Below are 72,089 nucleotides of genomic sequence, written 5' to 3'. Positions count from 1 at the left end.
TTAGTATAAGGCATTTGAGATTTTCAAAAGTTTAAATCCATCTGGGGACAACAGTGTCATATGAAGCTATTAGGCCATTAAGGAGAACCCAGTCTCTGGCCTCCAAGCTTGGGCTCAGCAGAGGGCAGCCACATGTTCTTGCAACACTTTCCTTGGTGGCCCTATCACAGAGTACATTCTTGGCCTCGAAGGACTATGGCTCTGACCCAGTGTGACATTGCTTATGTCCTCAGGTATCCTTTCTGGCCTAAGTGAACAGGCAGTATAGTGTACCACAGCCTCTCTCTCCCCAGGGATGTTCCTTAGGGTGTGACTAGCTCAGGAAACACTGAACTGAGCCAATTCCAATAGGTTTCTTTGCTGCAGGCCTTTTCAGAGCCTTAATGAAGTTAACGTATTTGTGAATGTGAGTGGGTGACAGTATCCAGCCTTTGACCAAAATGCTGCTTTAAGCATGTAACATGTATTTATTCCAGAATATACGGTAAGTCTGGCCTTCCCCAGCATGCATTTGGGACATGTTGGATGCTTAGAAGGAAGTCTGGAGCCTCAAGTTCTGATCCCAGTATATCAGTGACTTGTTCCATGACCTCAAAAAGGTCAAGTTACCTCCCTAGGTCTTAGTTTGCTCAATTAGAAAATGTGTTTGTGCTGTCAAAGGGGGGCAGTGGGCAGGAGAGTGAGGAAGCCAAAGGAGGAGGCTGGACCACATCAACTCAAAGGTCTGTTTCAGGAGGACCAGTCTATCACCTGCAAGGTCCCCAAGTTCCCAGGTGTACAAGCAGGCTCGTGGCTCTGTGTGCTGGCCCTCAACACTCAAGACCCCTGGGTTTGACTGTGATGCATTCTCTATCCTGAGAATCACCCCCACTCCTCCCCTTCAATCCTATTAGTTTTGAAAAGGATCACTCAATAGCTTGTGTTAGTAGCAAAGTGGAGCCTTAAAGATGCTCCAGGACAAGCCAGAGTCAGCCCAGTCCTATCTGAACCATTCTAGAAGACTGAGTGAAAATGATACAAATAGTATTAGCTGATACCTTAACATGATCAACCATGTACAAATATGTCATTCTTTCTCTCTCTCTCTCTCCCCCCTTCTCTCTCTCGATTACATGTATATCATCCATCAAGAACCAGAGAGGACAGTCTGGAGAAAATATAAGAAAATATTAGCAGTGGTTTTCTTTAGGTCATGGACAATGGATGGTTACTATTTTGTTATTTAAACTTTTCTGTATTTTCCAAATGTCCATCAATAAACATGTATTGATTTTATGACAACAACAAAACTAACTCCTCCCCCCTTTTTAAAGAGTTATCTGGTGCAGGTCTGGGTGTGAAAGAAACCATCCAGCGGATTTTGTCAGACTGCCCCAGCAAGAGTCCTCTGCGTTCCTGTCTCCCATTACCTTGGCTTGTGTCCCTGATTCCTAATCTTCAACACTAACACCCAAGCACAGTTTTTTATAGCTCCCCAACTGAGTTGCTGGAGTTTCCATGTGACCTTCTGCTGTTGGCTTATGTAAGCCCCAAGGCCTCAGAGTGGCCACAATGTAGGTTGTCCACTGCACAATTCCAGGGGTTACAGTTAACATCGATGACAATGTGAATGGCACCTCCTGAGTTGTGCCGTGCACAGTCCACACAACCCTACAAGGTGACCCTACCTGGTTCCCTGAACCATTATCATGATCCTCTAAACATTTTGCCAAGTGCTACTCAGAAAACAAAAGTAGCTGGGCTTGGAAGGCGGTACACCTAATGCATCACAGCATGGGCTCCAAAATCAGACTGCCTGGGTTGAATGACCTCAGACAAATTATTTCACTTCTCTGTTAACACAACTTCAGTTTCTTTACATGTAAAGTGAGATAACACTAGTACCCTCCCCTAGGGTTGTTCTGAGGATTAAATGCAGTTAAAATATAAAGCACTTAATCAATTTTCTGTCTCATGGTAAGTGCTCAATAAATGTTAACTGTTATAACTGTAATCTCCTCTGAAGTCATACACAGAGACCTAGAGACAAGGTCTTCAATGCAAATTAAATCTTGCATTCTTAGGATGTTGGGGGGAGGGAGTCAGCCAGGGTAGGAGTGAGTTTCCTAGGGCCAGAACTGGGTCATAGATGCTCACCAAAACAGACTGGGGTTCGGAGAGCCAGAGGGTCAAGCTGAATCAGAATTGGTTAGGGTTGCTGCTGAAGAACAGACATCTACAGCAAAGGCAGGAGACAGGATGGATTTGGGGGCTGCAAAGCCAAGATGGCAGCACCTGATGGAAAAGGCCCTGGGGGGGCCCTGGGGAAAGAGTCAGCGATCAGGGAGGAGCCCCCGAATCATCACTGGAACACCCTTGGGATGCTCTCACCTTGTAGAGACTGGATCTGTTGGACTTCCTGAAAGGTCAGTGTTAATGTCCTTTTTTTCCCAAAATAATTAGGTTTGGCTCCAGCTGTGAGTTTTGAACACGCCCATAATAACAGTGACTTGAACAACATAAAAATTTATGTCTCATTCAAGTCAAAGTATAAAGGTAGACATTTCAAGGCTGCCCTGTGACTGCTGCTTCCAGCTCATACCTCCCCCCTTCTCTAGGGTATGGCCTCATCCTGGTGGTCCAGTTAGCAACCAGGTCTAAGGGAGCAGGATGGAAGAGATGAAGGAGGAAGAGAGAGGGCACTTTCTGCTGCCTGAGATTCCCAGGCACTGCCACACAGCCCCTCCCCCTGCACCCAGGACTCAGTCCTAGCCACCCCTGGGTGCAAGAAGCTTAAGCAATGTCCTTTTAATTCTGGCCAGTGTGTTCATATCCTATGGCAACTGTGACAAATTACCACAAATGCAATGGTTTAAAACAACACGAATTCATTATCTTCCAGTTCGAGAGGTCAGAAGTCTAAAACGGGTCTCACTGGACTAAAATCAAGGTATCGGCAGGACTGGGTTCCCTTCTGGAGGAGACTCTAGGGGAGAATCCATGTCTAGTCTTTTCCAGCTTCAAAAGGTCACCCACATTCCTTAGGTCATGGTCCCTTCCACCTTCAAAGCCAGTGCTGGCCAGGAAAGTCTTTCTCCCAATGCCATCTCTCAGATTCTGACTTTTTTGTCACCTTCTCCCTGCCCCCAGCCCCATTTAAGGACTCCTAGGATTATATTAGTCCCACCTGCATCATCCAGAATAATCTCCTTATTTTAAGGTCATCTGACTAGAATCCTTAATTTAATCTGTAACCTGAATTCCCCCCGTTCCATGTAACATAACATATTCATAGTTTCTGGGAAGTAGGATATAGATATCTTGGGGGGAGCATTATTCTGCTTACCACAGGTGACCAATTCTATCTCTATACAAGAAAGATGAGGCAATGATCTCAGAGAGCAGGTATCACGGACCTTCAGTTCTGCCACGCTGATGGCACAGAGGTACTCATTGTGAAGGAGCATTCTTGTCTTCCCAGGATCTCTGAGGGATTCCCCTCCCCCATGCACAGTTCAGGTGGGGCAGCCCTATCCTCTCAAGCTTCTGATGGTGTCAGTCAGAATTCTCCTAGGTAGAGTAATTGCTTCAGGGGATGTGCATGTGAGCCAAGCCAGGTCAATCATGCCATTCCTGGCATGTGGGCTGGAATTTTGGAAATGATGCTCTCCCTTATTTCTAGGATCACCAGCTCTAGGGATAACTGAAGCTGAGAGGTGCCACTGACTACCTTTGTCACCATGGAGAAAAGCCTGCCTGAGGTTGAAGTCAACACAGAGGTGAGCAAGGAGGTGAAATGGAGAGATAGACAGAGGCACAGAGGATCTGTAGCCATGCCCATAGTCCAAGAGCTACCCCTGGGCTTTTCATGGACATGGGCCAATAAATTCCCTCTGCTTTTTTATTATTTGTTAAATAATTTCAAGTTTCTTTCACTTGCAGCCAAGTGCCTTGACTAATAAATTCAGGAGACACCTATCAGTTCAAGTCACAGCTTCCCAGAGCCCTGGAGTGTCTCCTGAATCCCAGCTCTCAAATGCTCTGACTCTAAGTCACTGGTTGGGACCCATGAGACCCTTCCAGATTTTATATGCCCTAGCAGGTACTCATACATGCTGGCCTCATTTGACCTAGCTCAGCCCAGAGGCATATACAATTTCCCCAAGTCACTTATTCTGCATCGGAAATGTCTGTGTAACCAGAGGCTCTTTCTGGCAACTCTACTTCTTATGTATCTGTTGGAAACACTAACAAATACTCCAGGGTAACTAGAGACCTCCATGGCTCTTCTAAGGACATGCATACGGAGGGAGAGGAGGTAAGAGAGAAAGAACAGCTTTCTTTCTTTGAGTGAACAGCTGCAAGAGCCTGTGGTTATTTCCTTTCTCCTGCAGCTCCATCCCTAGCACAGCTTTCCTGGCCTGAGTCCCTCTCTGCAGTCCAACTCATGGCTCTGTTTCAGGGGAAAGACATTCCCTAAAGTGTAACCTGAAGCAGGAATACTACCTTTAGGGAATCCAGCCAGTGAGAAAGAAATTTAGGAGAAATAACCATTCCCTAACCATCCCCTGCCTAGGATGACGTCAGAATCAGAGCCTTCTGACTTGTCATAAGGAGCGATGAAACTAAAGAATTTTACAAAGCACCTGGGAAGTTGGAATATAAATGTCCCCTTTCAAAATCCCCCACCAGTAGTATGCCTGGCTGGCTCGTGGGAGCAGCTGTGCACATCTCTTCCCAGACCTAACATTCACCAGTTCCCTTTATGTTTTCCCAGCTGGGTGGAACCTTCTCTGCCATGCAGAGCTGGAGAGCCTCTAAGACCCACCTGGATTCTGATGTCTTTAAAGAAAGCAACACCTCTTAGGTCATTCAACAAATGAGAAATCAGGGTCCATATAGTCTTGGAATTTTGACTAAAATCAACTATGAAATCATAGTAACAATTGCCATTTACAGAGTGTCTCCCACATACCATCACCTTACACTGTTTCCTACTCTAAACGTAACCGCAACATATGGAGGCCTTATCATTCCCATTTTACAAACACAGAGAGGGTAAGTTAGTTGCTTACAATAAGAATTCAAAGAATTCTTTCGATTCAAAGAATCAAAAATTCAATCCCACTGAATTAATTAATAAATAAAAGTTACCTTGGAAGTGAACACAAAACAAAAGGCCGTCAGCATATGATGAGTGCCCATCCCTGTGCTCCATGGAACAGCACCACCTCCAGCCATTTGTCTTCTGTATGATGTATTTTTTCTGAGAAAAGTCCTGTGGTACCACACAGTCCTGTGGTACCCCCTCTTAGAGAGGGGGAGGGTCTGGGATTAAATTCTGGCTCTGCTACTGACTAGTCGTGAAACTTTGGACAAGTCAAGCAACCAAGTAACCTTTAGTTTTCTCATATGAAAAATGGAGCTAGGAATACCCATCTCTATTTCAGATAATTATTTCAGATAATAATTTGCAAAGGACCTAACAATGAGCACACAGTAAGCGCACAGTGTGTGGTATTGGTAGTAGTTAGGCACTAAAATTGATTGATCTGGGACAGAGCGATGGGCTCCATGAGTGGGAGGATGATGAGGGCAGAGAAAGCACAGAAGGAAGGCCTAGGGGAGGGTGCTCTTAGGAGACTGGATGGCCTGAGACTGAGGTGGGCAAGGAGGTTACAGAGTGGACCATGGGCAATGGAAGGAGAACTGAGAGCCACAGAAGACAAATGCGTCTATCACCAATGTGCCAAGGACTCCATGGCCTGGAACCCAAGAGCTTCCTGGATCAGGACTCACTGTAAGACCTCTCTTCCAGAAGGAATGTTTGCCCAGATGCTGACCTAAGACCCTTGAGTTGAGTTTCTATGAAGAGCAGCTGGGACTCCAGCAAGGTCACTTGTTCACTTGCTTTCCCATCACCAGATAAACCACCCTTCTGCCTCCTCCCTGCTCTTTCCCCCCATCACCCTCCAGGAGGCAAAGGAGAAGATTTACCTAGAGCTGCCTCTTCTTGCAAAGCCATGGGAAGGAATCTCTCTAAAAGGCAAATGTTTCACCTCATAAACATGTCATAAATCCATAACCAGTTCTCCATGTTCTTTGTGTTTTTATGTGATGCATCTAATATCATTCTACCTTTGACTTTGAACCCATATCTTCTGAGTCCAGGTTACCAAGAAGTGGCTGTTCACAGGAGATTTCAAAACTATTCATAGCTTTTGTATGGATGGCACAGTTGCTTCTTTTTTATTTATCTCCGAGAAAAATACATTCTCTGAAGCACTCAGACAAAATGTGATAGAAGAGATATTTTTCTTTTTCTGAAGAAGTTGCTTCCACTTCTGGTAAGATATTATCCAACCTGAATCTCCCAGAGGCCGACTTGTCTTAGTGATTTCAGAGTGGTGGCCATTGTGTGGGAACCTACATCGATTTCCTTCCCTCAGAATGAATGTACTCAAGACAAGGGCCATCTGATGCCCAGCAGCCCCCTTGCAAATTCTATCCATAAATATGCATGGGCTGCAATAACGGGAGAGAAGCCAACTCTTGAATAACCAGCCTTCAACGCACCAGAACCTCAGTTACTCAAAACTTTGTACTTGAGTTCAAAGGAAAAGACTAAGACCACAGAGGGGAGAAGGTAAGACCGGTTTAGCTTTAGAAACAAATACCTTCCAGTGGCTGTTATTATAGCTAATCCTTACTAGGAGCTCACGGGGCACCAGATGCCATGAAAAGTAGCATAAATGCACTATCTAACTTAATCCTCACAACAACCCTTGAAAGAAGTACTGTTATAATCCCCATTTTACAGATCAGAAAACTGAGGCTTAGAGTGTCAGTTGCCCAGTCATGCAGAGTGCCCTTGCTCTCAAGACTCTGGCTTAAGGATCCATAAGCTTAACTTACATCATCCTGTTCCAGGAAATCAATAAAATCAGATCCAACGTCTATACCTTTGACAGAGACATCTAGAATTGAGAAGAGCTTATTCACCTCCTCTTTTTACAGTTGAGGAAATGGATGCCCAAAGACAGGAAAGGGTCAGCCTATATGCACCTAGCTAGCAACTGAGAGAGCCAGGATTTGAAACAAGTTCACCACTCAGGACAGTACCCAGAGGTTGCATGATCAGAAAGACTGCACAGCCAAGTTCCTCAATTTCCATGTCAGCCCTTTCTACTCCTCCTGGCTCTCATTAAAATAGAACAGTGAGGGGCGCCTGGGTGGCGCAGTCGGTTAAGCGTCCGACTTCAGCCAGGTCACGATCTCGCGGTCCGTGAGTTCGAGCCCCGCGTCAGGCTCTGGGCTGATGGCTCGGAGCCTGGAGCCTGCTTCCGATTCTGTGTCTCCCTCTCTCTCTGCCCCTCCCCCGTTCATGCTCTGTCTCTCTCTGTCCCAAAAATAAATAAAAAATAAAATAAAATAAAATAAAATAAAATAAAATAAAATAGAACAGTGAGACCTTAGCTTTTGGATAGATCTCCACAAGAAAATTTGGAGGGGAGTAATTGGCCACTTAATTAACTTTTTAATTGATTAGTCAAGTAGCAGGACCTACCTGAAGGTTCCTTTGGGTGACAGATTCAATAAACCAACATAATAACTAGCATTCATTCAGCACACACAATGTGCCAAGTCATATCCTGAGCAACTTACACATTTGAACTTAGTTCGTCCTCACACAACTGGATGACACAGGAATGATAAGATTATTCCCATTGCACAGTGATAAGATTGAGGCACAGATAGATGAAGCACTTGTTCTGAGTCTGCTAAATTTACCTAGTATTTGTATAACACTGCTTCCATATATATTTTCTTCTTTGTTGCTATAACCAAGCTTGTGATTCACAAACGAGTATTTTATTATTTTTACACCTCAATTTTGGAGATGGAGAACCAAAGCTTTGCCTGGGCCCTGTCACTTTTGAGCTGTGTAAGCTTGAGTATGTGCTTTACCTCTCCAGGCCCCAGTTTCTGTAAAATAGTCAAGGAGGAACTAGATTCTAAGATTCCCCAAGCTGGAATACCCAAGATAATAAAGAGAGACAGCCTTGTTTTCTGGAATGTCCTTCCCCTGTGTTCTGACAAACCTGAGGTCTCTTGGCTTAAACATAGGGAGGCTGGCATCTCCTCAGGGGTTGTGAATAATTAGGTGGCTTAATTATCCATGCACTCAGGGGCAAATGAGAGTGGGTGCATTTTTACACAGATCTAATCAAAGACTGCTTGATTCAGAATGAGGGCTCTCAGAATGGGCAACAAATGTTTCCGTGAGCACCAGATGGATGGTCTTGGGCTGGCTTCCCTTGAAGTATTGTTGAGGAAATGTCACTGAAAAGTCCTGGGGATATTAACCAAAGAAAAAGCCATGTATTTCTCAATATAGTCCCCTTTGGTGCAGAGGGTGGCAGATAGGTACAGCCATCAGACTACTCCTCTCAAGGTCTAAAGCAACTGGGAAACTCCCCAATTATATGCGCATGGCCAGATCAGAGGCTGAGGTCCTCATGTTCTTCTAGGTATTTGAGGGTTTTCTTTTTCTTTCTTTCTTTCTTTCTTTCTTTCTTTCTTTCTTTCTTTCTTTCTTTCTTTCTTTCTTTCTTTCTTTCTTTCTTTCTTTCTTTCTTTTCCAGGCACTCAATTCTGTTTACATTTAAAAGGGCACTGTGCTCTGGCAGGATTTGCTTTTAAAATAAAACGTGGGGGAATAGATAAGAAACTAATAGGCCTCCCTTGGTACATGACGACCTGTCATAGTTTTGACACCTGACATGTGGAGAGTGGGGAGTAGATGAAAAATAACACAGTAAGGCTTTCACTGACTCAAAAGGTTCAGTGAACTGAGCGTCTTGTCAGAAGCTATCAAACAACTATAATGTATTCAGTTTGGAGAGACTTGGCTTTCTACCTATTACCAGAATAAAGTTATTTTTTGCTACCCATTGCTAAATCTTCCTGTTCTAAAGAGTTCCCTACTAAGAGTAAGGGAGACCCCACCTCCACTATAAGAGCCTAAAAGACCATACATTTATTTTCCCAGCTTCCCTTGCAGCTAAACCACATTCAATCAGACAGACTTTCAATCAGATGCTGGTAATGCAAAGAAGTAGGGCCGATGGAAAAGGCCTTCTGGGGAGACCAGCAGCAATGTCTGCTATCCAGAGACAGTGATGCTAGCAGTGCTGTGCTGGCAATGTCCTCTGTTCAGGGGGAAGGTGGGGATGTCAGCCATGTCCTCACTAGGCTGCTTCTCAGGCACCATTTGGGCCTTGGTCCCTGCCGCCATCTTGTCTCCCTTGTTCCAGCTCATTATTTTTAAGCCTGGGTCTTCCTGGTGATTCTGTGAGCTCCCCAATAGGCTTTGAGTAAGTTCTTTTTCTTCTAAAATCAGCCAGAATTGGCTTCTGTTGTTTATAATTAGGAATTGTGATGGATACACTAGTCGTATGCCTTGGACAAGTTAATCTCCCTGACTAAGCTTCCCTGTCTATAAAATGGAGAGCATACTCCTATGTCTTCCATTTATTCACTCAGCAAATACGTAATCATCGAACAGCTACTAGCTGTTAAGCATTGTGTAAGCTTTCCTGCACTCATAGATTCATAGTCTAATGGGAAAGGGAGACATTAACAAAGTATCATGGAAATAATTTATTACAGTTATGTAAGATGCTATGAAAACTTCATAGCAGCATAATTCATAATAGCTCCAAACAAGCCAAACGTATACCAACTGGTGACTGCAGAAACAAAATGTGGTATGTGCATACAATGGAATATTATTTGGCTATAAAGAGAAATGAAGTATAGATACATGCTACAGTATGGATGGACCTTGAAAACATCATAGGAAATGAAAGAAGGCAGGCACAAAAGACCACACACTGTATGATTCTATTTGGATGAAATGTCCAGAAGAGGCAAATCTACAGAGACAGAAAGCAGATGAGTGGTGTTCAGGGGCTAAGAGGAGGGGGTATTTGGGAGTGACTGCCAATGATGACGGAGTTTCCTTCTGGGGTGATGGAGATGTTCTGGAATTAGAGAGCAGCGACGGCTGCACTAACCTGTGACCACACTAAGAACCACTGAACTGTACACTTGGAAAGGGCCCATTTGTGGATATATGTGGAGTATGTCTCTAAAGAGGGCTCTCATTCTTATTCCACTCCTCACCACTGTTCCCTTTGTGCCCTATCTTCTTTCTCCCTTAATGTTGATCCTTTTCCCAACGCTGCTGAGAAAGAGAGCGTCTGGTATCCCTAGATGCACACACTTCTGCTTTAGCAGATGCATCACTGGACCCTCCCTCTCTCCAGAGCTCTCTAAATCAATTCCAGAGAAGACCTGACTGGCTCCACTTAGGTCGCATGCCCACTGGACTAATAGTTGTGAGGGACAAGGGGTGAGGGCTAGGGACTACGACTGGCCCAGCTTGGTTACTTGGTAACCCCTGTAGGGAGGTAAATGGGCACAGAGATTAACAGCCCCACTGGAACCACGTAGAAAGGGGGGAGTTTTCCTCCAAAGGAAGGGAGGAGGAGTTACTAAAAGGGAGGAGGGATGAGATGGTGAGCTTGACAACCAATATCTATCCTGTTTCACCATGATCACTATGGAAACCAAGCTGTTCTATACGCATGCCAGTAAAATCTCCCTAAGAGCATTTAATAAAAGACCTAGAGAATAAGTGGAAATTAGCAAAACAAAAGCCAGTACCTGAAAAAGAATGCTAAAGATGGAGGGAATACATATGTTAACATATGTTAAGATGTAGCATCAACTCGAAACCAATAAGTAATGAAGTAATTACTCTAGGACCCAGGAATCCTGCCCCCTGGCATAGGTCTCTGTGTGGCCTGAAGAGCTGTGGCTTAGAACACACTCGGCCCCAGGTTGCCTGCCGAAGCCCCACCCTGAGACCCATCACTGCGGATGAGCCACATACCTGATCCATGAAGATTCTCCGGCTGTTTCCTATCACAAGCAAAATAAATACCATTTCATGCCAGTGTTCCAGCCCTCTTTCCACATAAAAGTTGCAAGGAGATATTTTAATAGTCCTCACTTTCATCTAGGTAAAACTGTGCCAAGGGATGATAACATCAGCTCAAGCACATTGTTTGCATCTTGGAACACTCTGCACAGCGGGTTTGTCTTGTTGTGTTTTGATGTTAAGAGGTGGGGGAGGTAGGGTTGCAAGACTGGGCTGACACACATGCATAAACTTTATGGGGCTAGAAGAAAACATAAAAGTCATCCAGCCACTCATCTGAAAGATGGAGAAACCAAGGAGTACTGGAAGACTTTAGTGACTTGGTCAAAACCACACAGTTGCCCCTGGTCCCCTAAGCTGCCCATTTCTGGCTCGGTCAGGACCCATTTGGCTGCAAAAGACAGAAGGCAATGAAAGTTCACAGGCAGGGCTGGGACTTGGGGCTCAGGTGACATGATCAGGACATACTCCCATTCTGTCCCTAAGGTAGAGACTGTCCCAGTCTGCCCAGGACTGAGGGGGTTCCTAGGATGTGGGACTTTAAGTTTTAAAATCAGGACAGTCTGGGATCAGTTGATCACTCTAGTCTGTATCTTAGCCAGGCCATCATCTGTGTTAACTCCATTCTCTCCAGCTTCTCTCACGTCCCTCCTTCTCCACAACTCAGGCAGAAAAGAGACTTTTCAATACCACCAGCACAAGTCCTGCAATTCACTCTATTTGGGTCACATGCCCTGAACACCTCACTTTATGCAAGAGATGATTGTGTTCAGCCCCTCCTGGACCTTCTAGAGAAATGGCTACAGAAGTCCACACACTATTCATCATCTCACGGCTGTAATTTGATGCCCATGTGTGATGCCTGGAACCATATAACAAGTTATATTTATATAAGATGATTGAGAGATATATAACTGTATAACAAGATGGTGCTGGTGACCCATAAGAAATTGTTCACAGAACCTACATGTCAGATCTCCATGACATTTCTTGACAAAGGCACTCTGCAATCATATAAAATGACACTGCGGGAGTTTCAGATAAGACCTCGCCCTGGACAGGCAGAATCCCATCACCTCAAACCCAAATGTATCTCCTAAGAGGAAACAGGGTGCCTACAGACACAGTTCTCCCAGCACATCCTCCAGCCTGAAACCTCCTGGTTCCCTTTGCTGAGCGTGAACCTTCTGGGCTCATCACAGAAAATTGTGACATTTTTAACATTCGGGGTCAGTTTCGCCGACTGCTTCACTTGGGCCACATGGCCACCCTGTCACCTCACGTGCACATGGGTTAAGCATCAAGGAAGGGTGCTGTTGCCAAAAGAAGGGAGACAAAGGATGTCAGAAACAACAGAAATCCATCCCGCCTTTCTGTGCTGTTTACTCCTGCTGACAGTCATCCTCCAGGTAATTGTGAAGGTGGGCCATGTAAATGTGAGAGAGCTACTGCTTTAACATGGTGAGTAGAAGTCATGAACTCAGAAAAAGTAGGGAGTTAAACCTCCTCTTACCAGTTGTGCTGGCTATCTCCCAATCGCCTTTCCAGACTCAACATTCTGCCCTTCTCTGCCTTCGCTGCGCCCCAGCAGGCTGCATCAGTGGCCATTCTTGCTCTCCAGCTTCCAGTTGGGTTTCTCAATGGCAGGGACAGGTAGGAGACTGAAGGAAAGGAAGAGAGTGCAGTCAGGGTATTTATTGCTCTTGGTACCTTTCTCCCAAGTCACTGGGACTCGGCTATATCCTTTACCAAAGGCCACAGCTCCTATCTGGTGGCCCTCTGCTACAACCATGGCTCCTTTCTCCAGGTTCCCATAACTGCTCCCTCCATTTGCCCCGGGGGCCTTGCAGTAGGAATATTCCTCTCCACTGCCATCCCCACAGTGCCCCACCATCCCTCGTTGGTTTTCCTTACCTGCTGATGCCATTGTAAGCTGTCCCTTTACTAGACTGTCCTCCCTTACCCCATCCGAGTGTGTCATCTGTTCCCTGCAGAGATATCTGAGTGATAACCCAGCTATGGGACCTCAGGCAAATAACTCAGCTTCCAGGAAATTTAGTTCTCACAACTGAGAATGAAGATAACTATACTTGCCTCTCATGGTCATCATGGGATAACATATGGAGCCCAACACCCTGCCTGATACACGGCAGGCACTCAGTCTAAAGACAACTATCTCCTTCACTAGTCTGTGAACTCCCAGGCCAGGGATGTAATTTTACTCATCTTTGAGTCAACAGCAGCTAGTATGTGCTCAATAAATGTTATTTTATGGATCGTCAATCTATTGTTTGGCCCTTGTTCCTTCCCTTTGGTTCTGGAAGATAGATAAGAAAAATACGGTAGCACTTGGCATTAAGCTTCAACCAAACCCGGAAGCTTATAGTGCTGTTCTTTATGTTGTATCTTGTATTTTTTTACAGGTCACAAAAAGAAACTGATTTTATCATACATCATCTACGTGTTTTCTTTAGAGAGTCCTGCTAAGGAGGGGTGCCATTTAAACATGTGATCCCAGGGGCTCCTGAGTGGCTCAGTGGGTTGAACGTCAGACTTCAGCTCAGGTCATGATCTCACGGTTTGTGAGTTCAAGGCCCACATGAGGCTAGATGCTGTCAGTGCAGAGACCACTTTGGATCCTCTGTCCCCCTTTCTCTGCCTCTCCCCTCCTTGCACTCTCTCCAAACTAAATAAACATTTTAAAGAATAAATAAAAAATAAACATGTGATCCTGAATTCCTGGTTAGCCCAGCCAGTTGAGTGCTCAGCCAGTTGACTCTTGATTTCAGCTCAGGTCATGATCCCAGGGTCATGGAATAGAGCCCCACATCAGTCTCCACACTTAGTGGATTCCCTCTCTCTCCCTCTGCCCCTCTCCCCCACTCCCTAAAGTCAAAAAAATCAATCAGTCAATCAATAAACAAAGAAACATGTGATCTTGCACCAATATTTGGAGACTCAACTCTGTAACAGCACTCTGGACCCACTGGTCTCCCCAGGTTTAGGGGCTCCTAATGCTGCTTCAGCCTTTAAAACCTTTAAAACTCTTATGGTTTGGCTTCCTCCCTCTCTAACTTTTTTTTTCCTTCCCCTCCCCCGTGGTCTTCTGTTAAGTTTCTCAGGACCCACATAATAGTGAAAACATAAGAGACTCTTAAAAACTGAGAACAATCTGAGGGTTGATGGGGGGTGGGAAGGAGGGGAGGGTTGGTGATGGGTATTGATGAGGGCACCTGTAGGGATGAGCACTGGGTGTTGTATGGACACCAGTGTGACAATAAATTTCATATTAAAAAAATAAATAAAATAAATAAATAAATAAATAAAAATAAAAAATAAAAATAAATAAAACCTTTAAAACTGTTGAAAGCACAAGAACATGGAGAGCTCCACCCACCAGGATAGGCACGCTGGCTCAAACATGTCTCCAGTGCTATAGGATCAAACACCATGGAAGATGCTCACCTCACCTCCCAAAGGCTCTCTGCCCTCCATATGGCAGAGGAGGGTCTTCAAATTCAGCCTCTAACTTGCCTTCCAGATTCATTTCCTGTCTTCTTTCATGCAACCTCTGCTCCAGCAACACTGAGTCAGCACCGTTTCCCAAACACCCTGGGCTCTCTTATTCCCACATGGCTTTGCCCTCTGCCTGAATATCTTCCTCCTTGTCCTTTCTCCAGTGAAGTGAGGCTTGTCCTTCAGCTGTACCTCTCCTGTGGAAACTTCCATGACCTCCCCATAACAGAATAAGTGCCTATCTCCCCTATGCACCAGATATACTACACGTTACATTTTAGTGCAATGAGTCTGTCTCCCCAGTAGATGCTCATAATCTCTAGCATTCATTAAGCATCTATTATGTGCCTGTGGCTCCATGAACATCTCATTTAATTCTCACACCAGCTCTTCATTAGGTCCTAAACTGTAAATGCCATGATTACAGAGACCACCTGAGTATGTGTTTTGGGTGCTGGTTTTGGGGAATGGTTTTGTTTGTTGGTTTTTTTCTTTTTTTTTTTTTTTTTTAGTTTATTTATTTATTTTTGGAGAGCAAGAGCAAAGGAAGTGCAAAGAGAGGGGGAGAGAGAGAGAGAGAGAGAGAGAGAGAATCCCAAGTAGGCTCCACACTCTCAGCACAGAGCCTAACACAGGGCTCAAACCCATGAACTGTAAGATCATGACCTGAGTCAAAATCAAGAGTCAGATGCTTAACCGACTGAGCCACACAGGCACCCCTGTTGTTGTTGTTTTTTCCCCTTTTTTGCTTTGTTTTTGCCTTTATTTTTCTTTTGTTTTGTGTATTTGGACAGTTTGTTTTATGCATTTTTCCTTTTAGTCTTATACTTCTGATACATAGCACTGTCACATTTCAAGTGCTCAACAAATACTTGCTGAATGAATGAAAGTTGGCTTTTTTTAAATTTTTTTAACTTATGGAGACACTCAAAAGCAGAGACTGGAATGAGTTTACCCATGGCTCTCTCACTGTGCTCAGCCTGTGTCTGGTGGGCGAGGGCCACACCCCATTCATCTTTGTTTTACCAATGGCAGGACTTTATGTGGCATCCAGTAAGTACAAAATAAAAGCTTAGAGAAGGAATAAATGAATGTTTGGGGAATGCATATCCCAAAGGATTATAACTTGATGACAGGCAACTGAAAAAAAGGTAGAGTCACAGCTAAATTCTACCACATGTCTATAGAAATCAACTTTCTCATTTAAAGCATAAAAATGATGTTACTTGCCATAAGTAATGCTAGGAGGAAAGTCTATTTGCCCAACTTTCTAAGGTAAATGAGACTTTTAAAATAGCCCGGCTCTTATTTTGCATTATTTCTGGCATGCCTTCTTCCTGGAAGTCTCCATGTAAATCAAACATTTGTAGGTCGAATTGATTTAAATATTGTAGGAACCCTTGATTTTTCAAGAAACACTACTGCATAGCCTTTGGGAAAATCAAGACTGCCCCAGTAAAATGGTAATTTTATGCTTCAATAAAATGAAGTCATCTCCCAATTTGTATCACACAGGGGCCCAGCAGGTTACAAAACTCTGTTCAAATGGTTTAACTTAAGAGGTTTTAATAAAGGGATCCGTTACAGAGGTGTGGATAGAGTTAAGGGAGCCCTCAAGAGGTGAGGGCAGCAGGAAGCTGTTACTACCTCTGGGTCTTAGGGGCAAGAGGAAGAATGTGATTTTGCAGAGCCCAATGAGAGTTGAAATCAGGACAGAGCAGCTGCCTGGCAGGAACTAAAATTGTGGAAGGGCTAAGCATATGATGCTAAAGCAAAAAGGGAGAGAGGAAGAAATCAATCTCTCTCTCTCTCTCTCTCTCTCTCTCTCTCTCTCTCTCTCTCTCATCCTTTGCCAGTAACTTTCATTGACCAAACCCAACCAGAAACCAGAGCACAAGGAAGCCCAGGTGAGATGGTCTGGATGGACTGGAGGGAAGAGAAGGGGAGGGATGCTGGGGAAAACCTGAATGGTTCCCCCCTTTTGCATTTACTCGGCATCCATCTTGCACCTCATCCAGATGAAGAAACTCATCCCTAACATCCCAGAGGACCAAAGTCCCATAAGCTGTTGTCATGGTAAGGAGAGATCGATACAGTCACACTTTCACTTGGAACCTATATTGTAACATGCCCTTCACCTGAGGCAGAAAGTCAAGCCCATAAAGAAGACCATAATCAATTAGAGAAGACATGCCTACCAACAACAATCCCAACGTCATCTTCTGGTCATGGGACAAAAATCCACCACCACTATTCTACGTTCTCCCTCAGCACTTCAGCTAGTTGGAGTTTGTTAGACGATAGGATGAGCCAACTCTTCATTTCCTGAGGATCAGAGCCCTCAGTGGCCCTGTACTGACCATATTATCACGGTTTTTCATTAACCATTATTATTGTGGTGCTAAGAAGTGACCTGGTGAGCCTTCTGGGCTCTGGATATGGTCTCTCTTGCCTTCACTGGGTAGCAATAACCTATTTCCATTAATAATTAGGATCAGTCACTCCAATCAATACGGTTACCTCCTGCCTACTTGTTGATTCAGTGGCAGGAGGAGCTTCAAAGGGCTAAGGACAGTTTTAGCTTCAACTTCAATGGAACCATGTCTGTGCTTTCTGGTGGAAGCCAGAACATCTAAACCCATCAACCCAAGATTTCAGGGATGGGAAGCCAAAGCTCTCTAGGTGGCTTGTTAGGTATAATAGCCTAAAAATGAGATGGGGGCTACGTTCACCTCCCCACTTCTGGACATGGTGGAAACACTGTATTTACTGCATTCTGTAAGACAGGAGCCCCAAGCTTTTAGAATATTATTCCCCAGCAGTCTTTAGAAGGTCATTCTACAGTTCTGTGAAGCTTCTGAGTGATGGGTCACATAGTCAAATCAGCTAACTTTGCCAGCAAGCACCCAGTGCTATACTTCTTTTATCATAAAATGAGTCCCTTGGTTATTGACAGGTAGAATACCAATCCAATCGCCGTCTTTCCAGACTACACAATGGCCGCTATGACACAAACCGTTAGCCATGTCTGTGGTCCTGAGTCTCACACGCATGAAAGAAGAATTTTCTTCCCAAGGTCTAGAAGTGTGCTTTCTCTGCCCTTATGCTCCCTATTGCCCTCACATAAGCTTCAGGAGGCAGAATTGCTTCATAGAAAGAACACAAGCTTTGGAGTTAAAAGTCCTGGATTGAAATCCTTGCTCTGCCATGCATAAGCTGTGTGAGTCTAACTATGAGTCTGACTATTTCTTCTTTGTGAATAAAGAGGGATATGATACCTTACACTGTTTGCGGGGGGGGGAGGGGTTAAATAAACCAATGTAGATAAAAGTCAGACAACAACAGGTATTCAATAAACATCACTTCCTTCCTCCTGCCTTCAAGCTAAATTCCACATCTGAAGCATCAGTTTAGGAAATGGTTTGTAACAGAAAGTGTACCTTAGGGAAATTTAGAAGATATTCTCTGGGTTCAGCCATGCTGCCCTGATGAGGTTCATGCCATGGATTTATAAGAAAAATCTACAGCTCTGAGCTTTTGAATTCGTCTTGTTTCACTTTCACACATGGGCAGTTCAGCAGTCTTCCCGGTCTCCACATTTCTAAATCCACCAGCTTTGTGCAAGCCAAAATCCCCTGTCTGGGCTTGAGTCCAGTTTTCTCAGTGGATGATTTCTTTAGGTAAGTCCTAATACTTACAAATCATCCTCTCTGGTCTAATTCAACTGTTGGCCCAAGTGCACACATAAGCACATGAGACCACAGGTGCTTGGAGGGGTGATGGGCAGAGGAGACAGTGTGTTCGTATGTGACCCAGGCCCAAAATGCCTCCTACATGGAGCTTCCATACTGTCGCAGTCACTGTTTGCAAGGAACAGAAATCGACCCCAACTCTTCTAAGCACAAAGATTTTACTGGAAGACTATCGGTTCATAAAGGCTGAAGAAACAGGCATGGAAAACTGAGGCAAGAACTGAGAGGGCCCCCAGAGGGCCAGATAGCAAGGATCATAGCAAAGTTGCTACAGCAGGGGCCAGCCAGGGTCAGCATCCCTCCAATGAGGAAATGCCAACCTCCTTCCAGCACTTCTCTAGGAGAGTGTGTGTGATTGGTGCAGCCCAAGTCACATCCTGCCCCTGACTGAACCACAGCAGGGAGAGAAGTCCCTTTGGATCCCGGATTTAGAAGTCGGCACAACCTCCCACCATACTTGAGGCATCCCCTGTCCCCCACATCAGGGCGCTCACAGGCGGTACAAACTGGATGGTAAAAATATTTACATAAAACAGATTTTCAGCACCCACCCATTCACTTGTTGGTTTTAGGCAATTTCATTCTTATTTGTAGTGAGAATGGCACTATATATTCATAACATTTTTAAAGACAGGTGAAAATGGAACATTTCATTTCATGGGACAGGACTGTCATGGGACAGGACTATCACCACTGGTAGAAAAAACAATCTTATTCAAGATGGATCAGATAATGGAGGACAAAAAAGAAGATCCCTTTTGAATGTTGTTCCAAATGGAGCTCCTCCCTCTTCCCTGGGCAGGCCTTGGCAATTAGAAATAAGTCCCTTCCACAACACAGGCAACGTCCCCAGGGAAGAGGAAATGTAGAGTTTGTCCTGTTCCCGGCCCTAAAATGAGTGAAAGTGAGGTCTCACTCAGAACAGTGAGACAGTCCTCAGACCCTCACCCAACCGTTGGTTTATTCGTTCACCTAACGTAGAATCTGTCTTGATATTGAAGTTGTGAGTTCAAACCCCATGTTGAGCATAACAGAGCTTACTTAAAAAGAAGGAAGGGGGGTTCCTGGGTGGCTCAGTCAGTTGAGCATCTGACTTCAACTCAGGTCATGATCTCACAGTTCATGGGTTCGAGGTCGCATCAGGCTCTGTGCTGACAGCTGGAAGCCTGGAGCCTGCTTCAGATTCTGTGTCTCCCTCTCTCTGCCCTCCCCCGCTTGCATTCTGTCTCTCTCAAAAAAACAAGAGAAAAAAAATTTTTTAATTTAAAAAGAAGGAAAGAAGGGAGGGAGAAAGAAAGAGAGGGAAAGAAAAGAAAGAGAAGGAAGGGAGGGAGGGAGGGAGGGAGGAAAGAAGGAAGGAAGGAAGAAAGGAAGGAAGGAAGGAAGGAAGGAAGGAAGGAAGGAAGGAAGGAAGGAAGGAAGGAAGGAAGGAAGGAGAATCTGGAAAGCCTTCCTTCTTCCTTGGTGCTGTCCTTTCTTTATCCCTGATCAATCACCGAGTCCTGGGTGTTTGCCTCCTACAGGAGTCTCAAGTTCATCTCCTCCTCACCGCCCCAGCTACTACCCTCCTGGCTCTGATGCTCATCAGCTGCTGCCTGCAAACAGTGACATCCTCCTGACTCCTGTCCGTTCTGTGTGCTTCTTCCGTCCTTCCCTTTGCCCTCCCCCCCCAAGAGCTATCTATTACAGCACAGCCTACCTGCGTCATTCCCTGTTTACAGCTCTCTGCGGCTCCTACTGCTTCAGATAAAGCCCAAGCTTTCTACCAGACCTCACAGAACCCTCTGCAATCTGCCTCCACCCCCTCCATCCCAGCCTTTCTCACTATCTGCTCACACTCTGTCCTTCGAGGCACCCCAGGCTCTTCCGCCCCTTTTGTCACTGTTCCTGCCGTCTCCTCTACCTGGATGCTTTATCTCCATTCGCTTCATCAGTTCCTACTCATCCTTTAAGATCCAGCTCAGGAGCCACTCCTGGCAGCCTTGCCTGACCAGGCCAGGTTGAGTCATGTGATTTACCCTTGTGGGTAAAGTCCCAACAAACCCTGTGCAAATCCCAATCACTATACATGGCACATAGTATTAGGAATACATATTTGTATATGTCTCTCTCCCTACGGCCTATACACCCCCTGAGAGTAAATGCTCATTTTTGTGTTCCCAAAGTTGCTTCAGAAGAGCACCAGAACATAGCAGAGGCATGATATACCCCTGTTGAGACAGTGAATGAATGATATTCGACAACAGATTTTACAGCCTGTAAAATGATCAAAATCAGAACTGAAGATAACCACTCCTTTTGCTTAGTTGACAGAGGAGAGAAAAATCTAATTTATGCCCCATCTCTTCAACAGATACACAATTTGAAGACATTTAGCAAAAGCTTTTATGCAATACCATTTTTAGCAAAGCAGATGTTTAAAAGACTAAATTATTTCTTAAATTACTATCAACAGTAAGCCCTGGTTGAAAATATTATGTCCCTTAAGGGACTGGATTTCTCAGGCTGTAGTCAGAATGGGAAAGAAGATGAACATTCTGTACTTATTTTTAAATTACATTCTTCTTCCTGAAATGAATGTACTGCTGTTTAAAAAAAAAAATCACAGGCTCATTTTATTTTTATTTTTATTGAATCATCTGAGACAAACAGTAAAATGGTTTTCGGTTCATGGACCACAATTTCTAGGTGACGACTTAGAAATTCAGTCCCACCTACACTGAGACCTCCTTGGCCCTTTGATCTTTGATATGCACCAGGCATCAGGCATACAACAGTGAGCAGAACACTTCTAGAGACTTTTGCTTTCTTTTTTTTTTTTAATTTTTTTTTTATTGTTTACTCCTTTTTTGACAGAGAGAGAGAGAGAAAGAGAGAGAGAGAGAGAGCATGAGCAGGGGAGGGGCAGAGAGAGAAGGAGACAGAATCGGAAGCAGGCTCCAGGCTCTGAGCTGCCCGCACAGAGTCTGACGCGGGGCTCAAACTCACAAACTGTGAGATCATGACCTGAGCCAAAGTCGGACGCTCAACTGACTGAGCCACCCAGGGGCCCCTAGACTTTTCCTTTCTAATGGAGGTGACAGGCAGCCACCCAACAAGAAAGACAGGAGAGAGTTGTATTTTTCTATTTCCCAAAGAAAATCTGTAATCATGTTAATGATCACCCTTCAATCAAGGATGCCATAGAATCATACAACCATCTTTATAACGTGTGTATATAAATGTGAAAACTGAACACCAAACAGGTTAAGTGACTTCTCCAGGATTTGACAAGTCAGTAGTTAACTCACATGAGGAAACACACCTCATGACTCACCAACCATTCTAATCCCCAGGGCTGACCAGTCAAAACCTGCAGTGATTACCACAATCTGTCAAAAAGTAACAAGCAGTAAATCCACATTCAATCTGGTGGCCAGGTAAATGCTGATTTTTCAATTCTGTCGTTTCTCTAGGATCCTGGTTGACTTTGAAGAGTAGCATCTCTAGGGGATCAAATTGTTTTTCTTGTACCTTCTGGAACAAACTCACTGATGAGAAGCCCTAATAAGATCTGATCACTGGATCAAATCACAGAGGATTTGAATTTTACTTCAAAGTGTACATTTCTCAGGGACATTGATCAGCAAGATTACTGGAACATTCAAACACTGTGGGTTTGGTCTCATGGTGCCCAAAGAAGAGAGTTTGTCTTCTTTGAGACTTAGCTTTTTCAAGGGTAAAAGGAGGGAATTGGATTAGGTAAACTCTCTAAAAGTTTGTTCTGATTTTTAAGCAGACCTTTGAGTAAATGTTTAACATATCTAAGCCTTAGTCTCTTCATCTATTAAATGGGGATAAAAATACTTACCTTGCAAAATTATATGAACATTAGTGATAATAATAAGTAACCATGAGATACAATGTCTAGATGAATTTCAGTCCAAGCTATTTTTGTATATGAGAAATCTCAGAACTAAAATTTGTTACTCAACTATTCAAGATACCATCTGAAAGGTTATAGATAGGATGATTTTAACCAATTTCAGGCACTAATAGTGTATTTAAAACTTGACATCCATAACAAATTTAAGATCCTCATTTTAAAATGTGTTTTTAGGGGCATCTGGGTGGCTCAGTCAGTTAAGCATCTGACTCTTCATTTAGGCTCAGGCCAAGATCTCTCAGTTCACAGGTTCAAGCCCTGTGTGGGGCTCTGTGCTGACAGTGCAGAACCTACCTGGGATTCTGTCTCCCTCTCTCTGTTTCTCTGACCCTCCCCCACTCACTCTCTGTCTCTGTCTCTATCTCTCTTTCTCTCTCAAAAGTAAATAAACATTTGGGGCACCTGGGTGGCTCAGTTGGTTGAGAGTCCGGCTTCGGCTCAGGTCATGATCTCACAGTCTGTGAGTTCGAGCCCCACATCGGAGTCTGTGCTGACAGCTCAGAGCCTGGAGTCTGCTTTGGATTCTGTGTCTCCCTCTCTCTCTGTCCCTCCCCTGCTCATGCTCTGTCTCTCTCAGTCTCAAAAATAAACAAGAACATTAAAAATATAAATAAACATTTAAAAATAATAATGATAAATAAAAATAAAATGTGTTTTTATAAAAAGACACTAGAAGTCTGGACTATTCGTAAGTGTCGTTTCATTCATTTCTCTATATTGTACAAAAGTTAGCAGCCTTGCCTCCAAATCCTATTTACTACTTATTAAAAGAAAGAAAAAGAATTTTCATTAAAATTGAACAACTGGGCTATGAAAGAAGGAGGATTATAGCAAAATGCCCTTGACCCTCTCTCAAAAACAGAACCAGGCCCACATTTGAGGAATGCCAAATGATTCTCATTAAAGTAATGAGAATATTTTCAGTGACATGTGTCTGACCGACTTTAATTTAGTTGGCAGGACTCATGGCATCCAGAGACCCAAAAATACCACACAGCCAGCAGTTCCTGCTCAAACATACCTAACAGACGTATTTCACACTGTTTCAAGGATGCCCCACCCTAGACAGACAGGGTGTAGGGTCATATGCAGATTGTTGTGGCATTAAACACACAGTCCTGCGACAGCACTGACAGGTTGAATTTAATATCCTGAGTTCCTCTAGCTCCCCCTTTACAAAATGCACTCTAACTTGGACAGAGAGAGCCAACAGATTTGGTTGATCCCAGCCCCCGCCCCACCCAACAAGCTATTTTTAACTTATAACTACTGCTGATAAGTATTAAAAAAAAACAAAACAAAACAAAACAAAAAACACAACCTTTCAGAAAGAGAAACTATGAAAAAACAAAACAGCATTGCATTTTAGTGAGAAGTAGTCAGTCCCTCAGCCAAAACCATAAACAAATGTCATTTGGGGCTAGAAACAACAGAGCACTTCGTATTTATCAATCCTTTCTACAAACAATTTCTATAAACAGCCTTATGAGGCAGTGGGCAGGCTAAAATTATGCTGGGTTTGCCTTTGGAAATGTAGTCTTCTGAGCAGAATAAGACCCATTTCCATAGTTTAAGTGCAAGAAATTGCAGCTAGTAATAGGCAAGCTATCATTTCATTGTACAATTTGCTCTAGTATAGACAGTTTTTCCCACATCTGGAAATTAGCTGGGTGAGCTATGCTCCATGCCCTCGAAAGTTAAAATTTGGTGGTAGACATAGACTTAAGCAAATAAAAGATGGAGGTGCAAATTTTGCATAAAGATAATAATACTCTTTACCATTGGTGCTGGCACCTTTATGGGTATTGTATACACATTAACTCAATAAATCCTCACTACACCCTTTGAAGTGGGTACTATCATGATTCCCATTTGGCAAATGAGGAAACTGAGAGGATAAGTAACTTGTCCAAGGCCACGCAGCTATTTAAGTGGGGAACTATGATTCGAACCCAATCTGGCTCCCGTCGGGGTTGGAGACAGACCCGGGGACGAGCCTGGGTTTCACCCTCCTGGCTGGCTGATCTTCAAGACAGGCTACCTAACTTTTCAGAGCCTCGGCTTCCTCATCTGTAAAACAGGGAACGATCACACCCATTTCACAGGCTTTTGTGAGGAGTATTAAACCGGATCACGTTTGCAAAGTGCTTGACACAGTGTCTTCAGCATGGCTAGCCTCTGCCATGGGGGAACAAGTGTTTAAACACTTAAAACGTTTTTTTCTAAGATGTCACCTTTTGACCTCCTTTCCTGTTCGCCTCACTAGCTGGTAAGGCCCGACTCGTGGAGGATTCAGCTATGCGGGCTAGGATTCGGGGCTGCCCACCCTCCCTCCTCTCTACCCTGCTGTGTCCTTCGGAGGAATTAGGGGTCAACAGGAGAAGACAGGGGAATAACAGCATCCTGAGTAGTTCAACACTTATTGAGTCATTTACTGATTGCGAGAGTCACGTACCAAACACCATGACAAGCACTGTGGTGACTAAAACACGAAGACACGGCCCTACCAACAAGGAGTTCACAGCCCCATAGAGGAGAAGCACACATTTTTTTTAAAAAAATCAAATACCCAGGGGTGCCTGGGTGGCTCAGTTGGTTAAGCATTCGACTTCCACTCAGGTCATGATCTCACGGTTTGTGAGTTCGAGCCCCATGTCAGGCTCACTGCTGTCAGTGCAGATCCTGCTTCAGATCCTCTGTTCCCTTCTCTCTCTGCCTCTCCCCCACTCTCACATGCCCTCTCTCTCTCAAAAATAAATATTTTTTAAAAAATCAAATACCCAGCATGTCACATGGGCAATCTGTTGTAGGAAGCTGGTCAGCAGAGGCAGTGGCCCAGTGTCCATGCAAACGTACTCGCATTGTGTGCCCTGCTCAAACCAGGCCATGCGGGTCCTCCCCGGCCTGTGCCTTGTGAAATTCTCGGAGCATCCGTCTGCCTCTGCGTCTTCAGTCGGAAGCTAAGACACCTTAGCTGATACCTTGTCTTTGTGGTTCTCAAATGCTCAGTCTCGATATGGCCTCCAATCGCAAGTCTTTGCAAAGTCCAGCCAGTATCTGATATGAAGCTAACTGTTCTAAAGATAGTCTAGCACTTTCTTTATCCTGAGGGGCTCAGCATTGAAAGGCTTCCTAGCCAGAAACCATATGTTTGAAGAAGTGTCGAGTTAGATGTTTAATGGTGTGGGAAATCTAAAGCAGTCACTGACACTTCAGAAGAAGGCTGGGTTAGATAGGATAACCACAACTTTTTTTTCTTTCCTTTTCTTTCTTTTTTCTTTCTTTTTTTTTTTTTTTAGAAGGGAGATAGAGCTGAAGTACAAGAAACAAACACTGAGGCTCTCTGAGTTTAATTCTTAGCAAAAAAAAAAAAAAAAGTGATTTCCTTCCTATGCTTGAATTTTAGAAGTGAAAAAAACTTTGACAAACTTTCAGCCACTCAATCCTTTGTCGCTACTGGCTGTGTAACAAAGACCACAATAATGTCAGCGGCATTCAAGAATAAACATTTATTTCTTGCTAATATATCTGTAGGGCAACTGAGGTGTCTGCTCCCTGTGTGCCATCCTGGGACCAAGGTTCTAGCAGTGGCTACCCAGGGTATACCCTTGCCACGGAAACACAAGAACACAAAATCAACCAGACAAGCATGCACACCATATCTCCTCATGTCATATCCGCCGGCATCCCACCGACCAAAGCAAGTCACCTAGCCAAGCCCAACATCAAGAATCAGAGAAGTACACATCACTAGGAGGCCATGGGCCCCGTGGATGTGTAACGTCATCAAAGAGGATGAAAGAACCAGTACAGATAATCCCATTTACAATGATTTCAATCCAGAGAGGGACGCATTAGAGGCTCTATTTTTTTCTTGATTGTTCAAAAAACTGAGCCTCCAGAATTTAAGCCATTCATCCACATCAGACAGCAGTGTGTTGCCCTAGCAGAATTGGAATTCAAATCTTCTGCCTTCTTTGGTTTCTATAGTGATGTAGCTTAGGGACATGTAACTAGCAGGCATCTTTAATAATCACATCCCTCAATTACGCTCCCTTGCAGATATCAGTTCTGTCCAGCAAAGGCCAGACTCAACATCGTCTCATCTGTTAGCATGATCACTGTGTTTATCATTTGTTTAGGATCTTCTGCGCTGTTTTTACAAGCTATTTTTACTATTACCACACTAATAAATTATTTATGGTGGGAAACCTGAATCAGAAAACTCTGGCTACTTGAAAACAGACTTTATTAAAAACATCTCCTTCCCCCTCCGCCATGCACCCCTCCCAAGGCTCACACGATCATTTTGCATACTTTAAGCCTTAAAGATTGCACAGTCTGTGGAACAGAAAATACTTGTAGATGGCTGCAGAGGAAGGAATATTGAGGGGTCAAGTTTGAAACTAATTCTTGAGTGTGGAATTTTTACTTGCTACAACTGCTATGTGCCTTCTCATTGCCAAACAGATCAGACTGTGAAGCATCATAACTAGAAGTCACGAAGGGTTTCCTGAGCTACCCCGAGCCAGCAGCCTCCCACGTCCGATCGCCTATTCCTACAACAAATAGTTATTGAAAGTCTACTCTTGGCCTGGCAAGGTGCTGGGATATCCCTCCAACAAGACCTAGGAGCTCTCAAGGAGTTTACGTTCGGCAGAGAGGGATGGAGAGGAATGGATTATTACAAACAAACTAAAACTAAAACTGAACAGGGTGATTTCAGATGGTACTAAGGCTTGTGAAGAAGTTAGCCTTGCCATCCTGGGTAAGTCACCGGCTTAACTTTCCTCTGGGGCCCTTAGTGCCCTCATCTGGAAAACCCGTGTCGCTCCCACACTGGCTGCTTGCCCGAGGTTATGAAGACCGGGTTAACAAGCTAGTCCCTGAGGGTCTTCGCACCTGCACTGGGGCACCGCCAGCTCACCGCACTTCCTTTAACCCCCATCGGTCGGGTGGATGGGCTTCTGCGTCCCTCGCCCTCAACGCACACCAAAACTAAAACGTAACTCCTGGCCTAGTATTTCCCGGAGAGAAATTAACAGCCCTGAGGATGTTGAACAGCGGGAAGGAGAGGCGGGCACAGCCCCGGAGCTGGAGCGAGGCTCGGACACCTTTAACTTGCGGCCTGGTGCCCCAGAGGTCGGCGCTGCTCGCTTAGCGTGCTGAGAGAGAGGGGGGGGGGGGGGGGGGGGGACTGTCCCTGCTCTCCACTCCCACCCCGCAGGCACCAGAAGCGCCCGGCCTCCCTGTCCTTGTCCTCTCTTTGGCACCCTCGGAGACAGGCCTGGCAGAGGACACGTTGACGGCGGCTCGGGGGCAGGGTGGGGTGGGGGTTGCCCTCTTCCGTCCAAGAGCCGGGGCTGGGGCTGCGAGAGAGGCTCGGAGGCTGTGGTCTCCTCCCCCGCTCTGCTCCCGGCCGCGCTGTGCTCCCGCAGTTCCGGAAGAGCTGCTCTGATCGCGGGGCTCAGTGACAGCTCGGGGATGGGAGGGGAGCTCTCCCTCCTCCCCACCCCCGCCCAGCAGTGACCCAGACGCCGCTCGGGCCTCCTTTCTGCGCCGCGCCAGCCCGGGAGCCGCGGGAGGACGGGGCGCGGCTTCCCGAGCGCCGGGCCCCGCTCTCCCGGCGGCGGCGGCAGCTGCGCCCTGGGGGGCGGGGAGCGGGCGCCGGGGGGCCAGGGGCGGAGGGGCGGCGGGAGCCCCGGCCTGGCAGCGCGGCTTCAAGTTTCCACCGGCGCGCGGTTGTGCAACAGCCTCGCGAGCGGGAGCCGCGGGCGCCTCGGAAAACAAGCCGAGCCCATAAACAAAGCCACGTGGGCTCCGGCGGGGGGGCCGGGCTAAGAGCAGGCGGCTCTTCCGGCAACAAAGGGCCGGGGCCGGCGGCCCGCGATAAATACTGCGGCCGGGACGGCGGCGCGGCACACTGGCCAGTCCCGCGCGCCCTGCGGCCCTCCCCGGCGCCGCGCCCTCTCCGAGCCCAGGCGCTCGGCTCCGCGGCCGCGAACCCGCAGCCCTCCACGCCGCCTCCCTGCAGCCGCCCCCTCGTCGGCCCCAGCACCCCTGAGCGTCCGCCCAGGGCAGCGCGTCCCCGAGGCCGCCCGGCCGGTCCTGTCCGTCAGTCCGCCGAGTCCGACCGTCGCGTCGCCCCCGGAGCCATGCCATTCCTCGGGCAGGACTGGCGGTCCCCCGGGCAGAGCTGGGTGAAGACGGCCGATGGCTGGAAGCGCTTCCTGGATGAGAAGAGCGGCAGCTTCGTGAGCGACCTCAGCAGGTGAGTGGATCCGCCACCAACTTGCAGCCCCGCGAAACAGACCTGGGCTGGTTTCGGGGGCGCAGGGGCGGGAGAGAGGGGGGCACGCAGGGCTGGAACGGGGTGAGGAGGAAGCCCCTGGACGAGGGCGGCGGGGGTGGGGGCGGCGGAGTGCAGGGGAGGAGAGAGAAGTTGACCGGGTTTCTGCAGAGGTCGCTAGAGCACGGGATTCGGGGAATTTGGTTTCTCTTATTGTTCAGGGTCTGCGTCTCCAAGTGGGCACAACTCTTTACAGAACCCCGGGTCCCTCTGGGAATCTGACGACAGACGCAGATCTTGTCCGCAAACGTTCAAACTCAAGCATACAACTTCAGGGGACCCCTGCCTTAAGGAGACTGGAGTCGCGCCGTCCGCCTGGGCGGGGGCGCGGGCGAGTGGGCTTCGCACCTTTCAACCGCTGGGGGTGGCGGGGCTCGGAGCACCCTAGCGCCGTGGGCACAAGTCGGGTGACGCGATCGGACATGGGTGCAGCACCTCCAGGCTCTTCCCACGCACGGGCGACCGCAGAGTGGGCAGGGAGGATGAGTAACCAGGAAGGGGCGGCCAGATGGTCCCTGGGGCACCGGCGCTTGCGGGGCGGACTGGCGGAACCAGGGTGAAGACTCGCGACTGCGGAGCTGCGGAGGAGGGAAGGGAGGCGGGAAGGCCACCCACAAGCCTTCTGCTTCTGAAAGGAGAAGCGCTTGCACCTGTTTCTTTAGTGGCCCTTTCGGTCAGTTTTCTGGGCGAAATAATTTCAAGTGATGCCCGTCAGTTGCAAAAAGTACCCCACCCCCCACCCCCTGAGCCCCGTCAGTCTGGTTGAAAACCCGAGGTCCGCTCCGTTTGGTTATAACACAGAAGCGCTGTCTAGTAAGTGAAGTGGTCTGGAATCTGTCAGTCCTGGATCGCAACAGTTGACTTCCAGATCCCTGACATTTGGAACAGGTGGGAAGGGCAATGAAAGCGGGTCCAGAGGCGATCAGTGCAGCCCAGTCACCCTTGGATGCCTGTTCGTGCAGCCTTTGGTTGAAACCACTGGCACCAGAACCCTTAAATTGATTCCGGTGATGAGTTCTGTAACCTGACCAGGTTCCCACTTACTGAGATTTACCAGTGGTTTTTGTGGCTGAGCTCCCTGGCACTCAATTTTAAGAAAACTGTCAAGAAAGTGTGGTTATTTTGACAGCTTGACCTCCAGAGCACGCCCCCCCCCCACCCATCTGATTGTTATTTGTAAAACATCAAACTCCTTTAGTCTTCCAATGGAAAAAAAAAAGCATTTAATCCTGGGGGTCTGTCAGGAGAGACAAAAGCATATATAACCCTTATGTTAAAGATATTTTGAGGCAAACTGTAGAGTTTGGAGAGCAAATAAGAAGTCTTATTGCAAATCAGATAATTTACTTAATAGAAAAACAGACCAATTGCTGTCACTAGACTCTTAACCTTTTAGGGATGCGAGTTACCAATTATGCCTAAATTATTCTCCCTTGACTAGAAGCTTGCTTCTAGTAGAATAGACGCTTCCTTCCTGCCTCCTCATTCCTAAGGAATGATGATCTTGATAGTTTGTTACTTTTATTTCTGTACAACAGTCCAGATTCTTTCTGGGGAAATACAGCAAGGATCTGCTGAATGATGTCCCAGCGGCTCACCCAAATATGATTATAGGTTTCTCGTCAGTAGGATGCAGTCGTTCAGCAATAGAGGATTCAAGATACTGAGCCTCTGGTTCACATAAATATTCACACTGTATCTGCTCCAAAAGATAAGCTGGTATCACTCCCCTTTAGAAGCAGATAGTGGTGCCTCTCGCCACAGAGTGGGAGACCTTGAAGATGGTTTTAACTTACCACAAAAGTTTAACCTAGGCTGGGATCAGGTAGCTTCACACCCCTCAGACCCCTCCATGAGCCTCCTTCTTTCCTCCCATTTCGTGCCTTCTGAGCCAGTGCTGTAGCACCGCCATAGTTACCACAAGTGGTGATCAATATAGTGGCCACCTGTGGCTCTTGGAGGAGTCAGAGGTTTGGTAGCTCCTGGCAAAGCAGCTGGCTGTTTGTTTGCGGAGTATTTTTTTCCTCCACCAATTGTAAACAATCCCTTCCCTACTTAGCATGAGAAGTCTGCCAACTTCTTAAAAGCAGTTGGCCTTCTTGGACCTAGGCCTGGAGTCTCAAATATCCCCACTGTTTTTAGTCTTGGTCATGTTTCTCTGTGATGTAAGGTTTGGGCTGACCGCCTGCCTACACAGGTGAATGCCTCTCCTGTTAGGAGAAAACAAAAAGCCCACGGCCCTTTCCAAAGGGGGAGGGGAGGTAATGAAACAGGACAACAGAGGCCTGCTACACTTCTCTGATTCCACGTTCAATTCTGTGAGCTGCCTGAACAAGAGTCGGGAATGAAGGGTACATTTGGTGTGTTCCGACCTGGGGAGAGTGTTTACAGTTGACCCCAGCCCGTCTGGACGGCACGCCTTCTCTGGACTCTGCTGGCCATTCTGTGTTCTGGGCCCTGTCCCCTTCCAACAGCAGAACCTTACAAAGCCCATCCCACCCATGAACAGAGATCATGGCAGGCTTTAGGATAAGTTCAAAGCAGTACCCCTCATTTAAAAGGGGTACTTGCATAAGACAGCAGAGGAATGACCAGTTTAAACGTGGGTGGGCAGATGAAAAGTTCAGGGAAAGCGCTTGGCATGAATTGGGGGTGGTCCAAGAATGCTTCAAGGAAGTGGTAGTTGAGGTACCTCCAAGCCTCACCAACAACGCTCCAGCTTCCCCCACCCCCAGAATGAGTCATCTCAGCGATCTGAACCTCAGGCCACTCTTCTCCAAGTCTACAGGCCTGCAGCTGAAAACTCCAATGTTGCTTTGCACATAGCTGAGGCTGAACCAGGAAGCAGGAAGCTTGGTGCCCTGGACGAGTAGTGCAGAAGACAAAAATAATAGGTCAGATTTCTATGAGTGCTTACTGTGTGCAAGGCACTGTTCTACAAGCTTCATATAGTACGCTGTTTGTTTCACCAGAACAATCTGGGTAGGGAGTCTGATGATTTGCGTCCGTATTGGAGCAAATTAGCATAGAAATCTCACCAGCTTTAATCCACAACCAAACCCTTTAGGCCCTCCATAGCTTTCTTAAATGGCCTGTGATTGCAGAACAAAATGAGAAATAGGCCTTTCCTCCCACCGGTGCCCTTATCTCCTCTGCCCAAATGGTCTTATTTTGAAATCTTTCCATCATTTCTAAAGTTGTCTTTAAATATCTAGGTACGTGTATATTGATAGTATAAGGCTGGGCAAGGTCTTTTTTCTTATTCTGTGCCTGTGCCTATAAAAATCAAGATTAGTAAAAACTAACCACCAAATGGCAACTTCAGTGGCTATTCTTGAATTTAATGAGGTAATTAGCATCCTTAAATAGTTCTACTTAAAAAAAAAAAAAAAAGTTAAATGTCATGGTTCCTAAATGGTGGTGGCTTTTCTTGTTAAAAATTTCAGTTGTAATTTTCTCTTGGCCTTGCATTTCCTTGAAATGGATGGACATAATTGAACTCTCAGAATAACCTCTGAGTATATTATTGCTTGAAAGAAAAGCTACAAGCAGACAACACAAATAAACCTCCTAGCCCTTCCTTCCAGGCCCTACCTCTGAAGTCCAAAACCTAATAATCAAGAGAAAAATGCAGGGTTTGTCTTTGGTTGAAGCGTTTCTACATTCTACAGTGGAAGAACATCATCAATGATGTCAAATTCTTCTTCAACTAACTTTGGAAATGAGTCGCTCAGGCTTAAAGCAGATTATTGTCATTTCTAAGAGGAAAGCAGGTGCTCAAATTCCTTTGAGTAATGTTCTCAATTAGAAGAGAGTAAGATGAACTGTAAATATTTAAAATCTCTGGGGAATGGCCACAATCTAAGGTCCAGGCTCTGAAAACTTTCTGCCAAACCTCAAAAGTGTGACTGAGAATAAGACTGCTTCATTTTATGGCTCTCTACAGGTGGAATTTAAGCTCTAGGTTTTCGTTCATGGCGTAGGAGTGTGTTTTCTTTAAAAATAAGCCTTCGTGTGGTGTTTTTACATGAAAAACGTTCTTAACTTTGCTTTCTAAAGCTGTTCTCAGCTTTGGTACACCATGGACCAGTCAAGTAACCTTCCATGTTTTCCCCTTCTCAACTTTGATTGAAATTCTTAAGTTGGCTTTAAGGACTCAGAGTCCAGCGCTCCCTTGTTCTCTCTTTTCTTGCTGACCTTGGAGCAGATCACTGACCAGTCGGTGGTTTTGTACACTACTGTCATGCAAGTAGACAAACACACACTCACGCGTGACACAGAGCCTGGCCCCAAACATTCACCCTTGGCTCGTTTAAGAAACTGTCTCTAAGAGAAGACATTTCTGCAGTAATCTCTATGAAACCTAAAAATATCCAGTTTCCCCAAATGAAAAGAAAGCTAGAGATGTTAGAAATCTCAATAAGTGGTATTAAACATGGCCTTACAAGGGCAGATTAACAAATGATAGATTATCCATCAAGCTTATTCCTCTGGGTCCAGAAACACTGAGCACGTTGTTGGTGATATCATGTGTGAGCATTTATGTAGCAAGATACTTATTGTACTTATTGAAGTGCTACTTGAGACGATTGTAGCAACAGGATACTGGAAATTGTTTCAAACCCCCTTTTCTCTTTTGCCATTTACATAATGTCTGTGGAATAGAGAAGTGCAGGTGTACCTCATTTTATCCAACAGATGTATGTCCAAAGAAGATGTAAAGCAAACCACATTTTAAATTCAGCAAAGGAACTCAGAAAATTAAAGAGCTCTGATATATCAGTGATACAAGAAAAAGCCCCTGATTTATGCTTTACTAGTGGGAATTCTAAATCCTGCCTTGTACATACATCCCCATGGGGCTCGGGGGATCTACTCACTATACTTCAATATTTCTCCAGCATCCTTTCAATGAAAACTTTTCAGAGATTTACTGTGAAGTTATGTGGTATCACAGAATAGAACTCAGCTCCCCAAAATGATAGCTCAGCCTACTGGCAGAAATATGCACCTGACCCAAGTTGAATGTGTGCGTCCTTCAGGGACCTGTGAACTGGGCAGTTCTGTTTTTTCAGCCCTTATAAATTTATGAATTGTGAAATCAGCTGGTTTCATTTAGGACCCAAGGTCTTCACCTCGCAGCATGATGCCGAGTGTTAGTCACAGAATTCCATGAAATCTAAACAATTGGCACTGTATGCTCAACGTCTCCTAGAAATGGAGTGTGTAAGTCAGATTTTTGTTAATGTGATCATGTTTCAAAGGCATGATGGAAGCATGCTAGTTAAAAGAAGCTTGGGTAGGGGCGCCTGGGTGGCGCAGTCGGTTAAGCGTCCGACTTCAGCCAGGTCACGATCTCGCGGTCCGTGGGTTCGAGCCCCGCATCGGGCTCTGGGCTGATGGCTCGGAGCCTGGAGCCTGTTTCCGATTCTGTGTCTCCCTCTCTCTCTGCCCCTCCCCCGTTCATGCTCTGTCTCTCTCTGTCCCAAAAATAAATTAAAAAAGGTTAAAAAAAAAAAAGAATTTTGGGTACACTTTAAATGGGTGGATTGTATGGTATGTGAATAATATCTCCATAAAGACTTTTTTTTTCCTTAGAAAGCAGCTTAGGGTGGATGCTTTTGCAAAATGAAGGCATTGTGTACCACAGTGATAGCAGTAATCATCCCTCTCCCTCCCCCCTGCAGTCGTCATTTTTGCTTAAAGTAATATTGTAGTGCCCGGCATTGCCTTTAGTTAAAGGGTAAAGGGCTGTGTGTCAAACACAATGGCAGGCACTGTTGGGAATTCAAAAGCAGTAGAAGCCCCCATCCCTGCCTTCCACAGAGATGTGACAATATTTCATCCCCAAAGAGGGAGGTCTGTGCCTGAACAGACTTCTTTTGACGGGGTTATTGTTTTGTTTGAGAAGATGTATGTTTGTGTTTTAGAACCTGGTAAGTTATTTATAGAAACAGCTCTTATTAAAGTATAGCTGTTATAGCTCATCCCCTCTCCTGTTATTCCTAGTTATTGCAACAAGGAAGTATACGATAAGGAGAATCTTTTCAACAGCCTGAACTATGATGTTGCAGCCAAGAAGAGAAAGAAGGACATGCTGAATAGCAAAACCAAAACCCAGTGTAAGCCATTTGTTTTGAACTTAAAAGAAAGCTGTTTGAAGATCGCTAGGATTGGTTCTTTGCGGGGGAGGGGCGAAAATCAGACCTCGAGTGTTAGACATCTGCTTTAATGTTTACTGTGTCATTGACAGAGGTCATTGGGAACTTTGCACTCAGAAACCCGGCCGTGCATTTTACAAGCAAGATCAATGTGTTCTTTATAGTCTTATTTATAAGTCAGTTGCTAGTCAGAGTGGGTTTTTCCCCCCACTTGTCACTAATATTTGACGTAGTTAATTTAGTTATTATACAGTGATATGGTCAGCTGAATCAGTTCCAGCATGTGCTTTTATTTGGCACTGTGTTGTGAGGCTTTGAAAATAGATTTGTTTCTCCCTCTTTCCTTGTCTAAATACTACTACATTTCTAGATGCTGGGTGTAAGAGTATAAAGTTCTAGAAATAAGCCAGAATCACAGATCTTTAGTTTAATCCACCCATACTACATGATCTCTTCATGTTATCTGCTTTATTTCTACTTTTTATGGCCTTGTATAAGTTGTAGGTTTGACATTTAAAACAAACTTGTACTTGGGTATTTGATTTTTTTCAATTTGGAGCTTTGGTATACTAAATCTGATGATCAAAGATTTGGAGAGCTTCAGACCCGGTAAGCATAACTCCGATATGTATACACTGCAGAAATTAGGTATTTGCGTTTCTTAGATTGTCAGTAGAGTCTCTGTCTTTCTTTGTTAAAACTTTTTTAACACTTTGGAGTATATGAAAAAGAAACAAGTTTAAAATTTGGGGCATGTTGCAAATTTTAAAGCTGTGGGGTTTTTTGTTTTTAATTTTTTTTTTTTTTTGCCTCTGTAGATTTCCACCAAGAAAAATGGATTTATGTTCACAAAGGAAGTACTAAAGAGGTGAGCATCCATCTGTTCCTTAAAGCATATGCTTAGCTTTATGCCTCTCCCAACAGGAAAGGGAGGGAAAGTGGGCAAGAATATGACTTCAAATCATGGCTGGGTGTGGGGGATAGTGGCTAGCAGCTCACCACCTACCCAACCATCAGAGAGAGTGAGAAGCCAAAGTCACTAGGTGGACTCCCCAGTCATTCAGTGAGATCACGTATGTAAAAGTGCTTTATAAAGATTAGTATACCCATCTCAAATGTATTGTTATAAAGCCTTGGCCTTGCCCCAAGAACAGTGCCTCTTTCTTGTTCTGAGATCTCTTCAGACTCCAACTTTGTTAAGTTTTAGCCCTGGAGGGGCTAATCACTAAACACAGCAGAAGTTTTCATGTCTGCTCAGTATGAGACACTGAGCTAGTCCTAGAAGGGGACAAGGCACTGTTACAACTACATTTGCCTGGCACTTTATAAAACCCTTTTATGTACATTTTCTCCCTGCACAGGCATCTGCTCAGATATTTACGTTATCAAGCAGTGTGGTAGAACGATGGAATTTCTACCACTGTCAGGGACCTTGGTGAATACATAAGTCCCTCTGTGGTTTGGGGCCCCACGGAGGTCAAGGGCACACCCGCCATTATCCAGATACTCAGAGCAGAGCTGAGACTGTGAGTCAGGGCTCTCTGCTCCCAGTGCTTGTGCGTTCATAGGTAAAAAAAATCAAAAGTTCTTTTGCCTCCTCATGAAGCCTTAAAAAAAAAAAAAAATGTTTCTGATGATCCCAATGAGAAAAGCAGTAAAGATGCGAGGCAAGGTAGCAGGCAGGGTTGACACAAGGAAGTCTAATTCTCCTCCCAGGAGATGCTACAGTGACCAACTATCTTCGTCTCCCATCCTATGTCCAACTCCTGCCCTCTCCCGGATAAGCAACTACTTAGGATTTTCCCATTCAAGTTCATGCGGAGAACAAGGGTCCAAATGGTGCAAGTCACGAAGAGGGGTGTTTAACATGTGAGTCACAGACTAAAGCAGCTGCTAGCTGCACTGTCCATCTTTGTGGCTCGCAGGGGGCTCCCAGAAAGAGCTTATCCGGGGCCCAGGAAAACAGCATATGGCCACAGGTTACCTAAGACAGGCATCCAGCTTGCCAGTAGAGTCCAGGTGGACCGTTCTGAAGAATGACCTCTGTGCCCCCCCGTTTTCACATTCAGCGCCATGGATATTGCACTCTGGGGGAAGCTTTCAACAGGCTGGACTTCTCAACTGCCATTCTGGACTCCAGAAGATTTAACTACGTCGTACGGGTAAGTCTCTATAGGTTCCCAGGGTCTCAGTTGAATTATCTTTTTCAGGTTCTCTTGAGATAGTTCCCCCCCAAAGAATAACTCTGTAGGACACTGGGAATTTTGAGGAAAGCAGAAAACAGACTTCTCAACTCCCTTCTGTCCAGATCTACTTCGAGTCCTTATGTGGATCCCGTGAGGATGTCCCTGAGATTGACTGTGACAGATAGGAACGGCCATAGTCCTCATGTGAGCCACTTCCCGCCCCCCACCATAAATGGGAACACACTGCAGGCAGCAAGGGCTCTGGCAGCCACATTAGCAAGAGAGAATTCAGTAGTAAGAAAGCCAAAAAACACCATGGCTTATTTTAAAACCTTCTGTACCTCTGATTGTTCTCACTGTCCTCCTCCTTGTCCTGCGTTAGCAGACTCTAGGTGACCCCACGGCATTCTTGGTTTAGGCTACAACACCAGACAAGTTCAAAGCACCTCAGTGCATCTTTCCTGTGACTCCCTCCCACCCCACGTTCAGTCTCTTGTTCACCTAAAGTGTGAAACTACCTGTTCAGGTCCGTTGCTTTACATTTGAAACCCCATGTTGGGAAAAAAAAATTTTAAGGAGCTTTGGCAAGATATTAATGATGAAGGTAGTAAAGCAAATAAGTCTAAACATGCCCTCCAAATCAGTGATTCTTTTTAATTGGTTTATTGTTGTTGTTTCCCCCCCCCCCCCCCACCCTTAGCTCTGTTGTGCATTTCTGTCAGTGGTTCAACCTGAGAGGTAGCAGCTGTTTGGGTTTTAGTCTCAGAAGTAGGAGGGACTAGGGGCTCCTGGGTGGCTCAGTCAGTTAAGCGGCTGACTTCAGCTCAGGTCATGATCTTGCATTCATGGGCTCAGGCCCTGCATCAGGCTCCGTGCAGACAGCTCAGAGCCTGGAGCCTGCTTCAGATTCTGTGTCTCCCCCTCTCTCTGCCCCTCCCCTGCTTTCACTCTGTCTCTCTTTGTCTCTCAAAAACCAAAATAAAACATTAAAAACAAATTTTTAAAAAACGTAGGAGGGAATTTACCCCTTGTGGGTGTTGGGTAGCTGGGTTTTTATCTTCTTTTTCCTGGGTTGTTGTGCTTCTCAGTGCCCCGTCACTGGGTCACATGATTGCCACGGCTCAGCCAGAGCAATGACATTCAAGGCCCCTTGAGGCCTGGATCATTCACCTGTCATCAGGGCAGATGCTGGCCTGGCCGTCCCAGCTGACCTGATAAAAACTCAAGGCTCCTTGTAGGTTAGAAGCTCTGAGCTGAGCCTGTGACCACATGAGTAAATCTGTCAGCTTTCAGCTGAGCCCTTATTCCAGTCCAAAAGGGATGAAAATAAGAGACCTTCTTGATGAAATGTTCACGTCATTCAGTGTGACTCTGCCATTTCAGGGAGGTCACTGTGGCCTGCAACCCAGCCCAGGCTGGTTGGAGACAGGCCCAGCAAGAGCTGGAAACTCTGTTGCTAAGAATATGAATACTTTCCATCTTCTAGGTGTCAGAGGAGGACACCCAGTTCTGATGTCTTAATTACAAACTGATCAGCAAAACAGTCAGTTTGTAGATGGGTCTTCCTACTTGTTTTCCCTTTCACAAGAAATACAGCAAAGGAACAAGGTCGTAATAGCAAAACTCTATCTTCGTGCAATTATGTGCCTTCACCTTTATTCGTCCATTAACCCTATGAAGTGTGGGTACTTTTATTATCTGTTTCAATAAACAGAAATACAGCAAAGTAAAATGGCTTGTCCAAGGTCACAAAGCTACATAAGTGACAAAATCGGGATCTGAAACCTGGTCAGTCTTAGAGTCCACACTCTTCACTGCTACAGTAAGTTCTCTGCAAGCAGAGGACTGAAGGTACAATAGTCTGAGGTCAGGTCCCAGCCCCGCAACTTTCATACTATTACAGCCTAAGGCTCAGCCGCCCCTTCCATAAGAAGGATTTAGAACAACCCCAACTTCACAGGGTAGCTGTGAACTCAGTAATGTTATATATGAAGATACCCTGCAAATCGGAATCAATTATTCAGAGTCAGCTACTAATATTTATTATTGCCTACTCACCTAAATTATCATTGATTCTCCCTAATATGCCTTTTCAATTCAGTTGATAAATGTTTTTCTACTTCCAAAAAAAAAGATTAATGGGAAATCTGCCACTTGATTAAGACTCAGCATAGAGGACTTGTATCTGATAGTATCTAATTATAAAATGTGAGCACTTTCCCTCAAATAATCTTGAAGTTAGAGAAACTGCTGAATGCTCTCAGAGCTGTCAGGTTCAGCAATAGTGGAAAAGTGTTTCTATTTTGGAAAGAACAATCTTTTTTTTTTTTTTTTCCCCTTTCACTGTTAAGAGTCCTCTATAATTTGAGAAATAATGTTATTTTTATAAAGAGCTTAAAACATTTTAATGATAGGCACTGCGCTTTGAGGGTTTTCTTCTAAGGAAGTCAATGCACATGTCATATATTCTTACCCTTAAGCCAACTTTGCAAAGTAGCTTGCCAATATGTCCTCCCCATCTTACCACTTGGACATAATGGTCTAATATAGTACCATAGTGATTCCTTAGTTCCAGTGAACAACTGAACCAACTTTGAAGGCCTTTAAAAAATGTTTTTTAATCTCTTTAAAGCCAAGTACATTAAAAAGGAAAATTTTTTTATGTTTATTTTTGAGAGAGAGAGAGAGACAAAGTGCAAGTGCGGAGGGGCAGAGAGCGAGAGGGAGACACAGAATCTGAAGCAGGCCCCAGGGTCTGCTCTGAGACGTCAGCACAGAGCCCAATGTGGGGCTCGAATTCACGAACCACAAGATCATGACCTGGGCTAAAGTCGGACGCTTAACCGACTGAGCCACCCAGGCGCCCCTAAAGCCAAGTACATTTTTTTACAAAATGTGTTCATGCTGGCTTCCCTCTTCAGAGACAGACAACGCAGAGGGAATAAAAGAGGTGGCCAACACCGCTATCTCAAAATTGTCTAATTTTTATCTGTAAGTACAAAAGTTCTGCGGAATTTATGGAGTCAAAAGTTTTTAATAGAAGCTGGGAAGGAAAGGTTTTCATATAGTATCTGTACCTTATTTTAATAGGCTTCAGATTATACTCGCTGCCTTCATTCCCTTCTCTACACACACACACCCAATGGCTTAAGTACAATTTTAACTGTGGTTTTTAAGGATGATCTAAAATCTTTAGAGGCAACAACTTACCCATTTATGAAAGGTCATTTTAAAAATTGGTTTACACCATGCCTGAAGACCAACACATTTTGGAAACTCCCTTGGGAAGCCGGTGAGCATTCCAGGGGCTGGGCTGGTGGTAGGGCTGGAATTTGGTCCCCATGAGGAGGTGAGTGCTGACTAACTCAGCTAGGGCACAGAAAGGCCAATGGAGAAAGTGGGTCTCCAGGAAGCTGGGAGAGGGTTTTGGAGACCACACATCAACTCACAGCTGTCTGAACTAAGCCTGCTGTGGCCCACTGGTTCTCATTTGAACTGGCTGCACATTAGAATCACCTGCAAAGCTTGTTTCTCTACAGAAGGTCACTTCTCGGGCATATGATTTAATTAACTGAAGGTGGTGTCCATGCATTGCTACTTAAATCTGCCCTTTGGGGGACCCCTGTGTTTTTAAGTTTGGGAACCAGCTCAAAAAACTATTGGAAGCCCAAATGCTGGATTTTACACATTGCGTTTTTAAACAAGACACAGTAGGGCACAAATGCAGGAAAGGGTTTTCATGCTTTAATGCCAGGATGCCCTTTGACCGGGTCTTCCAGCTCTCTTTGTGGAATGTAGATGCCACCTCTAGACCAGAAAGGTTCTGGAGAACCTTGAGGACCACCTCCCGACTGGAGAGAACTGGCCCATCTGTGCTAGCAGATCAGAAAGGACAAGCAAAAGCTTGCAACCCCACTCTCTATCCCTCTGCAGCCCAAAAGAAAATCACAGCCTAAACCAATGCACATTATTTTTTTCTCCGTTACCACCCTAAGTCCGTTTGAATGTTTCCAGCAAGTTACTGCATTCCTACAACCCCTAAAAGTCTTTTCCAAAAACATGTTTTAGTTTAAGTTGACTGGCGGCTTGGCAAACAAAAGACTGAAATATGGCACTATGACTCAAATTCAAACCCAATGCCTTCAATTAAGGGCATGCTGTTGGTGGGTCGTGATGTGCAGGAGAAGCCTGGCCCCTTTGCTAGGTTCCTCTGCCGCAGTGACCTTGGATTAATTTAGCACTGCACATACTTGGCACCTTCCTCTGATGGAGGGTGGCCCCTGCCACCTGGGTCTTAAAACCAGTGGTATCTTTTTCTGTTGGGAGAGAGAAGCTGGGTTGGAGGGAGGAAGGCCAGCCACCCCAATGGCCACAGAGTCAAAAGAACAGAGCCGTGAGCCTATTTGAAAATGACTCACAGAAATGGATGGAATTGTGAGAATCTACTGTGGGGCATTAACATTTGAGGGCACAGGGTGGGTCGTTCAGTGAATGCTGATTAGGCTGCCAGGGATCTTACAGGAGAAAGTCTGTGCCGCATAGAATTCCTGGTTTTCAGTCCTAACAAGCATTGAGGCAAGCAGATACTGTAATGTCTGAGTACCCACAGAAGAGGGAACACCTACAAACAAAACACACAAAAGTGGGGACCTACCTGAAGAAATAGGGGTGCCTACATAACCCACAGAAGTAATGGGATACATTCAAAAGTAGAAAGGTACCCATCAAAGGCGGGGGGGGGGGGCACCTGAAAAAATGAGGAATTGCCAAGAGACCAAAACAGTGGTGTTTTTGACCATGGACTCCTAAACAAATAACATAAGCACGTACTCTCAATTTACGTATATTCATAAATTCATCTGTGAATCACATCCCTATAAAAGGTGCTAATAATGGTATCTGTCCCATCATGTTGCTCAAGGAATTCAAACTAAATTTAAGTGCTTTCCAACAGGACCTGGTATGTGGTAAGCACTCGATGAGAATCAGTTGTTGCCATTAATATCCTCATCTTTAGGGTCCTAATTACAGGCATTAGAAAACACACAAATAGATTATAGAAATAGACAATAGATATTAAAGATGAAATAAAATGGAGAGATTGATGTTTTATACTTTTTCTGCCAGATTTCCTTTCCTATGCCACTTTGAAGACCTCAAGATCAAATTTGTTTTGAGAACTCAGAATCTAAGCCTATCCCACCATGGGCCATAAATATACAAAAATTCTGTCTAGTTTCTACATTATCAGGTGCTTATTATGCAGAGGGATATGCTAAAATGGACAGGTGAGCTGAGTTTAAAATGCCAGTTCAGCAGACTTTTCTCCCATGCAAGGAGGTAAGCTCCTGAGAGCATTGGACACTGTACTCCAAGTGCTCTGGTTGAGGGTAAGGTTTGTTTTCAGGAACTGTGAGCTAGGATCCAAAGGCCCCTCCAGTCCACAGACAGAGGAGCTCCAAAGGCAAGGAGGTGACTGCATCCCCCTGCTAGGTCCCCATAGATCAAAGACTGCTTCCGGTGAATGCTTTCAAATTCCTAAATAGGTATTCCTGAATGAAATCCATAACATTTACCTAGTGATTGCCATAACCACTCGAGAATCAACGAAGCCCTGGTCCCTGCTTATCAGGATCTTCTGGGCTACTTGGGGGACAAGGTACAACTACTGAAGTGGCAGCCTGGGTTTTGGTCTTGTCTAGGAGACTGGAGGAGGGGCGGGCACCAGAGACAGCCTGTTGGAAGAGGTAGAATCTCTGAAGAAGGACTGAAGAACTAGTCCTTCCAGGAGCTGGCTAGGTGGTGAGGCAGGAAGAAGGCTTTGCAGGGACAAGTGCTGTGAGCAGAAACTGGGAGATGAGGAAGAATGGGAGGGGAGTGCTGGTCAACCAGAGGCCCAGGCAATGTGACATCCAGCCTCATGAAATCAGAGGGTAGAGGTTAGGAGTGCTAGGGTAGACGAGAAGCCCAATCTAAAAGCAGGATGACTGAAGCAAACAGAGCTGCTCAAATTGATGCAAACAGGGAGCGGGACACCATTACAAGTTCAAAAATATCGGGGATGGATAGAAGACAGGCAAGTTTCTCTCAGATGAGAATACAATTAATTTGTGTAAACTTGGCCCTCCTTCCTAGGATTTTAACACTCCGTTAGAGAGAGATGTTTCACTTGCAAATAATATTTACCCAATCTTGACATGCCTGAAGATTATTCAACGTTTTTTTTTTTATTTTTTTTTTTATTTATTTTTGGGACAGAGAGAGACAGAGCATGAACGGGGGAGGGGCAGAGAGAGGGAGACACAGAATCGGAAACAGGCTCCAGGCTCCGAGCCATCAGCCCAGAGCCTGACGCGGGGCTCGAACTCACGGACCGCGAGATCGTGACCTGGCTGAAGTCGGACGCTTAACCGACTGCGCCACCCAGGCGCCCCAACATGCCTGAAGATTATTAATGTAGCTGCAATGTTCTCTCTTCCAACCTGTCAGTGTTCAAGCTCAAAGTCAGGACAAAACTTTCCAGGTTTTTAATCTGTGTTATCCACTGAATAAATAAGGGTCTTGAAAGTACATGGCACTCGGTACAAGCAGAGGCACTGCCTGATGTAACCAAAGGTTTCTTGCAAAAGACATAATGTTCCTATAGGTACCCAGCTTGGGTGTTGAACATGTGAGAAATGGCAGGGGCTTCTTGAAGCTTCTTTCCTGCCTTTGATAACCCTGAGGCATGTTTTCAATCACACCTATGATTCAAACTTCAGAGCCCATAGTCACAGGAGATGGAAGAATTTAGAGATAGGTTATGTTCTTAACAATATCCTATGCAAGACAGAGTATGCTCCAGCAGCAGCCTCATTGTTAACCCCTGTGTGGTTTGGTCTGAAACAAACACACGGGGAAGCTACTGCTTTCTGCTGATGCTTCCGAAGCCCAATTTATTTACCGTTCCTCTAGATGTCAGCTGCTTGCCTTCCTGGAAAGGGTGATCTGTTTGCGCTATAAGTAATTTACTCCTGAAGAATTCGTCTGGAACCAGACCCCATATGAGTTCCAGCCTAACAGTCGAGACGATCTAGCACTGACCGTGATTGTGTCATTTGACCATCATGAGCCTCCTGATCTAAAGAGGAGGAATTTGGGTGTACTCTTTCCCAGGTCCCTTGCAGCTACAATGCTCATTGATTCTAAAAGACAAATGTGTTAGAAAATAAATATTGGTTGACTGCCTACAACGTGCCAGGCTGGGGGTAGAGTGATTGGTAAACAAAACAACCCCTGCAGTCTTGAGGTTCATATCCCAATTAGACAGTCAACAAATAAGGAAACAAGATCATTTCAGAGATGTGTAAATGGAACAATGAAACCACAGTAAGATAAAAATGGTGACTGGGAGGTTTCCATAGAGGATGGTCACAGAAGGCCTCCCTGAGCAGGTGATATTTGAATGAGACCTGAGGGGTGGGTCAGAGCCAGCATGTGAAGCTGTGACAAGGGCAAAGGCTGGGAGGTGGGACTGAGCTGAGCCTGTTCAGGAAACCAAAGACGGCCCTTGTGGCTAGAACAGAATGAAGTTGGAGGAGGGGCACAGGCCAGATCAGGGAGGACCTTGCCAGTCACGGAAAGGAGGTTAGATCCTCTTCTAAGGGAAGCTGTTTGAGGGTTTCAAGCAGAGAAGTGACATAAGCTGATTTTTTTTAAGTATGAATGCTATGAGGAACCGAAGGTGAGAGAAGATAAGAAACCTGTCCTTTCTTCGGTTAAGTGAGATAGGAGGGGAATATCTCTTCTGCCCAGTCATGTTCCACACGCCACTTCAAACTGTGGTTGTAACCGCTCCAAGATTTGCTATATGATATTGCTTGCAACTAGATTTTTCCCCTACTCGACGTCTCCAAAATGAGCACGAGCCAAAGTTGAAGGGCAGGATGTGGTTTCTGCATGCGGTGACCACCATCCCTTCCTCTGGTAGCCCAGAACCATTCCTGTCACTGCACAACCAGTCACTGCAAATCACTCCGGATACCCAGACTGCCCACGCGGCAATGACACCATGGAGTTCAGGAGGGGCCTGAGAGCCGTCTTGCTCCTCCTTTTCCTCCTCCTCCTTACCCTCCTGCCTCTCCTTAAACACAGCACAGATTACTGGCACCTGGGCTAAAATTTGCCCGGCCGAAAAGAAAGAGCCATTTCCCAACAGAACATTTTCCTTTGCTCTCTTGTGGCTGGGGGCAAAGAATCCAGCCAGCTAAGTCATCTTGGTAAAGAAATTGCCAGATGTAGTCCTGCTCCCCTCGGCACACAGCTCTCTTAACACAGAAGTAAAATTAATCAATTTAAGTCCTCTTTACCACTAGTTCCACACCATACTACCTACTGGTTTGGGGCCTGCAGTGTTATGCTGATGTGGAAAGTAGACCTAAGTGGTTTACCCAAAGCAAGGGCCCCAGCCCAGTCATGTCGTTAACACTTTCTGCGGATTATTTCTCCCTTAGTAGTAAAAGCTGATTACCTGTCACAATGTAATATTGATATGGCATTTCCAGACCCTGTCTCCCAGAGTATAGCAATACGTGATATTGCTACTAGTTTTTTTTTTTCAATATATGAAATTTATTGTCAAATTGGTTTCCATACAACACCCAGTGCTCATCCCAACAGGTGCCCTCCTCAATGCCCATCACCCACTTTCCTCTCTCCCCCACCCCCCATCAACCCTCAGTTTGTTCTCAGTTTTTAAAAGTCTCTTATGCTTTGGCTCTCTCCCACTCTAACCTCTTTTTTTTTTTTTTTTTTAATTTTTTTTGCTACTAGTTTTAAAGTTTGGCCATAGATGCAAATTTGATCGACCCTGAAAAGCTGAAGTCCTTAACATGTTTTCTGTTAAGACACATCTGGTTAGAGTCCACCACTTAACTACTGCTGGTGTGACTTTAGGTATTTGACTTAACTTCTCTGAGCCAGTGTCCTCTTTTTCAAATGGAGAGCCTAACTCCTCAGGTTACCATTGAGGACTAAGCGAGATCATACATGTGAAGTGCTTAGTGCAGTCACTGATGTGTAGTAAACCCCCATTTATCGTTAGCAAAATAAGACCTCACGGTAGATGCAACTATGTAAGTCGTAAAACGTATCAACGTTAACATTCATCAACAGATAGGGAGCTATTAAAATGTATCACAAACATAATAAAAATGACAGAAAGTGATATTAAAATTTGAAACCATTTAAGCATTTGGTTGACAATACATAAAATTGAAATACAAGGATTCGAAAGATCTTTAAACCATCTGTACTTTACTAATTCACTATGCCCTCCCTGGCATTAATTTTACCTAGTGATATTCTCTGTATTATGATAAAAACTAATAATAATATGAGTATATTCTTTGTATCAGACACTATTCTGAATGCTTTATGAACACAATCTTCATTGCAACTCCGAAGTTGGTACTATTATTATGCATAGTTTACAGACGGGGAAACTGAGGCACAAAGTAAAGTTGGTAAACTATGGCCCAAGGACCAAATCTGGCCTCCCACCTGTTTTGGTAAATAAAGTTTTATTGGAACACAGCCACATCTATTCATTTACATGTTGCCTAAGGCTGCTTTTGCACTATAACTGCTAAACTGAGTAGTTGTGACAAAGAGCCTATAGCCCACAAAGCCCAAAATATTTACTCTCTGGCCCCTTACAGAAAGTTTGCTAAACCCTGATATCAGCTGTAAACTTCACTAAAAGATTGGGGTCTGGAATAGGAAGAAATAATATTTTATAATAGTAATAATGCCTTGAATTTGGTATTCAGAATGGGTTTTTACACATTTATCTCTTTAACTCTTATAACAACCCTATAAAGTAGGTAGTCTTTTCATTTCCATTTTAGAAATGAAGAAAATGGGGCTCTGAGAGGTTAAATGACCTATGCCACGGGCTAGACAGTAAACTCCATGCATCTAGCTATCACGTGACCCTACTGTCATATCCACGTCACCTGCCACAATGCTAGGACAGAGTGGGCACTCAGAAAATATTTGCTAACGAAAGACAGTTGTAGAGGTCACCCAGCTAGAGAAGCTGGGTGTGCTCCTATTGAAGGGTTTTTTCTCCTGACCCCACAACTGCTTGGCAGTGAAAAGAGGGACTTTTTCTTGAGATCAGGTTAAACATAGGGTAGTTGACATGTCATCCTGATGTCGATTGAGAAATTTTCGCTGCCGTATTACTCTTCTTCCTTAGTCAAACATCGTCTCAATCTGACCAAAGGGCTTTTTGTTTTCCCTCAGATGCATAGTCATAGCCTTGCAAGTTGCCTTCTCCATGTGATTGGTGTGTTTTTAGACAAGATTAAAACTGACACCCTCAAGAGATGGTAGTCACGTGGAATCTGGGTTTTGGATGGATTTCAGGCAGAGCTCTGCCCGCCCTCCCCCATTCCACCACACGATGAGTCACAGTGCACAGCCAACTGCCGTTCCGAGAGCCACTCAAGGCTTTTGTTTTCTTTCATCTTGCTTTATGCTGGTCATGTGAGGCACAGTGTATTAATAGACCATCGGGCTGGCCTTCTCAATCTGGTTGTTGTTGGTCAGGGAGATAAATGCAAGGTCTGGCCGGTCCCTTGGTGCCATTTGTCACTCCTCTCTTGACTATCACGTGCTGGTTGGTGACAGAGCTGAACCAGACAAGCAGAGGTCATCGGGTGTGGTCACCACCCATGGATGTGGCCTCTACGGATGTACTGACTTCTCGCCTCTCTCAGTGGGCACTGGATCAGCTCCTACTTCCATCTTTGGATCAGCAGCACTAATCTTAACAAACCAGCCTCCACCTTGCCTCACCTCCTTCTCCATGCATGTGTGAGAGATACAGAAGCCGGGCAGGAAAAGGTTTTGGGGTGGTTTTTTTGTTTTGCTTTGTTTTACTTAAAAGTAAAATTATGTTCAGGAAATTAAAAGTCTGTATGTGGTTTGACAGGCTCCAAAAGGGCTCCGGGAGGACAGAAGTTTTAAACAAATGTCTTGGAAGCAGAGGTTCTTTCAATTGCCTAGGGCTTTGATCCAGAAGTTTCGGTTCTCCTCTGCAGCCTACTTCTTAGAATGTCACTTTGCTAGTTCCCTCAGCCTTGATTCCAACGCTTCCAACAGTGTCACACTCGATGTTTATTGACCCAAAGTGAAGTTGGGCTGGGGCCTAGCCAGGAGATGAAACGCTCTTGAAAAGTTTCCTAGGAGCAGAAATTCAAGCTTTAATGTCAAAGAGGGGTCTTGGTTCTAAGTCTAAGGTGAGTGCGCTGGGGGCCTGCTGGGCTCTGGGGAGATTATTTTCATTTTACATCAACTTCTTTTGTTCAATAACTCCGTGAAAGCATCAAGTGTGTTGAGGTCTCTGCTGAGTCCTCTCCTTGCTCTCAGTAAATTGATAGTCTCTTGAGCCTCACTTTGTTCATCTGTTAAGTTGGTTGAACTACATGATCTCTAAGATGCCCTTCCAGTCTTAAGTTTCGTTTTTTAACAATAGAATTTTTAATAGATTTTTTAAAAATATTGCCACATCTGTAAAGAATTTTGCTACCAAAGAAAGACCAGACTAGGGACGCACCAACTTAAATTATTACCTTCATTCCTTTGTGTTTGGCAATAATGGGGGTCGTGGGATTGGGACACACTCTTTCAATAAACACCAACCTCTATTTTCCACCTAATTTGTGCCAGGCACTGTGCTTTATGGGCATTCCCTCATTCAAAGCTCTCAACAATCTTGACGACTCTGAGTATTATTAGTACAGATGATGAAACCAGGGCACCAAGAAATTTAGTAACTTGCCCATAGCCACAGGGCTAATAGGTGGTCAAATCAAAAATTGAACCCAAGGTTAGGAGCTATAAGGATCCTAGCCTCTAAGCAGAAATATGTAGATATACGATACAACCCTGAATTCCTCTCTTTTCCTGTGATTGGCCTCTTTCCACAGGAATTTAAGTGCAATGGAAGATTCTAATTAACAGACATTTTTACCGAATGCTGCAGGAGCAGGAGACTTCTGGATAAGAATTTCCCCTTCCTTGGAAAGTGTGCATCTTACTGACCATGAGGTTTAATGTGCCTTGAGAGTAATTGGTGCTGGTGGGGAAGAAGTTCAAGTAGGGGTAGAAAAATTCTTGCTGGGAGTGATTGTGTATGACTCCAACATTTGCAGGTCATTGGAAGTTTTGTTGCCTTTAGAGTTCCTCAGCTTACTTGCTGAAGTAGGACAGGCAGAATGAATTCACCCTGGCTGAAGCAAGACTCTTTATATTGAAAAGAAAACAAAAGCAATTAAATATTCAGCCTGATTCCTGGGTTTTGAATTACCCCCCATTTGTCTTTCACTTTGAGCATCTGCTTTTTATTGCACTGTGGGCCCGCCTGCCATCTATCTCTCCCTGTCGATCTGTCTCTACGTGTCATGTGACCCGAAAGCAAAGATTAGAGGAGAAAAATGTCTCTGTGTTCTAAGCCTGGCAACTTCTATTTTTATCCACAGCTGTTGGAACTGATAGCAAAGTCACAGCTCACATCCTTGAGTGGCATCGCCCAAAAGAACTTCATGAACATTTTGGAAAAAGTGGTACTGAAAGGTGAGCACTCTCTCACTCACTCTCTCTCTCTCTCTCTCTCTCTCTCACCCTCACCCTCACCCTCACCCCTTTTTATAGAGATGGGGATGGGCAGATGGGTTTTCTGATAGAGTGGACCTGTCATTAGATTTAAGGAAGAGTGAGTGGATGGAAGTGAATGACTCCAGATGCACTTCTGCCAAATTCCAGTTCAGAAAGGAGGGTCACTTGTGAAAAGGGGAGACACCATCACCCTCCCATCCTTTTATTAGGAGTATCCATTTGCCCTGCTATAAGCCTCTCAAACTTCTCAATGTGGGCACACATCCCAACCTTGGCTAACCAAGCCCTCTGGATTCTAAATTCCTAGAAAATTGAGCTATATACGAAGCAGAATAGACTCATAGACTATTTGATCTAAAAGAAACTTTAGATCTTTGGCTCATCTGAGTCGTTGTACACAGAGGGAAACTGAGGCCCGTAAGAAAGAGTAATTTATCCATAATCACACAAAGACTCAGCCAGACAGGATCGGAACTCACATTCCTGACGAGTGACCACTTGCTGGGCAGGATGTCACTGCTGGGCAAAAGAAACTGCCTTCAAATCAGGTGAGCCATTGGTGCTGGCAAAACTGTGAAGGGAGAAAGAGTCTTTGTCGAAAACTAGGGAGAAGAGAACAAAGAGGGACCTAGATAATGGAAACTCTACCCAGTAACCTCAAGTGTAGAAGCTTGGCCAAGTGTAGAATAAATAACAGTGAGAAAGAAAACCACATCCCCGGAGGCAGTACCCACGTAACATGAGCAGAATCGAGAAGAAAGGCCCACTTATAAAATATACAGTGTTTCCAGTATCACGACTGTTAATACTTTTTTCTCCCCCCCCCCCCGCCCCCACTCCAGTCCTCGAAGACCAGCAAAACATCAGGCTAATAAGGGAACTACTCCAGACCCTCTACACGTCCTTATGTACGCTGGTCCAGAGAGTCGGCAAGTCTGTGCTGGTCGGGAACATCAACATGTGGGTGTACCGGATGGAGACCATTCTCCACTGGCAGCAGCAGCTGAACAATATCCAAATCACCAGGGTAAGCAGCAGCGCCCCGGCTTCCTTCTGGCAGTAAAGACGTTAGTCGGGTCCTCCACGGCGAGGCAGGACTTTAAATCCACTGTGGTGGTGGAAGAGTCTCAACTATTCTGATCTGATGCTTTCTGCTTGGGTGCTGGGAGCGGGCTAGAACTTCCCAGGAGAGGGAAGCAGGAGAACTTGGCAAAACAGGATCAAAGTGTGGGAACTGAAACATGGTAGGAAAACTGGAGACTTCGATCTGGGGTGGGGGGAGGGGGGGAATCTCTCTTCTTTGTCCGTTTCCTCCTAAAGAACCTGTCCCTTATAGCTCTAGGAATGCTGCCTTGGATAGGATAGAGCTACAATGGCAGTGGCTTGGAAAACTGGTGCCAACCTTTGAAAATTCTAGTTCCAATGAATAATTATGACAAGGAAGCCTTTGGTTAAAGACTGTGAACATACATGTAGGAAAGAGAAGAGTAATTCTCACTCAAAGCAAAAAAAAAAAAAAAAAAAAAGCCCTATATTACAACAAAACTACTATAAGTAGTGTCTTTTGACTTTTACAACATAATTTGGCCCCCAGCTCTTGTCTTCTTAATAGTGAGCAGCAGGACTAAGGCACACAAAAATGTGAGAAAGACACTGCTGTAATCTCTAAGGCTCGCTAATGGACAGGCATACTTAGACCGCTCACATAGCGCTTGACTCCCGTATCTAATCACCCACCGCACTGTTCTAAGTGGTTCCGGGACCCAAGCTGATAAAGTTTGGGTCCGCCCCATCTCTCGAGACAGTAGCATGAAAAAAACCTGTTTGACCTCTTTTAAATAATTACTTTACTAACATAGTTTTCAAAATCTAGCATCCTTGACTTTGCTGTTAACACCCTCTCTAAGTCTTGGTTTCTCAAACCCTGAAACAAGGGGAATAATTAGAAGCCTCAGAATTATGTGACTTCCTTAGTCACGTAGGCTACAACTCCCACACTTACACACACATAACCACACACACACACACACACACACACACACACACACACAGCAGAGCTCAAGCCCAGATAATCTTTCAAAAGCTATCTCAATTATTTGACTATTTTAAGAGAGTACATTCTGAACCTTTACCTAGTTTATTCTAATAATTTACCCCAATCCCTTCTCTCAGGTATGGGCATAGTTTGACAACGTGAACTTGTGACCCAGATTCCCAGTTTATCTCTCCCAGAAAATTCACTCACACCTTCTACCTGATTTCTGGTATTCTGTGTAGCCTGGACTTAATACGTTTGTTGTTTTTTTGTTGTTTTTTTTTTGGTCTAAGCCCAGGAGAGAATTACCCAGCCAGTGATCTAAATGAGCAAGTCCCATTTGTCTCAAGGGCATCTTCTCCCAGGGGAATTTGGGACACTGTTTAGATGATCACACTTGCCTAGAGCTTGCCTCTGTTCCCTCTGTCCACACCACAGGAGCCCCATGGGCTTACTTACCTAGAACCACCCCCTTAATTGACCCATGGACACCGGAAGATAGCCACTGTAGTTACTCTAACCCTTCATGGAGTGAGAGGGGAGTGGGGACCAGAGAAGCCCAATGACTTAGGCCAAAACCGGGACTCTCTATTCCTCACATGGCAAAGCTTTCTTAACGTCAAAGATTTCCAAACTTCTTTTCAATCCAGCTTTCTTCCAACTATTTATTCCATGATCCAGCTTTTCGCAACCTTTTAAATCCAGCACAATCCTGTGCCGAACAGATCAGACACGGAAGTTCATCTCACTCGCCCCTCTGCTCCTGGCACTACAGCCAGGCCAAGCTATTCCCTGCCCCTTCCAAGCTTGGTCCCACCTCCCCAGACCATCCGATCCACAGAAACCACTCTTCAGAGTGGTTATTGCTATGTGAAATTATCTCCTGCCTGGTTCCACTTCCCTGCCTCCATCCACTGGCTTCTGAGCACCGCAGGGAAAGACCCCACCATCTTGCTCCCTCTCTGTTCCCTCTTCCTTGCTCAGAGCAGAAGGCAGTCAGTAAATCTGAGACGAATGGATGAACTATTGAAGGGAAGTCCCCCACCACCTGCCTGAAATAACTCGTGCAGTGTTTGGGGGAATATAGATGGAAAATACTGCCCTGGGTTAGGGATGATGATAAACATTTACCAATTGCAGAATTTGGGGTGAGTTAGTCAGCATCTCCGGGCCCCATTTGGAAAATAAAGGCAGTAATACTGATCTCCTAGCCCTAGTGTAGGATTTAATAACCTATAGAAAGTACTTGGAACAGTGCCTGACATGTAGTAAGTCTTTAAATGTGTCAGCTCTTATTATTACTAACGGCTCACTCTGCGGCCGGCTTTCTTCCAAGTCTTTCATATTGTATTAATTAATAATTGTAAGTAGGGGTCTTTACGATAGCTCATTTTCACTGGGCACTGGGCTAAGTACTTCTGTGCATTATCTCTTCCACCCTGCCTGGCAACACTATAAGATATGCTTTTCCTCATTTTATAAATGAGAAAAATTAGACTGCATAGGTAAGAATAGCTGGCTGGTGCCTTGATACAGATCAGATGTAGCAGTATGGGGACTGAACCTCAGGCCTGGCTACAGAGACCGTGCCTCTACCCATACTCTCTGCTCCCCTCTGCCCTCCTTCCCAGCCCTCCTTGCTCTGAGCCAGTGATTTTGAGAGCAGTGATGGGAACCCATGGAGCCCTAAAGAGCTTGTCACACAAATGCCCAACTCTCTGGAGGGAAGAAAGAGAGAAGGGACTTCGTTACTTCAGTGTGGACTGTATTTTAAAGCCAACTTTTTAACAGTTTGGACCAAAGAGAAGTATGCTATCACACAAAAATGTTAAGGTGACATTCACACTAATTGCTTTCTATTTGCCAAAGTCCTAGCACTATCTTCCCGGCATATAATCTCGTTTCCCTTCAAAATTTCATCTCTAATTACATGGAGCCAATGTTGTTTGGCAAAAATAATTAATAGGATAAAGGATGAAGGGGGGGAAAAAAAGAGAACTGGTTTGGAGGGGAGAAAAATCAAATAGAACCACAGAGTGCTGTGGGCAAGGCAGGGTTTGGGAGCATGTAGAGGATATAGAGAATCCATAAAAGGATTTTTTTCCCCCAATGTTTGTTTATTTTTCAGAGAGAGAGAGAGAGAGAGAGGGTGTGCATGAGCAAGCATGGGTGGGGGAGGGGCAGAGAGAGAGGGAGACAGAATCTGAAGCAGGCTCCAGGGTCTGAGCTGTCAGCACAGAACCCTATGCGGGGCTCAAACCCACCAACCGCGAGATCATGACCTGAGCCGAAGTCAAATGCTTAACCGACTAAACCACCCAGGCACCCCTAAAAGGATTTTAGCCAAATGCTTGACTGGAAGAGCAAGAGTGACTTATTTTTCTTATATATTTACATTCAAAAAGAAGAAGGCATATAAGCAGTTAACCATTTATCAGGAGTAAGGGCTCAGCATGGGATCTGGGCAAATATTTTGGAAAAGTTCAGGTTTGAAAATTTGAGAGTGAACTCTGCCAAGTGGACTTTAATAGGAGTTCATGTAATAATTGGCCTGGGAGTTTTAACCAAAAAAGTAGATGCTTTGAAGTGCTGGAAACAAAAAGAACATTTCATGGCAGTTTCATTAGCTCACATGATCACCAGCAGATGATAAACGACAAATAGGTCTAGAGCCTTCAGCAGCCCGGCAAAGTCCTGAATTTTGCAAACAATTGGAAGTTCAGCCCAGCAGCCTGAACAATTTGAATTGTCAAGTCATAGACATTTCTGATGAGTTAAGAGGCTGAGGCCGATCCATATCGGAGCTTGTCGGAGCTAGAAGGGATCTTCAGAGTCTTCAAGCTCATTCATTTTGGACATGGGGAAACTGAGACCCAGAGTTCCCAAGGACACCTGGGATCCAGATCTGCTTGTCCATTCGGTGTATCTCCCATGTCACCTGCCATTCTTCTCCACAGTCCAACTTCCCAAGGCCCCCTGCCACTTCCCACCTTCCCTCTACACACCTCTCCTGCTTGGCAAGGGACACAGGTGGGAGTCAATACGACTGCATACCCCCTGGAATCCTGGGCGGCGGGGGGGCTTTGATGTCCCTCGAACAGAGTAGTTCCCTAAAAATTTGAGGAGGGGACTCAGTACCCTTTGACAAGATAGTTTTCCCTGAGCTAAGGAAGGGCTTCTTCATCCTCTATTTTTTTCCCTTGAACGCCGCCCCCCCCCCCGCCAGATGTGACAGAGCACTGAGCTAAAAATGTCCATAGTCCAAAATCAAGAGCACACCCAGGTCTAGCGTGAGAAGGACAAAGAACCACAATTTTGGATGATTTGTGCTGACTTTATATCCAAATGGCAGCATCCAGATGCTGTTCAAGACATATCAGCAAATACTACTGAGGACCTCCTCCGTACAGACTGTTCCCAGAGCACTCTGTGCTTACTTCCTGGTCAGCACTTAACATACTGCTCTATAATTATTTGCTTATGTTTCTGAGTATCTTGCCAGCCTAAGGAACCCATTCCAACTCCAGTACCAGGCCACAGCAGGCCCTCAGAAGAGGTGGTTTGTGCTGGGCTAGTCTGCAAGGGATATGAAATTAGACCCCGCCCCCCCCCCCCTTCAAGGTTCAAAGTGTAGATGGGATAACATAAGCCCATCAAAATTTAAACAATAAATGTAAAATTAAACAGTAAATACAAAATTAAAGTTCAGGCTTATAGTAGAGGTTTCTGATTAATAGCCTGTGTATTATTATCCAGAAAGAGTTTTTTAAATGTCCCATGGAGCCCTAGGTTTGAAGAGAGATGCTCTAATGGATGGAATGGATGGTGTCACTTAGGTCAGAAGGTTCTGGACAAGTTAGTCCCAAAGCGCACATGCATGTGCACATACACCCAGGCACAGGGTCTTTTTGTTGCTGTTTTTTCTTACCTCCTTAATTATTAAGATTTTGTTCATCCCTCAGGTACTTATTGGGTGCCACTCTATGCTAGGCACAAAGGAGACAGCAATGACAAAAGACAAAAAGTCCGGCCCCCGTGGAGCTTACCTTCAGCAGGAACGTTCCATTAAGCTTTCTTTGGGAAAATGCCTCACATAACAAAAAGGCGCTGGTTCCAAAAGTACCCGAGAGAGACTATGGGAGTTCCAGGAAGATGCAGTGAAAGAGGGCTGGGGTAGTCACAAACGCAGAAAAGGCCTTTCGGAGGAAACAAGTAGACGCTGGATCTGAGGGAAAGTAATTGGGATGGGCAGAGAGGCCTGGGGAGAGCAGGGGCCCACGGGCAGCATGTTTGGGCACAGGTGAGAAAGCCCGCTTAGAGATGGGTTGTCAGGAGGGGCAGTGACAGAGCCAACTCAGGCGGCAGGGGCGGGTGGTGCCCTGTCCCAGGCACCCCGCCCTTTAAGAAGGTAGCGAATCTCGTCGCGGAGTGAATTGAGTGGAGCACCAGAATCGAACATGTGCTGTGCCGTTCAGAGGATCGTTAAAAGTATAAAGCTTTGTCAATCTCAGGAAAATCCCTCTGGCACCATTCAGGTCGAGCTGTTCAGGGCTGTTCCTGTGGGTCTCGGCCACGGGTCCTGCATTTAGGGCATTTCTGCATTTAAAGCGGGGAGAATTGCTGCTTCTAATCTCTGATCAAAAAACCAACTTGAGGGTAGAGGACGAGGGGACAGCTGCATCCCTGGAGGGTGTCACCTGGTGATCCGCTGCCCTTCCGCCCTGCAACCCACAACTTAACATCATCCTTCTCCCCACAGCCTGCCTTCAAGGGCCTCACCTTCACCGACCTGCCTTTATGCTTACAACTGAACATCATGCACAGGCTGAGTGACGGGCGGGACCTGGTCAGCCTGGGCCAGGTGGCTCCTGACCTGCACGTGCTCAGTGAGGACCGTCTGCTGTGGAAAAAGCTCTGCCAATACCACTTCTCTGAGCGGCAGGTCAGGGGGCCCAGCGGGCAGTCCTTCCTTCTCTCCCTTCTCTGTCCCCCACCCTCAGATGTCCTTGGCATTCTTCTCGCACTTTAGGCATGGGTGCCCACCCTCCAGGGCTTCCTGGCCTACTGGAAAGCAACAGTACAGGGAGTTTTGTTTTTTTTTTTTGTTTTTTTTTTAAAATTTTTTTTTCAACGTTTTTTATTTATTTTTGGGACAGAGAGAGACATAGCATGAACAGGGGAGGGGCAGAGAGAGAGGGAGACACAGAATCGGAAACAGGCTCCAGGCTCTGAGCCATCAGCCCAGAGCCCGACGCGGGGCTCGAACCCACGGACCGCGAGATCGTGACCTGGCTGAAGTCGGACGCTTAACCGACTGCGCCACCCAGGCGCCCCGAGTACAGGGAGTTTCTAAATAACGTACATGAGGGTTTCCCTTAAGGTGATTTTGATGAGAAAAAAAAAAAAAACTTACATTTTTTTTAACGTTTATTTTTGAGACGGAGACAACATGCGAGCAGAGGAGGGGCAGAGTGAGAGAGAGACACAGAATCTGAAGCAGGCTCTAGGCTCTGAGCTGTCAGCACAGAGCCCAATGCAGGGCTCGAACCCACAAACCGTGACATCATGACCTGAACCAAAGACGAATGCTGAACCGACTGAGCTACTCAGGCTCCCCCACCAACTTACATTTTTAACCTATATGCACACTTTGCAATTTGCTTTAAAAAGTTCATAAAGGGGGCGCCTGGGTGGCTCAGTCAGTTAAGCATCTGACTCCTGATTTGGGCTCATGTCCTGATGTCACAGTTCATGGGATAGAGCCCGGCTTCAGGCTCTGCACTGCTTAGGATTCTCTCTCTCCCTCTCTCTCTGCCCCTCCCCTGCATTCATTCTCTCTCTGTCTGTCTCTCTCTCTCTCAAAAAGAAACATGTTTTAAAAGTTCCTAAAGTGGCATCAATCCTCCTTTTCTATAACAAAGTAACTTACAAAAGTCACTTATTTTCATGATATTTTACAGCTGATGTACTTTTACAGATATTATTTCATTTTAGTCTAATGACCCAGGGTGGAGTAGGTATCATTATACTCACTTTAAACAGATGAGGGGGCTCAGACCACAGGTGGCTAAGTGACTGTCAAAACTAGGGGAGTGGCTCTCGAGGTGAAGAAACCGGCCTTGAATCTGAATTTGAACTGGGGCCTTCTGACACCCGAGGAGTCCTGTTTCTCCTCCTCGTGCTGCCTCAGATTTTTTTTCCCCAACTTCTTTATATAGACATGTGAGTTCAACAAGTTCTGTTCATGAAGCCACTAATATTTAGATCTAGATTAGAGGCACTATGCCAAGGAGTCACCGCATCTCCCGGGAAATAATCACTCAAGTCTACGGCTAAGAAAAGATTGAAGGTGTTTATGGAGATTACCTAAACTTTAAAGGACCATCCAAATATAATTTAGTAGAGGTCACTAGTAAGATGTCACCATCCACCTGTTTCTTTTAAAGACTGGTAAAAGCTACCGTTTAACTGGGTAGAGCTCAGAAGGTCCCTCTTTATATCTTGGCTATTTTTTTCCCTGGAAATTGCAGGACACAGATGAAAAAGGGGGAAGGAGGGTGGGAACAGAACTTTTCAGAACCAGAAAACCACAAGCCATGTTCTTGATGAACTCTTCTGCAACTATCTGTATTTGTTTGCAATTTAGATCCGCAAGCGATTAATTTTGTCAGACAAAGGACAGCTGGATTGGAAGAAGATGTATTTTAAACTTGTGCGATGTTACCCACGGAAAGAGCAGTATGGAGACACCCTTCAGCTTTGCAGACACTGTCACATTCTCTCCTGGAAGGTATGTGTCTCCAGCGGCTGCCACAGACCCCCAGCCCAGCCCCTGGGAGCCAGCAGCACTGCCAAAGCCTTTCCTACTCCTTTCCTGCTCTTCCCCTCTGCAGCCCCCAGCTGAAGGTGTAGGGAAACTGAGTCAGTGCCTGGGGAAAAAAACTTTCAAAGACATTCATTTCCTCCACCCCCTTACATATATATATATTTTTTTATATTTATGTATGTATATTTTATGTGTATATATATATATTTTTATGCATCCCACCCACCTGCAAATTCTCCCATCTCTTTGGGCATAGGCATACACACACAGCTCTCTAGTTTTGCGTAACTCACGGCATTCTTGACAGAGGAATGTTGCTTTGAGGTTGGGAAATGACTCACGGTGCTAACAAGCCAGCAGGATGCTTCTGAGAACCTAAACCTACCCATGATGTTCCTTTCCAGGGCACTGACCACCCGTGCACAGCCAATAACCCAGAGAGCTGCTCCATTTCCCTTTCACCCCAGGACTTTATCAACTTGTTCAAGTTCTGAATCCCAGCACATGACGACACTTCAGACGGGTTCCCCGGCTGATTGGATTCTTGGGAATACAGAGTTTGGACACTTCATTTGTAAATAGTGTACATTTGAAATGCTGGCTCAAAACTTCTGAGATAAGTCACTGAGAGGATGTTGGAAGGGGAGAGATGCAGTTGCTGGCTGGGAATTTAAGACTATGGACTTCTCATTAGAATTGGTATGGAAAATCAGAAAAACTGTAAATAAATTTTTTCCCTAACTATTTGCCGGCAAGACTATAAGGGCAGGAATTCAGTTTCATCGGTGAAAATGGAATTTCCTTGACGTTCACTGAAACGCCTTTGTAGTTCCCTAGGGATGTGGAAGAAAAGGGCAGAACTCGAATACAAGATAGAACACTCTCTGTTTACAATGTGAAAATTTGCTTAAAGAAAGGAAGAGAAGAAGAAAACTTCATTATATATGAGAAGTCCCCGCGCTTTGGTTTCGATTTTGGGGGGTTTGTTTTAAAAAGGCAAAGGAAGCACCACCCATCTTAACCCGTGTGGGCACAAGGCCTTATCTTGCAAATATATCACACAATAGTCTACCTCGGAATGTATGCAATGCCCTCTCTGACAAAGCGCATTGTCCAGTAGGCAGTGTCTGTTTTTCTTGGTTTTTCATCACCCGAAAGTGGTTTAAATAGGAAAGGGATACTGGAGGCAATCCTCATCATGCTTGAGACTTCCCTTTTAGGCGAATAAGCACTTCTTCAGAGTTGCCTCTTTTCTAGAACGGCCCCACAGCGCGTATGCCTCTTTCCCTTTCATGCTGTAGCTCATTCAGGGCAACATAAGGCCAATTAAAAACAGTCCCAGAGGAAGTCCTGCCGCAGAAAAGATAGAATTAGTCACCCAATAGCTGTGAAGACTTTCTATTCCTGTTTAACTTCTTGGTTTGTCTGGGCTTCCTGGAATATCTTCACGGATAAGCATATCTGTGGACTGGTCGGAGCCAGAGTGCTGATAAAAGCTTGTAAAACAGGTTTTACATATCAGTTAAACGTGTTTCCAGCTGCTGTTCCTCATGACAGGGGATGAGTTGAGGGGCTTTGTTTTCTTTTTGCCCAACATCAAAATTCAGTCAACCTAAGCTAGCGCTTCTTGCAAGGATGACAAGAGAAAGCCTGGAGTTCCAATCACAGGGAACAGAAGTACTGTGAGTTCATCCTACACTTGCTACATACCCCTGGGGATCTTGTGAGGCAAATTATCAGCAGCTAGCTGTGTAGAGGAAAGGGAATCTCAGGACTTAATGAGTTCATTGGGATGGGGTAGGGGATGTTTGGTGTTTTTTTTTTTACTTTTTATAGAACTTTGCTTTTCTACAACAATGTACATATCTTGGCAGTTGTATCTGCTTCATGCTTTTTTTTTTTTTTTTCTCTCACGCAAATAAAGTTGCCACTCTGCATGGCCTGGGCACATAGGTGAGGCAGAGATAGGAAACTTGCTCACGTTCACATTGAAGAACGGGGTATCCTTAGGGGTTGAACCTCGGGGTGACCAGATGAGGGGAGAGATGGTTAAGCACGTACAGAAACGAGGCAAGGGACCGGCCAGTGATGCGAAGTCCCTTCATGCCCATCCGTCAGTGCACAGTCCACGACTCAGCATCCCAAAGAGAAGTCAGCCATTAGTCCCCTCACTTTGCAATGCCTGTGTCTACACCCCAGGGTGTCTCCACATTTCTTTTCCTCATCACCCCTGACAGAAGAAAAAATTAAATTGAATTTAAATTCTCCCCACTGTGACAAATATTAAAGAATAAGATTTTGTTGGGTAAGGTTGAGCTTTAGGAACCCCTGTATGACCTGATGGGATTTTTGCTTCCCCTTCCCCCCTGAGTCAGAGTCACATTGAGGATGCAGGGCCTAAGTGGGGAATAAAAAGCTGGCACTTCTATAATTCAGAGACGTGCCCTCAAATGTCTCAGCTTCCTTAAAGATGTGGGGCAGAGCTGGGTTAATTGTTGCTCTAGATGCTGGAACCTTTAGCTCTGACATTTTTAGGTTTAGGCATCCATGGCCTTCCACATCTGCCCATCAACTCATGACCTCTGCCCCTTCGTGCTGATCGGGGAGGTGGAAACTCCTGGGTACCCTCAGGTTTACAGTCCCGGAAATGTTGCCTGCTTTCGACTGTCAGCACAAAACTGCCAAACCAGTCTCATCTGGACTTTGTGCAATGCCCACGATTGCACATCATATGCCAGGCAGCAAGGCACATCTGTGCAGGATGACTCCTACTACCCAGCGGTGGGGTTATGGTTTTCTGAGATGTTTACCTTGATGGTGCCTCTGGGCTCTCCCCATCTCTGTTGGCGTTTTTGGAGGTGGTGTGAAGCAGAGTCAAGGAAAAATTTTAAGGAAGAAAAGAGAAGAAACCAACGCTCTTGGTTCTCTTTCATTGGGAGAGGAGAATAAGAAAGGAAATGGCAGGTGGAGAGGGACGGGGGAAGGAATAGAAATGGCCTATCTTTGATGCTGTGGTTTGTATGAAGGCATTGGAGAAGAACATAGTAGGTGCAGGGCATCTGTGTTGGCACCACATGGCAGCTGTTAAGCATGGTCAGAGCCTCCCATGTAAGTAGAGTGAGTGAAAAAGAAAATACTTGTTCCCTGGGTACCAATCATCTATAGAATTTCTATTGGCAAACCCTCTCGGGACAACCTAACCTCAAAACAAAACAAAACAAAACACACAAAGAATCCCTGTCTTCCAAACTACTGGTCTAAAAGCCAGAGGGACAGGACGATGGAAATTGCTGGAAGAAATAGAAAGCTCTCCTCTCTTTGCTGTACCTACCTACTACCCCCGACCCCAACCCTGTGATGTAGAATTTGAAATTGATGTCGACTATGAAGTAATGTGGACTTCCAGAGAAAGAAGGAGTGTGTCCAGGGCAGTGTGAGGAAGTCCACAGGGATGTTCTGTATGATGAGCTGGTCCAACATAAAGGTGTATGAGCAGTGAGCCTAGAGTCTCTTAAGAGTAAGGCACAACGTTTGGGGAAAGAATATGTGAGTGCTCACTTCATAGCAAGATCCGGAAGAAGGTCCAATGACATCTTAAGCCAGGTTGCATTATTAATGCTATTACTCTGAGGAGACAGATCAGTGGCGTGGGAGGGTAAGTGGCATAAAATACAAAGTGAAAAACATCCCCAGGGCATCGGGTATGAGATGACATTTGTTCAGTAATGATCAATTTTATATTGAAGTGGCTGGGAGGAGATACTTGAGATGCGCTGGGTTGACATTGCAGAACACTCAGCAACAGTGGGCCTTCCTTGGGGACATGACTTGGTAACAAGTTGTGCACTGTGTTACCACCATGACTCTCCGTGGATTCAAAAACTTTGCTCATAAGGAGCCTACGATTAACAGAGGCTCTGTTTTTCTGTTGTTTTCTATGTGGGAGAAGGGAGGGGGCTTAGAGTATCATTTGTCTAAGCAAGTGGAGTGATTCACAAGGTCAATCATTTCAAGACATGTTCAACAATGTATCATTTGTAGCACTCAATACAATGTTTATCATAAAATATGCACCTGAGTTTATATTTTTCTGCCAGGCTATAGGGCAATAATGTTTTGCTATGCACTCTATTTTGTGTGAATTTTTTTAAACTGTAATTTTATGTGTGAATTTTTTTTAACTAAACTATATCAAACATATTCTATGTGGACATCTGGGTTTTTTTTGTTTTGTTTTTTGTTTTTATCTGTTTCCAACTATCTGAGTCTGCGAACCATCCTTCTGACTGGATGCTGGCCTAAAATCCTATTAGTGTTTAAACAGACCTCAGAAACACCCTGAACCTCTAGACAAACGCAAAGCCGTGGCTCTTTGATGTATCTTGGGCTCTTGATGTCTTCAGTAAACAAGATCGTAACTCCTTTAAACTCCACGTTTTCTCTAGAGGTTTTCTTCTCTTTTTTTTAATTTTTTTTTATTTTTTTATTTTTAAGAAGAGTAAACCCTCTGTGATTTTCCAAAGGAAGGAAACTCCTATCCCAGACTTTAATGCTAGAAGGGAAGTAAAAGATGATGGAGTCTGGCATTCCTTCTGCCTTTCAGCATGAGGTAGTGGGTCCACAATATTCAGGGGACAAGTCTGAGCCCATGTGGTACTCAGTGGTAGACCCGAGTATAAACCTGGGACTTTCTGAGCTCTTGACTTTGTGCCCCCTACCCAGCATCTTTTGCTATCTATGTCTGGAGACATGTGATACCTGACCTGAATCTTCTCAACACCTTTGCCGTGGAAGGCAAGCATGAGAGTCCGGTGTTAGGCATGTGGCCATTATCTTTTCCAAATATTTTAAGCCCCTGGTTCTCTATGGAGAAATTCACATTTCTCCCTGGAGCCACTTAACATTTTTACAAACCTCTGACTCTACTGTGAGGACAGCATTCTAGTGAGTACAACCTGCTCGCCATAAAGTAAGCAGCATGTTTTGACAAATTTACTTTTCCCTGGGTACTTGCATTTTAATTCCAAAAGTGGCCTTTAAGACAGAAAACGGCTGAGCGGCCAGCTTGCTTTCTAGAAACTGAGGTTCTGAAACCAAGCTTGGGAACCAAGCAGATATTTCCTCTCTTAGACTATAAGAGGTACATTTAATCCATACCCTCATCTCCCCATCTTCCGGCACCTGGCATGAGATCCAGTGAGCTTCTGTCCCAGTGCAGACCCTCCCACTCTCTGCTAAACCTCATCTTCGCTAAGCAAAGAGGGATTATTCCAAGAGGCAGCCAAGAGCGAGGGACCACAGATACTTCTGACTTTGTCTGCTGGACATTTTTCAAAGTGTCTCTGAACTCAGCAAACAAAGCCTCCTGAGAAATCTCTCAAAACTCAGGTCCTGCTCCATTTGTCCAAAAATGGATAGCTGCTCCAAATCTCTGAACTTCTTAAAACTCCATCTGCTACAACATTACTTCTGGAGTCTGAACATGACTTTTTCTGTCTTTGAGTATAGCAATGTTTGTTTAATTAACGATGTACAAGTCTGTTAAACAGAAGGCTCCAAGTACTAGTCTATGCTTGCGAACTCTTGGCACTATCTTTATTCTACCAAGTGCCAATAACCCTGGCTAAAGGGGGTGTGTATTCAAGTCCACGTCCTAAGTCGAGAAGCTTTACTCCTTTCAATAAAAAAAATGCTATAAGGGGTTGAACGTTGTAACTAAAAGTATGAGGTTAGACTAATTACATACAAAAAATGTTTATTTAATATTGTGTGAGCTAAGCCCTCCTGTATAAATTATTTGCACACTTTTCTTGCATGATGAATTGATTTTTTTTATAGTTGTTTGTACCAGACGGTGGCATATTTTTGTAAAGATTTTTTTGACACTGAATTGCAATAAATGTTTTTCCAACAACACGCTGGTGCATTTTGGTGCGTGCCAATTCAAGTTGGCTTTCTGAGCACACGGACTCCATTTACCTTTTCCCTCGTAAGGCTTATATGCCTTGTCCCAGAAACTTGTTACCGTTGTTGTAAAATGTCTAGGGATATGTAGAAAAATGACCTCGCTGCTGAGTACCAGCCTCAGTCAATAACACAGAACTGTGCTTAAATGGGATATCTCCACTTACTTGTGTATAATAGAATGATGGGGGACTAGTGAGATGTGAAATCAGTATCAACTTTTTCATCAACATTTATTGAACAGCTACAATACGCTGGACCCTGTGTGAGGCACTGGGAATAGCATGGTAAACAAGACAGATACAGTCCCTGCCTTCATGGAATTTAGATTCTAGCAGGAAAAACAAAGACAGACACACACAAAGCAAGTGGGAAAATATTCAATTCATAATAAGTGCTATAAAGAGAATGAACAAGGGGCTGAGATGCAGAATGTCAAGGGGACCTACTTTGGACCAGCTGTGCGGGGGGTGGGGGGGGGGGTCTCTCCAACAAGAGATACTGAAGCTGAGGCCCAGAATGTGAGAAAGAGCCTCCTCCAGAAGAGTGAGGTCATGAGCACTTCAGAAAGAGGGAATGGCTTGTGCAGGGTTCAGATCATGGTCCTGCCACTTACCTGCAGTGTGACCTTGGCCACCTCGACTCCTCTAGGTCCCAACGTCCTAGACTCCAAAATGGTGAAAATAAATCTATGACTGGGGTTGGGAGGGTTATGTGAACCACTACAAGTAAAATGTGTGGAGCCACACACACATTCAATAAATGCTCATTAAATGTTAACAGTTAACAGTCCCTGAGCGACAAGGGTCTGAGAATTAGGTTGGGAATTGCTCTGCGTCTCTCTCTAGTCAGGTGTGATATGCTCGGGTGACCGACATGGCGACTGACTGAATAACACATTTACTCTGGAACACACACTGATCCTGCCTGCCACTAACTCTCCATCGGAAAACGACGTAAAAGGCGCATGAGAGTAATCAGAGATTTTTTTTTAATGTGTATTTATTTTTGAGAGAGAGCGAGTAGGGGAGGGGCAGAGACACAGGGAGACAGAGGATCCAAAGCGGGCTCCACGCTGACAGCAGAGAGCCGGATGTGGGGCTCAAACTCATGAACCAACCGGGAGATCGTGACCTGAGCCCAAGTCGGAGGCTCAACAGACTGAGCCACCCAGGCGCGCCCCAAGAGATTTTTTTTTTTCCTAATTTCCACCAGGATCACAAAAGCTCACCATTCACAAAATATCCCATGCACTCTTTGCTCAGACTACTCCATCCACCTGGAATACTCTTCCCCTGCCTCTGACTGATAAGCATCTATTACCCCTTAGGGCCACCTCCTCCCTAAAGCCTCCCCAACTGAGTAAATCTCACCTCCCATAACCCTTCCCTGCATCTAGACTTTGCTACACTGTAGTCTAACGTGGGGGCTATATCCTAGTCCCTAGCACAGTGCAGGGGCTGAATGAATTAACACACACATACATTCACAAAATGCTTTTGGAAGTCTCACTGACCACATACTTACCCTCCACTCGAATAAGAATCAGTGTGAGTTGATGGACATAGAACTATTTACAGCTTCTCAGTTACAAATAATGGTAGTTGAAAAAAATAACAAATGTAGAGACCTAGTTTTCATTAAGGTTTTTTTTTAAGTTCAACTAAATCTTTACAAGTCTAGTAAATTTTCATACAAAAGAAGAGGGGCTTTTATTACTGTTTGATAAACTCAAGTTGAACAGACCAAAGTCCTTTTACAAAACAAGTCCCAGGGTGCCTGGGTGGCTCAGTTGGCTGAGTGGCTGACTTCAGCTCAGGTCATGATTTCGAGGTTCATGAATTCGAGCCCTGCATCGGGCTCTGTGCTGAGCGCTCAGAGCCTGGAGCCTGCTTCAGATTCTGTGTCTCCCTCTCTCTCTGCCCCTCCCCAACTCATGCTCTGTCTCTCTCTGTCTCTCAAAAAATAAACATTAAAAAAAATTTTTTTAAAAAGAAGTTCCTTTCATACACTTAATGAAAATTCCTTTAAACATGTTAAAGCTACAATTGTAAATCTAGCACATGTGATATATATGTGTGTGTGTATATATATATATATATATATATATATATATATATGCACTTCACATTTTTGCTCAGGTAGGCATCAGCCCTAATAAGTAAAACACTCCCAAGTAAATTAATAAGTTATTACATGTAATAAATTAAGCATAAATATATCTCAAAAACCCTAGCATTGTTAAAACTAGTGAAATCATTATACCTTTCCATTTAAAATCATTTCCTATACTAATTACTTATTTTAAATGGAAATCATAGGACTACTAAGGTAGGCAGAATAATGGATCCCCAAAGATGTCCACATCCTAATCCCCAGAACCTGTGACTGTGTTACATGGCAAGGGAGAATTTGCAGGTGTGATTAAGGTAAGTGCTTTGAGATGGAGATTCTCCAGGACTACCTGGGTGGGCCCAGTCACAAGGGTCCTTAAAAGTGGAAAAAAGAGAAGAGCACTAGAGGACAGAGTGATGTGATGTACAAAGGGCCCTCCCACCATTGCTGGCTTTGAAGATGGAGAATGGGGGCCATGAGCCAAGGAATGAGAGCACTGTATATCATCAAGGAAAGGCAAGGAAATTATTCTCCCCCAGAGCTTGCAGAAAGGAACACAGCCCTACCAACACCTTGAACTTAGCCCAGTGAGATCTGTGTCACACTTCTAAAATTCTGATGGATCTGCATTGTTTTAACCACTCAGTTTGTGGTGATTTGTGACAGCACTAACAGGAACTAACATAGTTAATCTGACAGATTTGCCAGCACGTCCAGCAGCCCGCCCTACAAAGCTATCGGTTACAGGGCGCCTGGGAGGCTCAGTCGGTTAAGCGTCCAACTTCGGCTCAGGTCATGATTTCATGGTTTGTGGGTTTGAGCCATCCCCCCACCCCCCCGCCCCATCGTGCTTTGCACTAAAAGCGTGGACCTTGCTTCTGATTCTCTGTCTCCCTCTCTCTGCCCATCCTCTGTGCGCACTCTCTCTCTCTCAAAAATAAACATTAAACAAAATTTTTTTTAACTTTATAAAATAAAAAAAAGCTATCAGTTCTGACCCTTCTGTGGCATGTCCCCCACCCCAAGCTGAGTGAAGGTCTTTCTGCAAATGAAAGGCACAGCTGTCTTTATAGCCTAATTCAGCAGCAAGAGTTATGTTGACTGCCCAGGTATATGACCTTCAAAGCCAAACAGGAGAGTTCTGCCCGTCAGTGTAGTAGGCATAAAGTTGCCTCCTGCCCTTCTTACACAGGCTTAATTGAGGTTAACACCAATCACATTCCTGCCCAAGAAACATCACAGACGATCAGCCTTTCAAAGTCTCTCCAATAAGCAATGTTTATGAAGTAGCAGTGTCCCGGCACTAGAGCAGTCATTCAGAAGTATGAGCCCCACCCTTGCCTTCAAGAACTTTTACAGATCTGGTCGGGGGCCTAGGTGGGGCAAGAGAATGTACATCGACTACAACGCAAGATCCAAAGTTGCAGGTGCCCCGAGTGAGGTACAAAGCACCAGAGGAATTCAGAGGGGAGGAAGTGAGTTCATGCTTCTGAAAAGGAACAATGTGGGAGAAGACAAAAGCCCAGAACACACTCCTCCTGAATCTGGAAGCCAGACGCTGTGGCTTAAAAGCCAGAGACCAAGACTTACCACCCCAGTCTGTTTGGTGGTGCCAATCGGTTTTTTGAAGAAAACACTGAAGGAGGGGCAGATTTCCCTTTTGAGGGGAACTGAAGAAGCTCTTGGTGTTCCCCGGGGTCCCAGCGCCTGAGCCTTGTTGTTCTCGGAAATTAACAAGAGCGCAGTGAACTCCAGGTTGCTTCAAAGAACTCAGTGATGATCAATTCTGAGTCCACTTGACTAACCCATGGCACTCACTTGTTAGGTCAAACACCAATGTAGACGTTGCTGTGAAGGGAGTTTCTAGGTACGATTAACATTTAAATCAGCAGACCTTGAATAAAACAGATTAACCTCCTTGATGTAGGTGGGCCTTAGCCAGTTGGTGAAGGTCGTAAGAGAAAAAGGCTCATGTCCCCCATCCCGGAAAGAAGGAATTCTCTCTCCAGACTGCCTTCGGGCACAAGACTGCAACGTAGGCTCTTCTCTTCTCTGAAAGTCTGTCGGCTTTCCTCACCAATTACAACCTTGTTCGTTCCACAATTGTGTGAGCCAATTCCTTTAAGTAAAGATAGCTAGCTAGCTAGCTAGCTAGCTAAATGATAGATAGATAGATAGATAGATAGATAGATAGATAGATAGATAGATAGGTTTTAAAGAATAAAATATATAGAATAAAAGAATAAAATATATGTATATCTATATAGAGCTAGAGAGACAGAGAGAGAGAGACAGAGAGAGACAGAGATGCATCCTATTGGTTCTGTTTCTCTGGAGAGCCCTGACTAATACAAGCTCCTAGAAAGAGAACAAGGGTGAGGAAAGTCTACAGGAAGGCTTCAGAGGGCAGGAGGGAAAGGGAGAAAAACCAGAGATCGGAATCTAGTGGCTGAAGAGGCTGTCAGCCAATTACCACATCCTGAGAAATCCTATTTGGTAGATGCCAAAGAGGGCAGCAAAATAGTCCCTCTTACCCTACATAAAAGCGATGGCTTCCCTTTCTTTGTACTTTTTAAACGTTCAATTGTTTTAATTATATATATATATTTTTTTTAATGAAAGAAATGTGACCCTTTCCATATCAGCTAGCACCCAGTTGACCTGTCAACTAACTTTATTTTTTTTCAAGCTTTTATTTAAATTCCAGTTGGTTAATATATAGCGTAAGACTAATTTCAGATGTACAATATAGTGATTCAACACTTCCATACATCACCCGGTGCTCATCACAAATGCACTCCTTAATCCCCATCGCCTATTTAATACCCCCACCCACCCCTCTCTGGTAACCATCAGTTTGTTCTCTATCATTAAGAGTGTGTTTCAGGGGCGCCTGGGTGGCGCAGTCGGTTAAGCGTCCGACTTCAGCCAGGTCACGATCTCGCGGTCCGTGGGTTCGAGCCCCGCGTCAGGCTCTGGGCTGATGGCTCGGAGCCTGGAGCCTGTTTCCGATTCTGTGTCTCCCTCTCTCTCTGCCCCTCCCCCGTTCATGCTCTGTCTCTCTCTGTCCCAAAAATAAATACAAAAAAAAGTTGGGGAAAAAAAAATTAAAAAAAGAGTGTGTTTCTTGGTTTGCCTCCCCTATTTCTTTTTTTCCCTTTGCTTGTTTGTTTTTGTTCTTAAATTCCACATGAGCGAAGTCATATGGTATTTGTCTTTCTCTGACTTTTTTCACTTAGCATAAAATGCTCTCTATGTCGTTGCAAATGGCAAGATTTCATCTTTTTCATGGGTGGGTAATATTCCCAACACGCACACGCACACACACATCTTCTTTATCCATTCATCAATTGATGGAGACACTTGGGCTGTTTCCATAATTTGGCTATTGTAGATAATGCTACTATAAACATTGGGGTGCATATATCCCTCTGAATTAGTGTTTTTCTGTTCTTTAGGTAAATACTTAATAGTACAGTTGCTAGATCATAGGGTAGTTCTATTTTTAACATTTTGAGAAAGCTTCATACTGTTTTCCACAGTAGCTGCACCAACTACATTCCCACCAACAGTGCATAAGGGTTCCCCTTTCTCCACACCCTCACCAACACCTATTGTTTCTTATGTTGTTGATTTTTGCCATTCCTGTGACAGGTATGAGGTGATAGGGTTTTTTTAAATTAAGTAATTAATTAATTTTGAGAGAGAGAGAGAAAGAGAGTGCGTGAGAGTGCAAGCAGGGGAGAGGCAGAGAGAGAGGGGGAGAGAAGATCCTAAGCAGGCTCCATGCTGGCTGCACAGAGCCCAACACAGGGCTCAGTCTCACGAACCATAAGATCATGACTCGAGCGAAAGTCAGACGCTCCGACGTTACTGACTGAGCCACTCAAGCGGCTCCCATCAGTAAGCATTTTTAAAACAAACCCAATATATGTGTACTTATTATAGGCAGGCATTGTTATCATTAACATTTCAAGCATAATGAACTCTTAGGGGGACAGTCATCATTAGTGATGATGGACATAAATCCACATTTCAAATAGTTGTGACCACTTCGAACGTTCTAGTCAATTTTTGGTCAGATTTCGTTCGATTATCATTGTTTACACCTGATATTGCAGCCAGTGAAGAGGCCCTCCTAGGAAGGGCCATGTTAATGCTGACATTTTCTTGTTCCTTTATGTATGCAATCACAGTATCTTCACTCTGCTGTTTCTTTGCAAGAACCACCTTAAAGCATGTGTCCATTTTGTGAGGTTTGATTTAAAACTAGATACTATAATCCATGAATCCAGTTAGCCAGGCAGTCAGAAGTTGCAGTATGTCACAATACACCGAAAACAAAGGACTGACTGGTCTCCACTTTGCACTGGGGCCAAGGCACCTTGGGTACGGACATGACACCTGATGTCTGACCGGTGGGCAGAGAGAACCAGTATCAATCTGGATATTAAATATTTGTAAAGCTTTTGTGCTGGTTGCTCTGTGTGTCCCCAGAGATCCATGCCCAGCTCTGTGTCCCGGGGGGCTGAACGAAAAGGGTTGCATCCGCGCGCCTGGGTGGCTCAGTCGGTTGAGCGTCCAACTTCGACTCAGGTCATGATCTCACAGTCTGTGAGTCCGAGCCCCACGTCAGGCTCTGTGCTGACAGCTCAGAGCCTGGAGCCTGTTTCGGATTCTGTGTCTCCCTCTCTCTCTCTCTCTCTCTCTGCCCCTCCCCCGCTCATTCTCTCTCTCTCTCTCTCTCTCTCTCTCTCTCTCTCTTTTTCTGTCTGTCAAAAATAAACATTAAAAAAAATTTTTTAAACAAAAGGGCTGCATCCCCCAGATTCTACTGCCTGGTTGGATTGGTGTGTGTTTGGGTTTGCCCAATGAGAGCTGCTGACAGAGGCCAGAGAACACAGAGAGGGAGAGTTTGGGGTGTTTCTTACCACCTCCCTCCTGGCTGGCCCACTAGTCTCTCACAAGGGCGATATCCTTCCTCCACATAAAGCCTCCCCATGGCTCTGGCTCTCAAGGGCCTCCTCTCCAAGCCTGGGAGAAGTAATTCTTGTTGCTCACCTCTGGGGGCCTCAGCACCTTTGTGCTCCCTTAACCCTGCCCACACCTCTCCAAGCAGTCCCTTCGCTAATGTCCCTTCATTGGAACTACATAAGGAGATCATTTCCCATCCCAAACCACTGATCACTGCTTTATTTCTTCCTCTTTAATAAAGAAATCAACAGAACTTTTCATTTTTTCCTTCCAGCACCTCACTTCAGAGACCACCAGTTTAAACAGCTATTCTGAAGATTAAGCCAAATAATTTTCCTGACCAGTGTGAGGATAAACCTTAGATTTCCCATTTCTCCCATTGCTCTTTGGGGAAAAGTTCTTGCTCGAGCCACTGAAGGCCTGCCAAAAAGGGCTGGGCTCACAGACTGACCCCTGGATAGATAGCCACTCTGCAGACCTTGCTGGCTTCTACTCAGGGTGCTGTCCTACCAGGCTGAAACTGCAGGAAGCCATTCCAGCTCTCTGACTCAGTTTCCTCATCTGTAACATGAAGGTATGTTAGATCAGCCACTCTCTAGGTCCTTTTTAGCTCAAATGTCCTTTTGTGATTTTAGG

The 72,089-nt window shown here is 45.0% G+C and overlaps 1 protein-coding gene across 1 annotated transcript; it reads left to right on the top strand.

The window, feature by feature from the left end:
• The first annotated feature begins 27,801 nt into the window (after positions 1-27,801).
• On the top strand, positions 27,802-64,314 carry FBXO32 (F-box protein 32). Its single transcript, XM_058698995.1, has 9 exons — positions 27,802-28,451; positions 34,539-34,651; positions 35,509-35,558; positions 36,760-36,852; positions 49,404-49,497; positions 50,382-50,566; positions 56,334-56,516; positions 58,221-58,364; positions 58,805-64,314. Exons 1-9 carry the CDS (start codon positions 28,336-28,338, stop codon positions 58,892-58,894), a joined length of 1,068 nt encoding a protein of 355 aa, XP_058554978.1. The 5' UTR covers positions 27,802-28,335; the 3' UTR covers positions 58,895-64,314.
• The last annotated feature ends 7,775 nt before the right edge of the window (positions 64,315-72,089 follow it).

The sequence above is a fragment of the Neofelis nebulosa genome, chromosome 14, assembly GCF_028018385.1.
Source record: "Neofelis nebulosa isolate mNeoNeb1 chromosome 14, mNeoNeb1.pri, whole genome shotgun sequence".
Classification (NCBI taxonomy): domain Eukaryota; kingdom Metazoa; phylum Chordata; class Mammalia; order Carnivora; family Felidae; genus Neofelis; species Neofelis nebulosa.
Note: the sequence above shows the minus strand (reverse complement) of the source record. Positions and strands in the feature narration are given on the sequence as shown.

Excerpts from the sequence above, each read along its gene's own strand:
- FBXO32 (XM_058698995.1), top strand. The coding sequence starts at position 28,336 with ATGCCATTCCTCGGGCAGGACTGGCGGTCCCCCGGGCAGAGCTGGGTG. Across the intron at positions 35,559-36,759 it reads ACAAAGGAAGTACTAAAGAG|CGCCATGGATATTGCACTCT; the intron begins GTGAGCATCCAT and ends TTTCACATTCAG. Across the intron at positions 58,365-58,804 it reads GTCACATTCTCTCCTGGAAG|GGCACTGACCACCCGTGCAC; the intron begins GTATGTGTCTCC and ends GTTCCTTTCCAG.